Below are 72089 nucleotides of genomic sequence, written 5' to 3'. Positions count from 1 at the left end.
AGGGGCCGGAGGATGCACCTTCCTCTTTTTCAACTGAATAAAATGAAATAGTGAAGGATCCCCAGTATCCTTGCAGAACCCCGCAGTCTCTTTTCTCTGTAGGTCAGAAATGACAGTGGGAACTGCTACAATAAACTAGGATCTCTAGGTACAATGGGGATAATAGGATCCTGGGGTGGCAGAGGCCACGTGGTGGCACTTAATCACTAAAGACACAGACAGTGTGGTTACCATGAGCCGTAATCAGGGTAGTCTGACCTGTAGAAATCAACACTGACTCCCCAGTGTGGCACCATTCCCCAGTGTTCTTAGTGTTAGTGCTTTTATTTCCTAATCTAAGTTATGTTATGCCAATTAAATACAGGAAAAAGTAATTTTTGTTATCAAATTACAGACATAGTGTTTTTTATGTGAGCATGAGTATGCCTCTTTTCAGTCTGAAAAGTAATGTTGTGATAACACATTACTTATGTATCATTAACTCAGGAAGAAAGATCTCTCTTTTGATTTGTGAAAGTATTTTTTAAATCCTGTTTTAGTAACTGAAAGACATTTCAAATTGTTTTGAGTTAACAAAACAACAATAAATAAAATTCAGAGTATGTCACTTATGAACTCCTCTGTCCCACCTTTTATGAACCAGTATTCATGTTTGCCCAGGGGACACCTAAGAAACTCCAATAATAGTTTAGGTTTAAAATATATCATGGAGACAGGAATGGCAACCCACTCCAGTACTCTTGCCTGGAATATCCCATGGATGGAGGAGCTTGGTAGGCTGCAGTCCATGGGGTCGCTAAGAGTCAGACATGACTGAGCGACTTCACTTTCACTTTTCACTTTCATGCATTGGAGGAGGAAATGGCAACCCACTCCAGTGTTCTTGCCTGGAGAATCCCAGGGACGGCGGGGCCTGGTGGGGTGCTGTCTATGGGGTCGCACAGAGTCGGACATGACTGAAGCGACTTTGCAGCAAAACACATCATAATAATTCCATTTTTAAAAAATCTGGGCCAGAATTAGGAAAGTCATTATTAAAAGTCATTGTTAGAACATACTGACCAAAACACAAAGAATTTTTGGTGTGCTGCTTCCTTTGTTAGCTAGAATAACTTGCAATATTCAAAACAAATATTTGAATATTAAAGCTAAATATTAAAATAGCTAAATAGCAAAATAGCTAAATATAATACACATTGAAAATTCTAGTCCTTCTTAGATTGAAAAATTCTTATTGCTCTATTTAGAACAAACCAGGAGCATGCTAAAAGACAGCATGAAATTACAAAATTAACTCATGAGAATTGAAAGTCTACATAAAAAACCTTTGATTTACTGAGTAAAATATATGGATGCCAAACAGTACTTTTTTCTCCCTTACGCAAAAAGCCAACAGTATAATCTAAGGCCACAATTTTCATTTACCTATCAGATCTTTCCTTTTTTATTATATTTGAGTCTTTTTTTCTTTTTGATATGGAATAATATATTTAAACATAAATCAGTCATATCACACCAATCATGGATGATGTACTGATATAGTATGTATATAGTGAAGAAAATTCACATTTAAGTGGACCCAGGCAGTTCACTCATGTTGTTCGGGGTCAACTCTATATGCAAGGTTGTAAGTAAATACTATATGACAACTCTGTATGTTTGTTCTCTGATTTAGGGAGACTGATTTCTGTAGGAATTATTGTTTCTTTGTAATTAAAATATTATTCACTAATGACTTACATGCATGTGTGCAAAGTTGCTTCACTTGTGTCTGACTCTTTGAAATCTTATGAACTGTAGCCAGCCAGGCTCCTCTGTCCATGGGATTCTCCAAGCAAGCATACTGGAGTGGGTTTCACTTTCTCCTCCAGGGGATCCTCCTGACCCAAGGATCGAACCCATGACTCTTACATCTCCAGCATTGGCAGGTGGGTTCTTTACCACTAATGCCATCTGGGAAGCCCCTCACTAATGACTTTCAAATACTCAAATTCAGTTGCAGGTCATATACAGTAAGTTAGAATCATTCTTTAAAAAACAGTATGACAAAAAAAAATAGAAATAAAAAACAGTATGGTCACTGTTAACATTATAAGGCTCTAAAACAGAAAAGCACTTTTTAGAATTTATGTCAAAGATTTAAGAATAGCACTCTAGATTCACATAAATTATAGCACAATCTGAAGTTGTAATAATAAGTTTTATAGACACTTTAGTTATTATAAGTCAATTTGATTAAAAACATGTTTTCATTTTCATAATTGGAAACATATATATAACATCAATGTTAGTTCATCTGACCAGTAAAGTCAAAATAGGAAATTTAGAAATTTCCAATTATTTAGGCTTTCCATTGAAAAATTAAGCAGTCTTACATAATTAGAATACTTTCTAGTATTATTTTTACATTCTATTATTTTTATATTCTCATAAATCAGAGGGAAGCATATTATTAAACCAGTATAATTTCCAATTATTCATCTTAATTAAATATATTAATTGAATGTGCCCCTTTTTAGACATATATACCAATTACTAAAGCTTCCTAAATCACTTATAAACAATGAAGACTCTCCCCAGCCCATAGTTTAATAGCTTTATAAGATTTCAAGCAATTCAAAAGGCCATTATTATTATAGTAAAACTTCCCCTCTTAGAAAATGAAAATACTTAAAGTTATTTCTCTTTTGGAAATGTTTCAGTTCTCATATCTTAAATTTATATCCGATCAGATCAGTTGCTCAGTCGTGTCCGACTCTCTGCGACCCTATGAATCGCAGCACGCCAGGCCTCCCTGTCATCACCAACTCCCGGAGTTCACTCAGACTCACGTCCATCGAGTCAGTGATGCCATCCAGCCATTTCATCCTCTGTCATCCCCTTCTCCTATTGCCCCCAATCCCTCCCAGCATCAGACTCTTTTCCAATGAGTCAACTCTTCACATGAGGTGGCCAAAGTACTGGAGTTTCAGCTTTAGCATCATTCCTTCCAAAGAAATCCCAGGGCTGATCTCCTTCAGAATGGACTGGTTGGATCTCCTTGCAGTCCAAGGGACTCTTAAGAGTCTTCTCCAACACCACAGTTCAAAAGCATCAATTCTTTGGCACTCAGCCTTCTTCACAGTCCAACTCTCACATCCATACATGACCACTGGAAAAACCATAGCCTTGACTAGACGGACCTTTGTTGGCAAAGTAATGTCTCTGCTTTTCAATATGCTATCTAGGTTGGTCATAACTTTCCTTCCAAGGAGTAAGCGTCTTTTAATTTCATGGCTGCAGTTACCATCTGTAGTGATTTTGGAGCCCAGAAAAATAAAGTCTGACACTGTTTCCACTGTTTCCCCATCTATTTCCCATGAAGTGATGGGACCATATGCCATGATCTTTATTTTCTGAATGTTGAGCTTTAAGCCAACTTTTTCACTCTCCACTTTCACTTTCATCAAGAGGCTTTTGAGTTCCTCTTCACTTTCTGCCATAAGGGGGTTGTCATCTGCATATCTGAGGTTATTGATATTTCTCCTGGCAATCTTGATTCCAGCTTGTGTTTCTTCCAGCCCAGCATTTCTCATGATGTACTCTGCATATAATTTAAATAAACAGGGTGACAATATACAGCCTTGATGTACTCCTTTTCCTATTTGGAACCAGTCTGTTGTTCCATGTCCAGTTCTAACTGTTGCTTCCTGACCTGCATATAGGTTTCTCAAGAGGCAGATCAGGTGGTCTGGTATTCCCATCTCTTGAAGAATTTTCCACAGTTGATTGTGATCCACACAGTCAAAGGCTTTGGCATAGTCAATAAAGCAGAAATAGATGCTTTTCTGGAACTCTCTTGCTTTTTCCATGATCCAGCGGATGTTGGCAATTTGATCTCTGGTTCCTCTGCCTTTTCTAAAACCAGCTTGAACATCAGCAAGTTCACGGTTCACATATTGCTGAAGCCTGGCTTGGAGAATTTTGAGCATTACTTTACTAGCATGTGAGATGAGTGCAATTGTGCAGTAGTTTGAGCATTCTTTGGCATTGCCTTTCTTTGGGATTGGAATGAAAACTGACCTTTTCCAGTCCTGTGGCCACTGCTGAGTTTTCCAAATTTTCTGGCATATTGAGTGAGCACTTTCACAGCATCATCTTTCAGGATTTGGAATAGCTCAACTGGAATTCCATCACCTACACTGGCTTTGTTCATAGTGATGCTTTCTAAGGCCCACTTGACTTCACATTCCAGGATGTCTGGCTCTAGGTCAGTGATCACACCATCGTGATTATCCAGGTCGTGAAGATCTTTTTTGTACAGTTCTTCTGTGTATTCTTGCCATCTCTTCTTAATATCTTCTGCTTCTGTTAGGTCCATACCATTTCTGTCCTTTATCTAGCCCATCTTTGCATGAAATGTTCCTTTGGTATCTCTGATTTTCTTGAAGAGATCCCTAGTCTTTCCCATTCTGTTGTTTTCCTCTATTTCTTTGCATTGATCGCTGAAGAAGGCTTTCTTATCTCTTCTTGCTATTCTTTGGAACACTGCATTCAGATGTTTATGTCTTTCCTTTTCTCCTTTGCTTTTCGCTTCTCTTCTTTTCACAGCTATTTGTAAGGCCTCCCCAGACAGCCATTTTGCTTTTTTGCATTTCTTTTCCATGGGGATGGTCTTGATCCCTGTCTCCTGTACAATGTCACGAACCTCATTCTGTAGTTCATCAGGCACTCTATCTATCAGATCTAGGCCCTTAAATCTATTTCTCACTTCCACTGTATAATCATAAGGGATTTGATTTAGGTCATACCTGAATGGTCTAGTGGTTTTCCCTACTTTCTTCAATTTAAGTCTGAATTTGGCAATAAGGAGTTCATGGTCTGAGCCACAGTCAGCTCCTGGTCTTGTTTTTGCTGACTGTATAGAGCTTCTCCATCTTTGGCTGCAAAGAATATAATCAATCTGATTTCAGTGTTGACCATCTGGTGATGCCCATGTATAGAGTCTTCTCTTGTGTTGTTGGAAGAGGGTGTTTGTTATGACAAGTGCATTTTCTTGGCAAAACTCTATTAGTCTTTGCCCTGCTTCATTCCGTATTCCAAGGCCAAATTTGCCTGTTACTCCAGGTGTAGAGATAACCCCTTCTAAATCTTTATAAAGGGGCTTCCCTGATAGCTCAGTTGGTAAAGAATCTGCCTGCAGTGCAGGAGACCCTGGTTCGATCCCTGGGTCAGGAAGATCCCCCAGAGAAGGGATAAGCTACCCACTCCAGTATTGTTGGATTTCCCTTGTGGCTCAGCTGGTAAAGAATCGACCTGCAATGCAGGAGACCTGGGTTTGATCTTTGGGTTGGGAAGATCGCCTGGAGAAGGAATAAGGCTACCTGCTCCAGTATTCTGGCCTGGAGAATTCCATGACTGTATAGTCCATGGGGTCGCAAAGAGTTGGACACAACTGAGCAACTTTCACAAAATCTCTATAAACCAAATATCACAGGTACATCTACAAATTTTAAAAGATCTGAGAAGCTGATTTATTAATTTTCACTTCCTTTATGTTAGATTTATCTAGGCAAGATATTCTAGAGTAGGCTCCAAACAAGTATTTGTAGGAAAAAAGTAGCTTTAAGTGTGAGAATCAATGCTCTGCTTTCCTATGTTCTCCAAGATCTTCCTTTTAAATTCTTCCAAGTCTTGGTAGCTCTTCAACACATTGGAACAAACTTTACAAAAAAAATCTTATTTAGCTTTTCCTATTGGTCTTAGCTGTAGATGGTGATTGCAGCCATGAAATTAAAAGACGCTTACTCCTTGGGAGGAAAGTTATGACCAACCTAGATAGCATATTCAAAAGCAGAGACATTACTTTGCCAACAAAAGTCCATCTAGTCAAGGCTATGGTTTTTCCAGTAGTCATGTATGGACGTGAGTGTTGGACTGTGAAGAGAGCTGAGCACCGAAGAATTGATGCTTTTGAACTGTGGTGTTGGAGAAGACTCTTGAGATTCTCTTGGACTGCAAGGAGATCCAACCAGTCCATCCTAAAGGAGATCAGGCCTGGGTGTTCTTTGGAAGGAATGATGCTAAAGCTGAAACTCCAGTACTCTGGCCACCTCATGCGAAGAGTTGACTCATTGGAAAAGACTCAGATGCTCGGAGGGATTGGGGGCAGGAGGAGAAGGGGATGACAGAGGATGAGATGGCTGGATGGCATCACTGACTCGATGGACGTGAATCTGAGTGAACTCCAGGAATTGGTGATGGACAGGGAGGCCTGCCGTGCTGCGATTCGTGGGGTCGCAAAGAGTCGGACACACCTGAGCGACTGCACTGAACTGAACTGACTGGTCTTAGTAGGAGGATTTGTCCTAGTTACCTACCAGGCTATTAGCTAAGCTGTATTTGAAACATAATGCTAAATTTTCTATTTATAGTAATAATACAAAATTTCCATTAAAGTACATTTAGTGAGTACAATGTGAGTTCATCTAAATGAAAATATCAAGTCAATAGTATGCATAAAAGTTAGGCAGGAATTCCCTGGTGGTCCAGTGGCCAAGACTCCATGCTCCTAATGCTGGGGGCCCAGGCTAGATTCCTGGTCAGGGAACTAGATCCCACATGCTGCAACTATGAGTTTCCATGCTCCAACTAAAGATTTTGCATGCTGCAACTAAGACCTAGTACAGCCGAATAAATAAATAAATTAAAATATTTTTTAAAAAGTTAGGCAAATGGCAAAAGAATTGAAGAATATGCCAGTGATTGAAGTCTAGGAAAGACAAAAATGAGGCAATCTATATTAAAAAAAATAGTACAGTGGCTTCCAAGTTCTTGATACTCAGAGATAGCTGCCTTCCTTAAAATTAAGTCATCCTCACTGGTAGGCTCTCTGTTCATAAACTCAATTACCACAAATCAGAGTTTCTGCTTAGTTTCTATTTCCAAGCCCCTGTGTAGTAACAGTTCTTCTTTTTTTTTTTTTAATCTCTTATCAAACATTTACTTAGAATCCATTGTGTGTCAGAAAGTTGATAAAATGTTGGTTATTCAGTGTCTGATCTCAAGGAGCTCACAGCCTGCCTGGTGAGACAGAAAAATGAACAAATTACATTAGTGGCATTAGAGCAACAACAGAATCAGGGACAAGAAAGAGAAGTTGTACAGGGTTGGTGTGATTAACTTTCTCTTGGGGTGGGAAGTTATGAAAAATTTCTTGGGGAATCCAGGGATTAATAAATTAATAATAATCTGCTAGGGAAAGATTGAAGGCAGGAGGAGAAGGGGACGACAGAGGATGAGATGGCATCACCAACTCAATGGACATGAATCTGGGTAAACTCTGGGAGTTGGCAATGGATAGGGAGGCCCGGCATGCTGTGGTTCATGGGGTCACAAAGAGTTGGACATGACTGAGTGACTGAACTGAACTGAACTGAACTGAAGTAATGCAGAAGGAAAGTGAAGAAGTTCCACTGAGAGTCAGAGACGGAATTCTTGGGAGAGGAGAGTGCCTGAGTGCAAAGAGATGTGAAGCACGAAGGTTTGGTTGGGTCACTCACAAGAGCCCACTGTTGCTGATATTGAGAAGCAGTAGCAAGACAATCTGGTTAGAGAGAAAAACAGGAGGAATACAAGGAATACAAAGAGCTCTGGTGATTCTCTCAAATCAACAGAGAACCCCTGATGTATTGAATAGTTTAACCAGAGCAGGGATATCATCAAAGTCATGTTAGTGAATCAAGAAGAGATGATTTGGGCATCAGGGTGAGGACTGGGGCCTTGGTAAGAAGGTCAATGAACAACAAAGTGTCATGAAATCGTAACACTAATTTTTTAACAAAGTTGCATCTTTGATCAGAGTTGCAATAACCAACAATTCTTGAAGACTTCAACATTTATGGTTCTTGTTTGTATCAATATTTGTAGGGATACAGTCATAGGACAAGAAATTAAATTTCTGTATTGATGGCTGTAAGTGGTATTTTATGAAATGTATACTTAAAAATATATATGCTAAACTTTTGTCTAGAGCAAAAAATTCTTAATTTTTTTCATGAGAACACAAGGCAACTCAACTTACTGGAGGGCAATTTTTCCTATATTCTACAGGCAGAAAGCAAATTTAAAGTCAAGTTAGCTTTTGGATATCTACGGAAATTGGTGGGAGAGGGAGGAAAAACTATCAGCCACTGTAGCACATGCCTGTGTGTAGTGCAGAGTTGGCAAGTTAATATGAGAACTCCTAAAACTAACTTTTGTCAAACATCATCAATAACAACACAGATCTTGGCCCTAATTTGCTGAGCATCATTTTGTTTCAACATTTCTGTAATAATTATAAATTAACTGGAAACAGGGATAAGGATAAAACTGGAAACAGAAAAGAGGTAAGTAAAAGATAATATTTTTTTTTCATATTGTAATGGAAAAAATCTCTTGATTCTCTTCTCACCACATATATTTAAAACTAACTAATTATTCCTAATTTTGATAAAATTAGAAATTTTAAAACAAAATCTCTCACAGGATATGTACTCTGAATTCTCACCATTAAATAACAAGTTCTCCTATTCTTCATGAATAAAATCTGAATAAATTTAATTAGTAATGAGAGAATTCCAACTCAAAATTGTTGTTACTTCTACTTATTTCAATGACAATGGACTATGAAAAGGGACATAAAAGAATTAATTTACTACAAAATATACTCATAACTTTCATTATTAGAAATAATATTAGCCTACCAAACAAGAATTTAATTAACTTTAATGTATTCATATCAATCTGGGTTTTGAATTTTTACAGAATATTTTTTTTAAATCAAAATAGTTTCAAATGAAGTTGTGAGCAAATACATTAATATTGGCACACTTCTAAAAAATGTACTGCTACTGCTGCTGCTGCTGCTAAGTCACTTTAGCCATGTCCAACTCTGTGCGACCCCATAGACGGCAGCCCACCAGGCTCCTCCGTCCCTGGGATTCTCCAGGCAAGAACACTGGAGTGGGTTGCCATTTCCTTCTCCAATGCATGAAAGTGAAAAGTGAAAGTGAAGTCACTTAGTCATGTCTGACTCTTTGCGACCCCATAGACAGCAGCCTACCAGGCTCCTCCATCCATGGGATTTGCCAGGCAAGAGTACTGGAGTGGGGTGCCATTGCCTTAACCCACAATTTTAATTCAATAATATATTATTCTTTTAATTATTTCAAAGAATGCTCACCAAAATGAACATTAAATACTGAAAGCTACTGAAAAGATATTGTTTGGGATCATTATCATTCATGGGTTTCTAGAGCTCTGAAATGTTTGTTTTATATTCTATCTAGTTTTATAGTTGTTTGCCAGGGAAAGGATGTGCCAGCCTCCTCACTTTGCCATAGTGGAAGTCCCATCCAGCCACATCTTTTTGTAAAGATCCACAAGACAGTTTTGTTTTAGGATACGTCTGCTAACAGTGAATACTGGTTCAGAATGGAACAGTTAGGGGCCATTGCCTACGTCCAGCGAAGAGTTTATGTGTGCCTAAATCTAGGCAGCAAAATGGAACGGGTCTGGATCCAAGTGAAGTTTCAGATGTACAATCACTGCAATTGGATTATGGGATATTGACTGTGAGGAAGAGACAGACGTAAGTCATTTTGGATTTTTCAGTTTATGTGACTGTATAATCATAGTTTTGTTATTTCGAAAAAAAAAATATTTACCTTCCGTTTTGTGCCAAGCACTAAGCTAAGCATTAGGGATACAGGGTAAACAAAATGATGCTGTCTCTAATTTTAGCTGGAATCCATCAACAGTGTCATCAAATAAATTGAGAAATCGATAAATCATAATTATTTTTGACATGATTAATTGGGTGACTTTCATCAGAGATCTTCATAAATCTCAAGGTACCAAGTATGAACAAACGGAACCAAATTGAAAGAGGTAGTAATGATTGCTTATTTCCACATGGGGGCGCATTTAGACGCAGAGACTTTTAGTTCTCTACATTTGTCCAAATGTCAGTGCTGCTTTTTGGGAACAGAATGATTGTGGATATTTAAGTAATTCTTAGCATTATTTAATGTCTTTTTTTTTTTTTTGAGAAAAACAAACACTAAGCATCTTTTCTCCAAAATAGTTGACAGAAGTGATATCTTTTGAAAATACATTTTCTTTCTCTCCTATTTTTCTTCCTATGATTCTAGAAGCATTGCACAAAGAAGAAACTTGGTATGTGTTCAGTTTTTTTCCCTTTTACATTTGCTCTTCAATTACTTAGAAAATCTAGATGGATAACTGGTATGTGAGAACCGGCACTCACGTAAGAGCCTGAATTTCCCCATGACCTAAAAATTTGTATTAAGTTAGTAGACAACTTTTAAGAAAAATGTGCAGAATTTGAGTGCTTTTCTGTCAAATGCAAAGAATTCTCTGACCTTGAATTCTGACTCTGATAAAAGAAACACTAATTTTAGACGTTGGCAAAACTGTGGGCTATCTCCCTAAAAAGAAACATGTTATTGTATAGTAGCTTTTCATTTTTTCATTGTGTTTATGTACATGTTTCTAGTCATAATGTGGAGGAATAAAGCTATCACCTACCTTATTGATACAAAAAACCTTCATCATTATCTTACCTGCTCTAGAGGGAAAAGGTGTCTTAATCATTATTTTGCAGTCTTTCTTTTTGGTAAATGTGATATGAAATTTTTTTTCACTTTAAATTGATACTAGTTACTTGCAGAAATACCTTCTATGATTTCTATAATTTAATTATTTGTTCTGTAATATTTTGAGATTTAGTTACACCCCTATCCCTCTCTACTCTTGAATGGAGGCAGAAGAACAGGAAAAAATGGGAGGATTTTTGTTGCATTGTGGGTCTGACATGAGTCTTCTTGAGAGTTTTGACTGAAATGAAGAAGAAAAGTGATTTATCAAGTTTATAAAATGAGAAAATTAATCTATTACATTTTGACTCTAAAATTCTGTGATTTCACTATTTTTATATGATTTGTTATAAATTAGTGAGAAAATTTCTTAAACAAACATACTTGTCTGAATCTAACCAGATGCTTTTTCTTTATTTGAATAGTTTTCTATCTTTGTTCTAATACTAATACTGTCCAAAGTAATACTGAATCTACGCTTTTTATTAAATATTCTATTCTCATGGATGTAATACTATTTCTTATTTCTCTCAGGATATTAATGGTTGTTAATTTATTGCTTTTCCTATTTTTAAAAATTATCTTCTCCCAGGTTAGTATCCATTTGTTCCCTTCTAATAGCTTTTTCTGGTTGTTTTCTATGTCGTGTTAAAAAATTTCCATGCACATTCATTAACTCTTGTTTTGTCTGTTTATTTTTTAGAAAGGCTACTATAACACTATTGGAAACTTTGAGCATATATGGAGCTTGTTGCTTTTTGCCTGCACTTGAAAAGAATCTGACTGGGCCATTATAAGCAGTATTAATATCAATTGTTTAATACACTGTTTAGCTAAGCTACTCCGTTGTATTGCTGCTGTGGCATCGAGTTTGTTTGCTCAAGTAGCCTGCAGGGACCTTATGCAAGCACTCGCCCTAGATAGCATCCTGCAGGTTCACAAGCGAATATTAGTTCCTGATGTGACTTTCCTAGTAGCCCTTGTAATCAACAGTCTCCCCCACCTCCCAGTGCCTTCCCCTCATATGACCTTTAAATATGACCTCTGCAGAGTTTACCAGCACTCTGATCTTTTGGGTTGAATTTATCAATCCAGCCCAGCCTGGAAACCCCACAGCACTCCACCCATGGACCCTAATAAAGCTTTGTGCCCCAGGTCCTGCTTCTCTCTCTGCACTCAGCCTTGATTTCCCCCATGTGGCTCCTCGAAGCATGCTTACTTCAGGACCTGTGAGTAGTAACCTCAATTTCAATTTCTCTTGTGGTCTGGTGTTGAACTGCAGCTAACTTCTGTGCTCTACCTAACAAATATTTTTTTAACTAATTCATAATACACGCATACATACATATATTCATTCACCACATATATGCTGTTATTTCAAAACTGGAATCATGTGGTTCTGAATCTTGGAATTACAGTAACATTATCTTATGGGAATTACATAAAATTATTCAAATATTATTTGGTAATATGGTAGTTAATCCCCCTATAAGATTTCATTGTATGAACTGAGTATATGTGCTTTCATAGGTAGATCAGGTACAGAGGGAAGACACAACCCCCAGTGACATCCTTCTTAAGTCTCACTCCTCTGACTAGACTTGCCATGTTCTAATAAGAGTTCCCATAGACATTGCCGAAGTGGTGTGACCAACCAATGCTCTGCAGCGCCTTACCCATTTACATCAATCAAAGAAGAGTCAGGTATCAAGTTTCAGGTTCAAAGGATATATAGGGACATAAACAGACACACAACAAAATTATGAAATAGAAACTGGAGAAAAAAGAAATAATTCTGGATTGTAATTTAAAGCTTATTAGGATGAGAAAAATAATATTTGCTGCCATGTCAGTAAACAAGGTTACACTCATCAGAGATTGCAGACCCACAGATGGCGACCTAGTGAGCCCTGAGGGAACTTAGGAAGGAAGGAATGCCTGCTGTCTAGCAGCCATCAGACTGTAATCACTATGTAAGGTAAGCCATGAAAAAACTCTGGATGTAAAAACACAGGATACTGGCCCCAGTTAGCTAAGATGAATATCAAAGGACTGATTTCAGTGAGCCCAGACTCTTGGATCTTCCCATACATAGAAATGTGTGAAATTCTTTAGGGATATCTGGTTTACTTTAATTAGCAATAATCTTTTGATATTCAGACTACCTGCCCTTTGTTGTAAAACATCTATATAAACTGGCTCCCCCTACTCACCTCCTTGGAGCAATTATCTCAGGGCTATGTGAGATGCTCCCTCTCGGGGTTGAAGTCCTAAAAATTCCCACTGAGTAAAACATAACTCCCAACTTTTAGGTTGTGAATATTTTTTTAGTCTACAAGGGTATAATGTATTAGAATAAAGAGAATGAACAATTTGAGGGATTTTCTTAAAAATAAGTTTCAAACTTATTTGAGACATTTTTAGGGTATAAGTAGAAACACAGGCGTAGAGCCAAATAGACTGGGTTCAAATCTAACTCTACCATTCATTAGTTATTAGATGTTGAACAATTTATTTAATTTCTAGGACACTTTCCTTAGTTATTAAATGTTACTATTTAGTTGCCATTTCTAACTTATAAGATTACTGTGAAAATTTTAGAAGACAATGAATTTAAGTTGCTCAGAATAGTGGCCAGCACAAGTATTTACTCAGCGAATGTAAATTTTCATGATTACAGAAGAATAAACTTGTGCTCATTATATAAAATGAGAAGAAAGTGTAAAGGAGAGAAGCACTATATGATCCACGCATCACTAATTTACACGCAGGAAAAACTTTCCCTGTTTGGTTGGTCAGAGTCCTCAGAGAAGGACTTTCCAGGTCTTGGGAGAGATGGGATGGCAGAATTCTGGGAACCAAGTAGGGCAAGACGAGAGTATCAGGTTTCACCATATAATTATTTTTTCACCTATTTTCTTTCAATACCAGAATCCAGCTTGCATTAGGGGCTGGTATACCTCAGTTCTGAGTACCTTTGTTTTACTTTCTTTATGGAATAAGACTACATATTTACATATTCTCTATGGAATAAAACTACACCTTTAAAAAGTGGATCAATAGTCATCCCATCGCAGAGGGGGGAAGATTTCTTACCAGGATTTTTAAGCAGATTGATTCCAAACTTTGACCAGAGTTCCAGGAAACATTGGGAAAGAGTTCAACCACAGACACCCAGTATTGTCCATTATGATTTTTTACTCATCAACACACATCTGCATCTGTTTTTTTCCCAAACCCCTGACTTCATGCCACTACCAGATTTCCCAAGCATCCAATTTTGCTAAATCACCATATTTGCCATTGTGGGCAAATTCTCATGAAACTGCCCTCCTCCTAAAAAAATAAAATAGACAAGTACATGATTTCCTTTATTACAAGGTCCTATTTTCAGCTAAGTAATTAATAAATTTAATAAGCTACTATATCTTTATTCATTAGATAATATCTATTGCTTAGATATTAATATGAGGGGATTCAGAAATAAGGATTCTGAACTATAGTAATGTTTTCTGATAGATAATCAACAGAAGCAAAAATGGTAGAAAAAAACAGTTGCCACTCTTGCTTCAGCTGCATGAATATTCCAGCAATGGACAGGGGATGAAGCAAACTCAGGCAAAGTTCAGGTTCACGTCTGACACGATGAGACTGGAGAGTAACAGTGTACAGCAGAGTATGGCTGGCCAATCCACTAGGCATGGCCAGGTAGTCACAGATGGCAGATGTCGATATACCAGGTCAGACAGATGCCATCACTGTGGATCCAAGTGCTTCATCCATTTTACAGCCAGGAAATGAAGTGCAGCAGTAGTGAGAGTCAAAGGAGTCGTTAACTGTTAGGCTGTGTGTCAGAGCTTTATCCACACGGATTCAGAGCTGAACCAAAGCTCCAGTTCTATGAGGCATGGATTGGAAAGCAAGGCGGGAGTATAGGAAGTGTGGTGACGTAGAGACAATGTGCTAGCAGAGAGCATCCTGGTCATTAGCTGTAAGACCACTGCTAAACACTGCAGAAAGTTTCTCAAAGTGTAGACTGGACTAGAATCATAAGGTTAACGTGCCATGAAGACAGATTCTTGTTCTTTCTGTTTGGCTAGAGAGCTTAGGGGTTGCTTCTCTCACAGAAGACAATGCAGGTGTCCCAGTCAGTAGTATCTGGGGTTGTATGTTATGTGGGAAGCCAGGTATCACAACAGTCCTTCACTTGAAATAAATGAACTGGCTATAATAACTTACAAGAGGCACTGAAAGCTGTGTAACTATGTACTTACACCTTAAGAACTTTTATGATTAAAATATAGTTGATTTATAATGTTAGTTTCAGGTGTATTACATACTGATTCAATAGTTTACTAGATTTCATTCCACTTAAAGTTGTTATAAAATATTGGCTATTTTCCCTGTGTTGTACATTATTATACCTTTGTGTCTTATTTTATACATAGTAGTTTGTGTCTTATTTATTTTATACATAGCCCCTTATCCCCTTCCCCTATCTTGCTGTTCCCCCATCCTCCTAACTAGTAACCACTAGTTTGTTCTCTGTAGCTGTGAGTCTGTTCCTGTTGTGTTATATTTTATTCACTTGATTTGTTTTTCAGATTCCACATAGTATAAATAAAAACATACATTATTTTCCTTTCTCTAACTTATTTTACTAAGCATAACACACTCTAGGTCTATCCAAGTTGTTTCAAATGGCAAAATTTCATTATTTTTTATGACTGAGTAATATTCCATTATGTATATGTGTGTGTGTGTGTGTGTGTGTACACCACATCTTCTTTATCCATCATCTGTTGATGGACACTTGGGTTCCTTCCATATCTTGGCTATTGTAAACAATGTCTCTGTGAACATTGGGCTCCACATATTTTTTTTGAATTAGTGCTTTCATTTTCTTTGGCTATATACTCAGGAGTGGCATTGCAGAATCATAGTTTATTTTTTTTTAATGAATATCCATACTGTTTTCCATAATGGCTGCACCAACTTACATTTCCAGTAACATCCCATTGTACTAGGCTCCCCTTTTCTCCACATTCTTGCCAACATTTGTCATTTGTTCTTTTTGATGACAGTCACTCTGACAGGTGTGAGATGATATCTCATTGCAGTTTTGATTTGCATTTCACTGATAATTAGTGATGTTGAGTATCTTTTCATATGCATGTTAGGCATCTGTATGTCTTCTTTGGAAGAATGTCTATTCAGGTTTTTCTGCTCATTTTTCAATTGGATTTTTATTTGGTATTGAGTTGTATAAACTGTTGATATATTTTGGATATTAACCCCTAAGCAGTCATAGCATTTGCAAATATCTTTTTTTCCCATTCCGTAGGTTGTCTTTTCATTTTATCAATGTTTTCCTTTACAGTACAAAAGCTTTATTTTCAATTAGATCACATTTATTTTTGCTTTTGTTTCATTTGCCTTAGGAGATAGATCCAAAAAATTATTGCTCCAATTCATGCCAAAGAGTGTTTTGCCTGCGTTCTCTTCCAAGAGTTTTATGGTTTTAGGTCTTACACTTAGGTATTTAACCTATTTGAGGTTTATTTTTGTATACGCTATTCAAGAATGTTCTAATTGCACTCTTTTACATGTAGCTGTCCAGTTTTCCAACAATGCTTTTTGGAGAGATTGTTTTTTCCCCATTATATATTTTTGCCTCTTTTGTCATAGATTAACTGTGTTCAGCAAGGATGTGACATTTCCCTCACTCCTCTGTTAACATTTTTAACAATTTTCCACCGTGGTCTGACCCATCAGCTTTCTCTGCTTTTTTCTCTAAAGTATCCGTCATTCTCTCCTATACTATATATTTAATTTATTATTCAACTATTATTGTGTACTTTTACCAGTAGAAGTTAAGTTTCATAAAGACATGAAGGGCAATTAGTTATATGTGTCTGGAATTGGTAGAAAGACAAAGATTTCTGTCTGACTTAATGTTATATTTTCAGTTTCTGATGCAGGATCTGACATACAGTAAGTGCTCAACAAATGAGTGAGCTAAGTTCACACTGGTCCACAGAAAAGAAGGAGGAGGTATGCACTCAACAATGTTTTCACCCTCCCAAGATATAAGGAGTCTCAAAAACATCCATTACTTCAGTGAATGAGGCATTTCAGAGACAAGCCTTCCCAGAGAGGGACCCAAGACTCATAAAAAGTGTTAGGAGATCTGCACTTCCATCACCTGCAGACTGTACAAGCAGCAAATAGAACAGAGATAGCCGGACATGGGTTATGAAAGTCTGCACTTTAGTGACTGAGCTTTTCAAATAGAGGAATTACAAAGAGACTGAGATGTACAAAAAAGATGCAAGGACCACCCCCAGACCCAAAGAAGAGCTGAGAACAACACAGACATAAGTGACAGCTGATAAAGATAAAGTACATAGACAGAGAACAGAAGCAATGGCTTAACTACTCCTGGCTATGGTTAAACAACACAGTTCTTAGTGAAGAAAGATTGCTAATGTTGTCTAATTAAATTTTTTATATCATTTTGTAGCCTGTTTCAAATAGATTCATACTAAAGTTAACGGTTTTCTAAATTGAGGTTTAGTCTATAGTTTGATTACAGTAATCTTCAGCCAATCATCTTGCTCTTAAGGATAACCTCTGGATGGGGTGGTCATTTTATCTATGTCTGGAATGTGCAAAACAGCAAGAGGAACCAGAGTCAGAATAAGCCTTGAATATAGCCTTCTACCATTTTGGGTGAGGCAGTCATAAGAAAAAAAGTGAAAAAGAAAGATGTTAGCATTGCTACCTGCTGTGCAGTGCTTAGTTGCTCAGTCCTGTCCGAGTCTTTATGACCTCATGGACTATAGCCCGCCAGGCTCCTCTGTCCATGGAGATTCTCCAGGCAAGAATAATGGAGTGGGTTTCCATGCCCTCCTCCAGGGGATCTCCCCAACTCAGTGATTGAACCCAGCTCTCTCTCATTGCAGGTGGATTCTTCAGCCACAAGCGAAGCCCAAGAATACTGACGTGGGTAGCCTATCCCATCTCCAGCAGATCTTCCTGACCCAGGAATCGAACTAGGATCTTCTGCATTGCATGTGGATTCTTTACCAGCTGAGCTACCAGGGAAGCCCTGTTAACTGCTGCTAAGTTTAATATGGTTGGGATTTAATATTTAAAAAATGCTAATTCATGAATGGTTTAAACTAGTCAGTCTATAGAGGGAAGGAAAATACTGGTTGTTTAATTCTTAGGGAAAATGCTATCATCCTGAATAAACCAACAATAGTAAGACCTAATTAAGTCTATGTAAATTATATAATTCTTATAGTTAGACTTATATTGATATATAGTGCATACATGCAATAATATAAATTAATTTATACTATATATTTTCTAAGTGGCATGCAATCTAGATACTTTTGCTTTTTATGATCTCCCTCTTTATTTCCTCTTAGGATTATGCCACTTGATTTTGGTGAGAATTATATTCTTACACTTTGTTTGACTTTTACTAGTTTTTTTCTTAAAAAAAAAAATAGTCCTTGAGCATTAAAGAATACAATAACATAGTCATATTCCTAAAATATTGTTATTTTTACATTGTGTTGAAGAAATTTCACCTTCATATGACACTGGAATTTCTGCTTTATTGACTATGCCAAAGCCTTTGACTGTGTGGATCACAATTAACTGTAGAAAATTCTGAAAAACATGGGAATACCAGACCACCTGGTCTGCCTCTTGAGAAACCTATATGCAGGTCAGGAAGCAACAGTTAAAACTGGACATGGAACAACAGACTGGTTCCAAATAGGAAAAGGAGTATGTCAAGCCTGTATATTGTCACCCTGCTTATTTAACTTCTATGCAGAGTACATCATGAGAAACACTGGGCTGAAAGAAGCACAAGCTGGAATCAAGATTGCCGGGAGAAATATCAATAACCTCAGATATGCAGATGACACCACCCTTATGGCAGAAAGTGAGGAGGAACTAAAAAGCCTGTTGATGAAAGTGAAAGAGGAGAGTGAAAAACGTTGGCTTAAAGCTCAACATTCAGAAAACGAAGATCATGGCATCTGGTCCCATCACTTCATGGCAAATAGATGGGGAAACAGTGGAAACAGTGACAGACTTTATTTTTCTGGGCTCCAAAATCACTGCAGATGGTGATTGCAGCCATGAAATTAAAAGACGCCTACTCCTTGGAAGGAAAGTTATGACCAACCTAGATAGCATATTGAAAAGCAGAGACATTACTTTGCCAACAAAGGTCTGTCTAGTCAAGGCTATGGTTTTTCCAGTGGTCATGTATGGATGTGAGAGTTGGACTGTGAAGAAAGCTGAGTGCCAAAGAATTGATGCTTTTGAACTGTGGTGTTGGAGAAGACTCTTGAGAGTCCCTTGGACTGCAAGGAGATCCAACCAGTCCATTCCGAAGGAGATCAGCCCTGATTTCTTTGGAGAGAATGATGCTAAAGCTGAAACTCCAGTACTTTGGCCACCTCATGTGAAGAGTTGACTCATTGGAAAAGACTCTGATGCTCGGAGGGATTGGGGGCAGGAGGAGAAGGGGATGACAGAGGATGAGATGGCTGGATGGCATCACTGACTCGATGGATGTGAGTCTGAGTGAACTCTGGGAGTTGGTGATGGACAGGGAGGCCTGGTGTGCTGCGATTCATGGGGTCGCAAAGAGTCAGACATGACTGAGCGACTGAACTGAACTGAAAGGGAAAATCTTGTATAAAATGAGTTAATAAATATAAAACTCTAGTGTTTTCTGTGAGCATTTTTCAGAAAAAATGAAAACCTTAAGTGTCTCTTCATTTGATTAATTTTCTCCAGGTCAGTGGAATAATAATCTTTTAAAATTATTTATTTGAAGATAGATGAAATACAAAATAGTAGGTCATTTAAGGGAAATTTATCCATTTACCAACAATTTAAAATTTGTTTCCTAAGTGACAATTCTTCAACAAGGGGTCCAGGTTGGTACCTTATTACAGAAACCATGAAGATAATACTTGATCAAAACACAGATTTATTATTCCTGGGGAAAAACAGATTGCCTAATTTACAAACAGGTTGTGGTTTTCTTCTGCCATGCACTTGGCCTTTAATATTGTATGCTGTTTCAAATAGAAAATATTCTGTATTTGAAACATATAGGTAGGCCACTTTGGCATATTTAAAATCATGATCACTGTCCCTTCACCCACACCAACTTTGTTAAAAATAAGTTCTCTGTGAAAAGCACAAGGAGAAACAATAGGGACACCAGGAGGATGAATAGTAATCACTTGCAATAATAATCACTTGTTAGAGTTTACACTTTAGCAGAGGACATTCCCTAAAATGTAATACTCAGTACACCATGGGCTAGGAGCCAGTACCCTTAGCGAGATGGTTATGCAGTGAGCATGTGATCAGTTGCTTCAGTCATGTCTGAATCTTTGCAACCCTATGGACTCTTGCCCACCAGGCTCCTCTGTCCATGGAATTCTCCAGGCAAGGATACTGGAGTGGGTTGCCATGACTTCCTCCAGGGCATCTTCCTGATCCACGTTTCTATGTCACCTGCAGTGGCAGGCAGGTTCTTTACCACTAGGGCCACGTGGAAAGTCCAGGGAGATGGTCCCTAAATGCTATAAAGAGGAGATCACTGTGGGATTGTTACACCAAAAAAGGCTTTGAGACACAGGGATTTCTGCTCAATGTTATGTGGCAGACTTGACGGAAAGGGAACTTGGGGGAGAATGGATACATGTATATGTATGGCTGAGTCCCTTTGGTGTTCACTTGAAACTACCACAACATTGTTAATTGGCTATACTCTAATATAAAGTAAAAAAACTTAATTAGAAAAAAAGACCTTGGGAAAGTTTCTATTTACCTAGACTTTGAAGTACCTGCAATTCAGTTCAGCAGACATTCACGAATAGCCACCAGAAACTGAAATTCAAATTGAAATGAATATATGCCATATCTTCTTTATCCATTCATCTGTTGATGAATACTTTGATTGCTTCCAAACCTTGGCAACTATAAATAATGTTCCTGTAAACATTAGGATGCATGTATCTTTTCAAATTAGTATTTTGGTTTCTTTTTAGATATTTTGGATATATGCCCAGGAATGGAACTGCTGGGTCATATGGGAGTCCTAATTTTAGTTCTATGAGAAAACGTCACACTGTTTTCCACAGTGACACTGGCTGTACTGTTTTACATTCCTGTGAACAGTGCACTAGGCCCAGCTCCCTGTTCTCACAACCTTGCTAACATTTGCTATTTTTGTTCTTTTTGGTGACAGTCATTCTGACAGATATAATATCTCACTGAGGTTTTGATTTGTATTTCCCTGATGACTATATATATATATATATATATGGTATTCTACATACAGTGGAATATCATTCAACCATAAAAAGAATGAAATTGTGCCATTTGCAGCAACACGGATGGACTTGGAGGCACTATGCTAAGTGAAATGTCAGAAAGAGAAAGACCAACATTACAAGATACCACTTATATGTGGAATCTAAAAAAAAAAATACAACAAACTAGTAAATAAAAAAGAAATAGACTCACAGATACAGAGAACACACTGGTGGTTACCAGTGGGGAGAAGGAAGAAGAGGGTGATAGATAATATAGAGGTAGGGGAAAAAAGGGTCACTATGGGATTTTATGAAATCAAGTATGTGAAACTTTTTAAAATTGTGAAGCAATATAGAATTTAAAGAATCTTTTTTTCAATAAAAAATTAAAATAAAAAAAATTTAAGTGAAATGAAACTAAGACTCACGGAGTTCTTCCTAGGTGCCAGGCACTGTTATTGTGCTTAAAACAAAACAGCTTTACTTAAACAGGTAGAAATTATCATCTCTAGACTGCAAGTGAGGAAATGTGAGGATGAGAGGAGTTGAGGAAACATGCCCAAGGACAAGTAACAAAAGAATTGGAGATGGAGCTATGTCCAGTCTGTCTTTTTCTATTCTTGCTCCTCACACAACACCATCATCTCTGCTCTTGAAGATATAGACAGAATGGTCCTAGCTATTAAAAACCAGTTTGATCAATCATCACACTGTACACCTTAAATGTATACAGTACTGTATGTCAACTATATCTCAGTAAAACTGGAAAAAAAGGGTTTGATCTATGCAACATGCAGCTAATCTGAATATTGGCTGAAGTTGCGTATTCATGACAAAGAGGACTAAGGTATTCAAAGAGAGATTGTGGACAGATATTATGACATTTGGATTTTATTTTCTTAGGTAATTATTATCCATTGATTATTATCTAGATGGTTGACTGAATTTAACTTCTATGAATTAAAGTCTTAATTATTTTTATTACGATAAGAAAACTCATGAAATCCACTCACTTAACAAATACTAAAGTACACAGTACAGGATTATTAAGTATAAAAGCACAGTTGAAAAGCAGATAACCTTTCTTCATTTTTACTTGAGGTTTTTGAAAAACCCTTAAAAGTTCAAACATGTTTACAAAGCAATGGTGTTTAAGATAATAACTTGTCTTTCTCTGAGGATGTATTCATTTAAGGCATTTTAATTTTAATAACTGCCTCTCTTCTACACAGATGCTACTAATAGTATTTTTTTTTACATTTTCTGTAAAAAAAAAAAATCTGTAAAAAGTTCAGTTAAAAAACCATTTACCTAATTTATTTTCATAGTTCTATGTTATTTGTTGATTCTGACAGTGCATGTGTTTCTATTAAGGATGCTTTTGGCTGCAAGCAAGAGTCTACCTAAGAGTTGGTTAAAAGGTTCAGAGGTACAGTTGAAATTTGCTGTAACATATCAGTGATTTCAGGGCTAACGCTCAGTGGCTTGTAAGTTCTGGGGAACTGCCGTCCTCTATTTCAATCAAATGATTACTGCCCAGGTGATGATTGTTTTTAAATATTTAGAAGGTCATCCCACAATATCAAGAAAGAGCTGAGTCTTTTCTCTCTCCTATACAGTCCATTTCTTTTTTGCTCAAGATGATTATGGAAACCTCAGACATGAGAATTACATTCAGTGAAGGAAACAGAGAAAGAATGGCCCATTCTACAGAACAACAAAATTCTCCTCAGGACACTTTCCCTAATATCTCTTTGGACAGGACCATGTCCCTTTGCCTCCTCTAGCTGCAAAGAAAGGTAGGAAACGTTTATGTTATTTCTCTATCCTCTAGAGTAAAGCATGGAAAAAGGATTGAACATGAATACTGAGTGAGTTAAACAATAAATAACGTCACAATTTGGAGAAAAGCACTCAAAAATTTACAAATGAGTTTTTGAAGTGATAAATTTTGTTCTTTCTCAAGTATCTAGGGTTGAAAGAGAGGATGAGACAAGAACAAGTATACCCAGTAAGCAGTACCATGAAGTCTAAATGAAACAACTGTCCTTGCAGCTTGATGAAGCTATTTCCGATCCCATTATACAACTTAATTTTGATTAAATTGTTTTTATTTACTTAGGATTTGAATTCTATAATTACAGTTGAGTGTACTTAAGTAATTCTCCCAAAGCATCTTTTTAAATTAATTCTCTTCTCTTGTGAGGTACTGTGAGGAAATTTAATTTTACTTAGTCTTCGTGAGATACATAAAGAGCTGAGCTGTGCGAGTATTCTCATGAGAAAGGAATCAAAGATAGGAAAGAAAAACTAGTATTTTTCTGTCTAGGATGCAACAGCCCCTGCCTGCTACATATACCATTTCATTTAATCCTCAAAAACCCTGTCAGTTCAGTTCAGTTGCTCAGTCGTGTCCGATTCTTTGCGACCCCATGAATTGCAGCACACCCAGGCCTTCATGTCCATCATCAACTCCCAGAGTTCACCCAAACTCATGTGCATTGAGTCAGTGACACCATCCAGCCATCTCATCCTCTGTCTTCCCCTTCTCCTCCTGCCCCTAATCCCTCCCAGCATCAGAGTCTTTTTCAATGAGTCAACTCTTCGCATGAGGTGGCCAAAGTACTGGAGTTTCAGCTTCAGCATCAGTCCTTCCAATGAACACCCAGGACTGATCTCCTTCAGAATGGACTGGTTGGATCTCCTTGCAGTCCAAGGGACTCTCAAGGGTCTTCTCCAACACCACATTTCAAAAGCATCAATTCTTCGGTGCTCAGCCTTCTTCACAGTCCAACTCTCACATCCATACATGACCACATGTATGGCCTTGAGTAGATGGACCTTTGTTGGCAAAGTAATGTCTCTGCTTTTCAATATGCTATCTAGTTTGGTCATAACTTTTCTTCCAAGGAGTAAGCATCTTTTAATTTCATGGCTGCAATCACCATCTGCAGTGATTTTGGAGCCCCCAAAAATAAAGTCTGACACTGTTTCCCCATCTATTTCCCATGAAGTGTTGGGACCAGATGCCATGATCTTAATTTTCTGAATGTTGAGCTTTAAGCCAACTTTTTCACTCTCCTCTTTCACTTTCAACAGGCTTTGTAGTTCCTCTTCACTTTCTGCCATAAAGTTGGTGTCATCTGCATATCTGAGGTTATTGATATTCCTCCCAGCTATCTGGATTCCAGCTTGTGCTTCTTCCAGCCCAGCATTGCTCATGATGTACTTATATTTATACTTTAACTTATACTGCATATAAGTTAAATAAGCAGGGTGACAATACACAGACTTGACATACTCCTTTTCCTATTTGGAACCAGTCCATTGTTCCATGTTCAGTTCTAACTGTTGCTTCCTGATCTGCATATAGGTTTCTCAAGAGGCAGTTCAGGTGGTCTGGTATTCCCCTGTCTTTCAGAATTTTCCACAGTTTCTGCTGCTGCTAAGTCGCTTCAGTCGTGTCCAACTCTGTGTGACTCCTGAGACGGCAGCCCACCAGGCTCCCCCATCCCTGGGATTCTCCAGGCAAGAACACTGGAGTGGGTTGCCATTTCCTTCTCCAATGCATGAAAATGAAAAGTGAAAGTGAAGTTGCTCATTTGTGTCCGACTCTTAGTGACCCCATGGACTGCAGCCTACCAGGCTCTTCTGTCCATGGGATTTTCCAGGCAAGAGTACTGGAGTGGGGTGCCATTGCCTTCTCCGTTCCACAGTTTGGGTGTACTTAAATAGCTAGTAAGACTGAAGCTGGAATATAAACTCAGGTTCCTTGTAATCCTAACACTATGATGTATTTCACTGTAACTGGAGATTTAAAAAAAAAATCCATGAAGTAATATTTAGGATGTGTTGACAGCAAGTCACACAATGCAAGTGAATCACTTAGCACAGTACCTGTCATATAACAAAACATATTTTAGATTTAGTTATTCCTCACATTCCTAGGTATAAATATTTTAAAACACTCTTATACATGAAACTGACAAAGATTACCTGAAGTGTGTTTACATTTATGTAACTCACTCATGAACTGGGGAAGGACAGATATTGATTGGCAGATTTCACTTTGTTCACCACCAAGGAAAGAATATCTGATAGAAATGTTTCATGCTGTCAAAGTGTTAAACTTTGGGTGAAAGTTCAAGTTAGTTTAAATGTGTGATCCTTTCCTCTTATCTTCATTCCATAAATATTTACTGTCTTCACTCTGCTCCAGGCACTGACTGACTTCAGTGCATACAATAATAAGTAAGACACAGTCTTTGGCCTCAAGAGTATCATTATCTATTTCAATTCTTTCTGACTAGATCTTTGGTTTGTTGAGTGCAAAGCTCTTGATACTCGTTAATCTGTGGATGATGGGGATATGCACAGGGCCATAGGGGAGCTTAGGGAAGGCTTTCTAAGGACGCACTGATAGCCAAGGACAGCCCTAAAGGTTGTTTTTGTTTTTTAACCAAGATCAGTGAGGCTAGGATCGGGAGTAGAGAGGAGGAGGAAAATGTATTTCAAGCCAGAAAACTGCATATAAGAAGTAAAGAAGTTAAATAAAAAAATGAAAATATCAGGGAAGAGGAAATACTTTCATATGACTAGAATATGGAATTACACAGTTCCATATACTGACCACAGATGCCTATTCAGAATTTGGAATGTTGCTACATGCTAGATTTCAAAGACTTAGTATAAAAAAAGTTTTTTTAAAGGAAATTAAAATTTCTCAATAATATTTTTAGACTGATTTTATACGCAAATGATATTATTTTGAATATTTTTGGTTAAATCAAGTATATTATTAAAATTAATTGCATTTTCTTTCTACCTTCCTAATGAGACTACTAGAAAATTTAAATTATGTATGTGACTGCATTTGTGTTAGTGTTGTGTTTTTATTGGACAGTACTACTGGGAACATCAAATAGGAAGTACCATGGAACTCTTGGGAGATAATGAAAAAGAGTGAGGGGAAAAAAGTGATTGGTTTTTTTTTTGCCTATAATGCAGGCTTTGACGATAACACTTTCCTGTTTGGAGGACTTAAGTTTCTCACAAGTCCAACCACTGCAGAGGCCAAAACTGTGTCTTTCTTACTCCTGGAAATTCACAACATTTGTGTCTAACATGCCCACAAACAAGTGTGTCAGCTACAGTCACCATGAAATGGTGTTAGAGTTTCTTCTTTCCTTCTCTAACTTCCATTTTTGCGTGTTCCTTGGGAAAATCTCTTAGCGGTCATTGCAGAAGGACACCAAAGCCCACATATAGGAAGTTACAGTGGAAACCTTTGGAGTTGTCAGCAGCCTCTTTCTTCTTTCTTCATATATCCTACCCTAATTGCACTTTAGGAAATCCACCTTCCTCCCACTTTTAGTCAGAAGGGTTCAGAAGGGATGTTCCCCTTGTCCTCAAACTGCAGATATGCACTTCCATTGGCTTAGAGGTGTCTGTGTGTTCCAAATCCTCGCCCACAGGGATTGGTTCAGAGACTGGCATGTAACCCAGTTAGAATCAGTGAGATATTGGGTAATGTTTGCAGTGGCTTCTGTGAGAGAAAAGCTTCTTTCATCTTCTATTGGAAGACGAGGAAGAGCTTTTCTGTGGAGCTTGTTGTGCTCCACCTGTCCTCAGCTGCCAGCCAGCTTGCCGTGATGAAGGAAGATCCTGCCAAAATGAGGCCAGGACTGCATTAACAAGACTGACAAATAGTGAGGGAAGATGATTCTGTCTACTCTGCTAGGTAGTTCAATAAGCCAATCAACTTCGTGTACTGTTTGAGCCATGTTGAGATGTGTATTTCTCTGTTGCTATTCCCAGATATTCCAAAAGCAAAGGGCCCTTGTGGATCAGAACAGTGGTAGGTTGTGAGCAGAGGAGAGAAGAAAAGATTTCCTTCTCTGTGCCTTTGTCATTCTGTTCTCTAAAATTTTTTTGCTTGAAGTCAGAGTTTCATACACTTGCTAAAATTTACTTCTGAGGGAGAAGACAGAATTCTAGCTCCCTTTTGCAGCTCTGCATCTTCATCTGTAGTTCATGATAAAGTTTATCTTTAAAATTTGCATCCCTTTCCTCAGTTATGCTTGCTCCTTGGAAGGAAAGCTATGACAAACCTAGGCAGTGTATTACAAAACAGAGACATTACTTTGCCAACAAAGGTCTGATAGTCAAAGCTATGGTTTTTCCAGTAGTCATGCATGGATGTGAGAGTTGGACTGTGAAGAAGGCTGAGTGCTGAAGAACTGATGTTTTTGAACTGTGGTGTTGGAAAAGACTCTTGAGAGTCCCTTGGACTGCAGAGAGATCAAACCAGTCAATCCTAAAAGAATCAACCCTGAATATTCATTGGAAGGACTGATGCTGAAGCTGAAGCTCCAATACTTTGGCCACCTGATGTGAAAAGACTCACTGGAAAAATCCTACAATAGGAAAGATTGAAGGCAGGAGAAGGGGATGACAGAGGATGAGATGGTTGGATGGCATCACCGACTCAATGGACATGAGTTTGAGCAAACTCCAGGAGATGGTGAAGGACAGGGAAGCCTGGAGTTTTGCAGTCCATGGGGTCGCAAAGAGTCAGACACAACTGAGCAACTGAACAACAACTTCAGTTATGCAGGAAACACATCCAGGAATATAACAGAAGTAAAAGGACAGTGTTGTCCAGCTTGGAATAGTCAGATTAAAATGTCCTGCACATCAATTTGTTCATATGATTAAATGTCTGTGTACATATTTGTATATCTTCTAGTTTATTGAAAATTGGACCAGATTTTTAAAGTTGCTAAATATGAGTTCATTTATTTTACTGATGGAAAACCAAGTACCAAAAAGGTTAAGTTATATTTTTCCATTGAAACAGTAATCTAGGTAGCTGTTCTCAAGCTTCAACCCAGGCTTTTAAGTGAACAATATGTGAAACATCTATCATTAGGTATCTAAGGATCTAGTGAATTTGTCTGGACAATGTACAAGTATGAAAAAACTGCATCACAATTATGTATCACTTGCAATCCTGTGCTGCTCACAATGTCAGGGAGCTGTCGCAACCAGGATATACCCCTGTCATTTCTCTCACCTTTTCTGCATTTGGTCTTGAAGTTGAAACCCCACTTTGCATACCACGGTTTTCCAGAAAAATGACCCTATATTATTATTCCATATTGCTTTATTTCTAGAGGAACCCTACAAAATAACTTCTAAACACACTATGTGTTAATTTTATGCTTGGCAATAATCATGAATCAAAATATTTTCTGAAAAGGTTTATGCAGTAGGAGAAGAATACTAATAATCATAATGTTTCTTATTAACAGATCATACCTCAAATATTATAACACTTTTAAATTATTTATCTTGATGTACTGATTGGGGCACACGGGGAGCTCTATCATTTACGTGCACTCATCAAAGTGCCTATACTAAATTAGGCACTCAGTAAGTACCTTATGTATTATGTAAGAATGATTCAATATGCTATGTGTTTAGAAACAGTTTTTTTCACTCAATATTTTGTTAATACAAGGATAAGTTTGATTGATTTGTGATTGATAAGACAGGTAAACTATATTTTTATCTTGAACTTAATGTTTTGTTATAGGTTTTTAGGATACATCAAGATTCTGCCTTAGTTATTTTGTTAGGTGAAAATTTAGGAAAAATATCGTTAATGACAACAGGCGTTCACTCTAGCACACTAGCAACTTTGAGTGGGAGAATTATGACAAATTCTTTCTCATATCCCCATTTAGCATTTACACTCTGCCAACACTGAGCATTAAGAGGTTTATTTTTTATTTTTTAATGCTCAATTTTGCTGTCAGAAATGTTTGGAAATTGGCTTGGATTGGCAAAAATATTGCTGGGTGGCCTACTTTAAATTCTTTAACCCAGTCACACTTTTCATCTAGAAATGGCAGAACAGATTTAATAAATGAGCCTTTTAAAAGCATTTCCTCCAGATATAGCGAGCTAGCTCAGTGGTTCTAACGTGGTAGGGAAAAGAGCTATTCAAGGAGAGAAGGGAGTCTTTCAGAGCAAGATGATGGAAGAAAAAAGTAGCAAAGTCAATGTAAGTAATGGGTCAAAGCACTAAAGAACAGAAGGTGGAAAGAGAATTCCTCCTGGAGCAAACATATGAAAATAGAACAATTGTATTCTGACATTTGCAGGACAAGAAAAATAATGAGGATATGTCTGAAAAAAAGTAAATGATAAATTCAGATCTTGCTTATTTCAAAGTTTTTCTTTTTGTTAACTCTCAAGATAAAATTATTAGCAATAAATAGAGTAAGGCTACATGAAAGGAAATTATTTCAATCAGTTATTTGCATACTAGTTATTAGTATATGTCTTAAAAGTTATATATGTGTCTTTCAATGTGCTGTACCTGCTGAACTCAACTTAGGATTTGTGATAAAGTCTTCAATACATATCATTCAGTAGATGAGTAAATAGATAAAGTCATTTGTGTCTTGGTGCAGAGAAGGGTGATAGTTCAGCCCTGTCCAAGAAATTCCTGTGCTTGAACCCTAGTTGGAATTTTTCTTTTCAAAGCATGTTTTTCCTTGGGTAGGACAATACCCAGCAGCCCACTCTCTTCCTGGTTTGGGAGAAGGTGATATTCACCACAAGTGGGGAGTAACTTTTTCATTCCTTGAATAGCACAAGCTTAACAGCTGGCAGTGGAATTGTTGCCATGCTCTCCAAGACTGGCCTCTCCTAATGGTTCAGCAGGTAAAGAAACTGCTTGCAATGAAGGAGATGTGGGTTTGATCCCCGGGTTGGGAAGATCCCTTGGAGGAGTAAATGGCAACCCACTCCAGTATTCTTGCTGGGAAAATTCCATGAACAGAGGAGCCTGGTAGGCTACAGTCCATAGGATCACAAAGAATCAGATGTGACTGAGCACACACACTAGGAAGATGAGTTTCTGACATATTTCTGTCTTTTGTTTGTCTATTGACTTTTGGAGAACAAAACAGACCTGGTCCAAGTGTTAAGCTCAGATGGTAACATTTGTCAAGAGAGAGCATGTTCAGATATTATCTGGCCAATAATCTACCACCACCAACAAAAATCCCAGGTAACAAGGATTTATTGAACACCTATCTTGTACTATTAAGAAACCAAAAACCAATTTGAAAACTGACTTAAGAAGTTAATATTATCCAGAGACAAACATACATCTCGAAAGAAAATTATATTTCTTTGTGATAAGGGCCACATGCAAATATGAAGGGATTTCTATAAAAACATAAAAGGGCAGAGATGTTTTAATATCAAATACAAAATTAAATTATTACAATTAATTTGTCACAAGATAGCTCCCCTGTATTCTCCCAAACTGTCTTAGACTTTCTTAAGAATTTTTAGACTGCATCAATGAAACTACTCATTGAATTCTGGAAATTCAGAATTACAAAAGGAATAACTACTTGCAGTATGATTTTTTAAAAACTTTTTTTTGCCTTTTATTCATTCAACAAATGTTTGAGTGTCACCCATAAGTTTTACACTCTTTTTAACATATAACTATGACAGAGTCACTAACTTCAAGGTGTTCAAAATGTGGAGATTCACACAAAAGGTAATTAGAGAATATAGTAAGTTTGATAACAAACAAAGGGATGGGGCATTAGGAGAGAGCTGGTAAAGAAGAAATTAGGGGGATCAAGGAAAACTTCCTAAGGGAGGAAATCAGTGAACTAAATATAACATGGAGAGTAGGGCTTTGGAAACTGGGATCTGAAGGAGGAGGGGCATTTCAAAGGAATGGAGATAAGAGAGGCAGGACACAGCAAGGCAATCAGGTTTGCTAGGCACAGGGTGCAGGCAGGATGAGGCCAGGTGAAGCTGGAAAGAGCAGCAGCAGCCTGACGATATGGTCAAGTATTGGCCAAGAGTCCAAGGAAAGAAGGGGGTAGACGTTCTGTCAATCCCTGAAATCATGTGAAAGATGTTATCCATTTATATGTGGAATTTCCTTCTAGGCAGCCTTTGGTTTGCATCAAAATCTCAAAATGATAGCCAAACAGTCAATACACAAAGGAAAATGTTCAAAAACATTCGCTGCCAGAGAAATGCAAGTTAAAATGACAAAGAGATACCACTACACATCTATCAACATATGCGAAGTTTTTAAAAACCCTAAAACTATCAGCTATTCATGGAGATGTGGAACAACTGGTGAGAGTGCAAAATGGTAAAACCACTTTGCACAATTATCAGTTTCTAATAATCATACAACTATTTTATGACCCAGATATACCATTCCTATACTTCCATCTCAAAAATAAGTGAATTTTTTTTCCATAAAGCATTTGTGCAAAATGTTCATAGCATTATTATTTATTATTATCCCAAAGCTGAACAAGCCTTAATGTCCATTAACAGAAGAATGGATAAAATCATTGTGTCAGTATCACCACAAATTACCAAAACTGAATGACTTAAATGGGGAACACATGTATACCTGTGGCGGATTCATTTTGATATTTGGCAAAACTAATACAATTATGTAAAGTTTAAAAATAAAATAAAATTAAAAAAAATAATCCAATAAGAAAAAAAAATACAAATTTATTCTTTTACAATTCTAGAAGTCAGGACTTCAAAATGAGATAGTTAGGGCTATAATCAAGGTGTCAGTAATGCTTATTCCTTCTAGGGGTTCCAGAAAAGAATCAGCTTCCAGAGGCTATGACATTCTTTAGCTCTTGGCTCTTCAGTCTTTGCTCCCATCACATTAACTTGTCTTTATTTTTACCCCCCACTTTGCTCTATTAAGGATTTTTGTGATTACACTAAACCCACCGGAATAGTACAGAACAATCTCTCCACTTAGGATCCTTAATCACATCTGCAAAGTCTCATTTAAACGTAAGGTAACGTAATACAGGTTCTAGGTATTAGAACACAGACATCATTGGGAGGCCATTATTCAGCCTAACACAAGATTGCTTATCTTACTCTTACAATTGAATAGTCGCTCAGCAGTAAAAAGGAACAAGTTACCCATACACGTAAAGATATGGATGAACCTCTTGGACATAACGTTGAGCAAGAGAAAGTGGTCATAAAGAGTACATAGTGCATGGTTCTAAACTTATCTATGTGAATAGAAGTCAAAAATAGAGGTCAAAAATACTTCTAATGCTGATAGTAACTAGAGAGGGGGCCTTGGGAAAAGTTATGGAGCGATAGAAATGTTCTACATCTTGACCTGATGTGTAATTACATGTATTTTACTGTATATAATCAAATTCTTTAATTTATTCATTTTCTTTTGAGTATTATGCTTCTTCTCCTTTAACAATTTAAACTTACCCTGGTTAATACTGAATTCTTTATCCTGGTTTTAACAAACTACATTTTCTATTTCTTATGTGATCCCCATTTTAGTTAATGCTATTTCTTCTGTGATTCCCATTTTAGGTATTTCCCTTCATTTCCTGGGATAAATGATTCTGAACTATCACCCTCATGCCAGGGTCTCCAGAATCACTCACAGGCTCCATGACTTGCTAAAATGACACACAGGACTTAGAAAAGCCATTATACTCTTGGTTGTAGTTTATCACAGTAAAGTGATATAGATTAAAATCAGCAAAGGGAAATACACCTGGTTGAAGTCCAGGAGAAACAAGGAGCACATTTCCAAGTTTCTTTTTCCAGTGAAATAGCAAAGAACACACTTAATTCTCCAGCAGTGTGTGACAACTTTGTGCAAAGTGTTGCTAACTATGAAAACTCACTCAAGCCATGGCATCCAGAGTTTTTATTGGGGGTCAGTCAGGTATAACAATGCAGCTCCTTCGAGTCCAGTACATGGTCTCCCTCTCCACACCCACCCAGCATCAGCAAAAGTGTAGGATCTCAGGCAAACAAAAACATTCTTCTCAGGCAGTACATTTCAAGAGCTCAGAGGTTATTCCCTAAAAGCTGACCAAGGGTCAGTCCTGAAGATGTGTTTTTGCCTTGAACGGTCAGGGTTTGAATAACCCAGGCCTGCCATATAACTCTTTACTGAATCAATTAGGTTCAAGTAGAGTGAATTCTGCCTTTGATGTATCTCACAGATTTAGCTTCTCTTCTCTAATTTCCTGGTTTCCACATTACTCCCAGTCCTCATCTTCAATTATCTAGTATATTCTCATAACAACCAAATGGGTGGTTCTACCATCATTTTCTCACTCACCCGAACAGATCTTCCACATTCTTATCAGTCATCTCCCTAAAAATAAAATCAGATGATGGCATTGCTCTTGTTAAGGGTTTACACAATAGGCAATAATCTTAAAGTACTTATAGAGTACCACATATCTTTTAGGAAATAATAATGTACAACTCTATTCTCTAAATTGGAGATATATATTCAATATGTTTACAAGTAGAAAAAGCTAGAGACAAAACACTACATGTTTTTTATTCTTGTATGTGGGTATTTGTGTGTATGCATGTATTTATACAGAAAAGTCTGGGAAAACTGTGGTAGCATCACTAGTAGTTTTCTCTGGGTGTTTAGAAAGTTGATGATTTTCTTAAGTATGTTCTAATTTTTTAAGTGAGCATGTGCTAATTTAAAACAGTTAAGTTATTAAACATAGCTGTAGCTTGCCAATGACTCAAAGATTAAATTTGAACTGTTCAATATGATTAAAAGGTATCAGATACAGAGAGACCCCACCTGACTTGACATCCTCTTTTTATGAAATTTTAAACCATGAAATCTGCTCTATAGTCATACTGAACTTGCTGCAACTCCCTAAATACCTCTGCTTGGTCAGCCCTTGGTGCCTTTACACTTTTGCTTTATGACAAGCATGTCTGTCTCTTCTTTGTCTGGAAACTACTTCTCTTTCAAAAACCAAATAAAATGTCATCTTCTCTGGGAACACTTTCCCAGTGTCCCAGGCAGAATTAAGAATTTCTTCCAGTGACCCTGTGGTATCTTGTCTACATACGTTTTATAAAATTTAGTACATAAAACCTAACAGTTTATTGTTCATTTTTCTCTACTAGATTTTGAGAATTTAGATTCAAAAACACTCTTGTATCCATGTACTTATTTCAGAGGCTTTCACAGTGCCTTGCAATACTTTTAAAAATTATTATCTATTTTCACAGAGATGAGGAAAAAGAGCAGTAATTTATAGACATGTAAACATCAATTGTCATATTTTCCACCAACTATTACAGTTTGTGAAGTTTCACTTTTTATTATGCCAAAAAATATTCTCCCTTCTGTGCAGAGAACAAGAATCAATAGGTAATGCAGGTTTGATTTATGCCTTTAGATGGTGCCATTACTTAGAATATTTCATCCAATGTCCAATTTCTGTGGCATTTATTTCAAGTTCTCCCATATTCAAATGTCTCTTAAAATCAAATATTTCTCAATTTTGCATCCAATTTCTGGCTGTAATAGATGGACAATGATGAATAATATGCCAATAGGAAAGAATATGTCATTTCACATTGTATTTTTCTTTGGATTACACTGCTGAATAAAAGTATTTGGTGCTGTCCATCTCCCATTATTTTCGCCATTCTAGTAAAGCTAATAGGTCAGAATTTCCATGAAATTCAGTCTACATCAATATCCTAGTGGTACTCTCAGATCCAGAACTAGAAGTTTGGTTATGTCACAGGGGTCTGAAGGGAAGCATTCATCTCCATGATGAAGAGTCTTATAAAGGAATAACATCAATTAGAAAAGAATAAACTAAGAAACTTTGAGAAGCATGTCTTAGACTTCAAAGATTCAGCTGAAGATGAGAGAAACAGACAAGCATCAAGCGTTTAAGTATCTTTGTAAGTTTTTTAAAAAAATCTATCTACTTATTATTTACATGTATGATGATTAATTTCGCGTGTAATATTCAGCGGGCTATGGGGTGGTCAAATATATAGTCAAACATTATTCTAGGTGTTCCTGAGAGGGTGTTTTGGGATGAGATCCATATTTGAATCTGCAAAGTAAAGCACCCCCAGTAGTAAAGACAAGTAAAGCATTGTTTTTCTTAATGTGGGTGATGGTGTTCAGTTGCTCAGTTGTGTCCAATTCTGAGACCCCATGGACTGCAGCCTGAAAGGCTTCCTTGTCCTTCACCATCTCCAGGAGTTTGCTCAAATTCATGTCCATTGAGTGATGCCATACAACCATCTCAAGCTCTGTCATCTCCTTCTTGTCCTGCCTTCAATTTTTCCCAACATCAGGGTCCTTTCCAATGAGTTGGCTCTCTGCATCACATGGCCAAAGTATTGGAGCTTCAGCTTCAGCCTCAGTCCTCCCAATGAATATTCAGGGTTGATTTCCTTTAGGATTGACTGGTTTGATCTCCTTGCAGTCCAAGGGACTCTCAAGAGTCTTCTCCAGCACCACAATTTGAAAGCATCAGTTCTTCAGTGCTCAGCCTTTTTTATTGTCCAGCTCTCACAATTGTACATGACTACCGGTAAAACCATAGCTTTCACTATATGGACATTTGTTGGCAAATTAATGTCTCTGTTTTTTAATACGCTGTCTAGGTTTGTCATAGCTTTTCTTCCAAGGTATAAGTGTCTTTTAATTTCATGGCTGCCATCACAGTTTGTAGTGATTTTGGAGCCCAAGAAAATAAAGTCTGTCACTGTTTCCATTATTTCCCCTTCTATTTGCCATGAAGTGATGGGACCAGATGTTATGATCTTCATTTTTTGAATGCTGAGTTTTAAGCCACCGTTTTCACTCTCATCTTTCACTTTCATCAAGAGACTCTTTACATTCTGCCATTACAGTGGTGTCATATGCATATCTGAGGCTATTGATAATTCTCCTGGAAATCTTGATTCCAGCTTGTGCTTCCTTCAGCTCAGTGTTTCTCATGATGTACTCTGTATATAAGTTAAATAAGTAGAGTGATAATATACAACCTTGACATACTCCTTTCCCAATTTTGAACCAGTCTGTTGTTCCATGTCCAATTCTATTATTTCTTGACCTGGATACAGCTTTCATGGGAGGCAGGCAAGGTGATCTGGTATATCCATCTCTTGAAGAATTTCCCACATTTTGTTATGATTCACACAGTCAAAGGCCTTATGCAGTCATCTGAGGGCCTGAATAGAATAAAAAAAAAAGTCTTCCCTTGAGTAGGAGAGAATTCCTTCTGACTGCTTTTGAACTAGGTTTTCGCTTTTTCCTGACTTCTCATTCAAACAAAAACACTGGGTCTTCTTTGGGTCTCAAGACTGCTAATCTTCCTTCACCACACTTCAGCTCTAACTACATTACCTAGGTTCTCTTAGATTTCCAGCCTGCCAACATGTCCTGCAGATTTTGAGATTTATAAGCATCCATGACCATATTGAGAAAGCCAATTCCTAGGCAGGTTATTAAGAAGTCTGGGGGTCCCTGAGGAGAGAGGGGTCTAAGGTTCTTGAGGAGGAGGAAAGGACAAACTTTTTTTTCTATGCATTCCTTAGTCTTAGTCACATAAAACTTTTTTTTTCTTTATGCCTGGAACTGATAATTAAACAACTCAGTTTAAACTCTGTACTAGGGATTATATAACAACAGTGTTATATAATCCAACAACTCAACAACATAAGAGAAGACTATACACAAGACATCACCAGATGATCAACACTGAAATCAGATTGATTACATTCTTAGTAGCTGAGATGGAGAAACTCAATACAGTTAGCAAAAACCAGACCTGGAGATGACTGTGGCTCAGACCATGAACTCCTTATTGCCAAATTCAGACTTAAACTGAATAAAGTAGGGAAAACCACTAGACCATTCAGGTATGACCTAAATCAAATCCCTAATAATTATACAGTGGAAATGAGAAATAGATTTAAGGAACTAAATCTGATAGACAGAGTGCATGATGAACTATGGACAGAGGTTGGTGACATTGTACAGGAGACATGGATCAAGATCTTCCCCTCAAAAAAGAATGCAAAAAAGCAAAATGGCTGTCTGAGGAGGCCTTACAAATAGCTGTGAAAAGAAGAGAAGTGAAAAGCAAAGGAGAAAAGGAAAAATATACCCATTTGAATGCAGAGTTCCAAAAACAGCAAGGAGAGATAAGAAAGTCTTCCTCAGTGATCAGTGCAAAGAAATAGAGGAAAACAACAGAACGGGAAAGACTAGGGATCTCTTCAATAAAATTAGAGATACCAAGGGAACATTTCATGCAAAGATGGGCTCGATAAAGGACAGAAATGGTATGGACCTAACAGAAGCAGAAGATATTAAGAAGAGGTGGCAAGAATACACAGAAGAACTATACAAAAAAGACCTTTATGACCCAGATAATCACGACGGTGTGATCACTCACCTAGAGCCAGACATCCTGGAATGTAAAATCAAGTGGGCCTTAGGAAGCATCACTAGGAACAAAGCTAGTGAAGGTGATAGAGTTCCAGTTGAGCTATTTCAAATCCTAAAAGATGATGCTGTGAAAGTGCTGCACTCTATATGCCAGCAAATTTGGAAAACTCAACAGTTGCCACAGGACTGGAAAAGGTCAGTTTTCATTCCAATCCCAAAGAAAGGCAATGCCAAAGAATCAAACTACCGCACAATTGCACTTATCTCACACTCTAGTAAAGTAATGCTCAAAATTCTCCAAGCCAGGCTTCAGCAATACGTGAACCATGAAATTCCAGATGTTCAAGTTGTTTTTAGAAAAGGCAGAGGAAGCAGAGATCAAATAGCCAACATCCACTGGATCATTGAAAAAGAGAGTTCCAGAAAAACATCTACTTCTGCTTTATTGACTATGACAAAGCCTTTGACTGTGTGAATCACAACAACTGTGGAAAATTCTGAAAGAGATGGGAATACCAGACCAACTGACCTGTCTTCTGAGAAATCTGTATTCAGGTTAGGAAGCAACAGTAGAACCGGACATGGAACAATAGACTGGTTCCAAATTGGGATATGAGTGGTTAAAGGCTGAATATTGTCACCCTGCTTATTTAAGTTATATGCAGAGTACATCATGTGAAATGCCAGGCTGGATGAAGCACAAGCTGGAATCAAGATTTCCAGGAGAAATATCAATAACCTCAGATATGCAGAAGATATCACCTTTACGGCAGAAAGCGAGGAAGAACTAAAGAGCCTCTTGATGAAAGTGAAAGAGGAGAGTGAAAAGGTTGGCTTAAAAGCTCAACATTCAGAAATCTGAGATCATGGCATCCAGCCCAATCAATTCATGGCAAATAGGTGGAGTACAATGGAAACAGTGAGAAACTTTATTTTTTGGGGTTCTAAAATCACTGCAGATGGTAACTGCAACCATGAAATTAAAGATGCATGCTCCTTGGAAGAAAGGTTATGACCAACCTAGACAGCATATTAAAAAGCAGAGACATTACTCTGCCAACATAGGTCTGTCTAGTCAAGGCTATGGTTTTTCCAGTGGTCATGTATGAATGTGAAAAGAAAGAAAGCTGAGCGCTGAAGAATTGATTCTTTTGAACTGTAGTGTTGGACAAGATTCTTGAGAGTTCCTTGGACTGCAAGGAGATTCAACCAGTCCATCCTAAAGGAAATCAGTCCTGACTATTCATTGGAAGGACTGGTGCTGAAGCTGAAACTCCAATACTTTGGCCACCTATTGCAAAGAACTGACTCATTTGAAAAGACCCTGATGCTGGGAAAAATTGAAGGCAGGAGGAGAAGGGAACAACAGAGGGTGAGATGGTTGGATGGGATCACCGACTCAATGGACATGAGTTTGAGTAAGCTCCAGGAGTTGGTGATAGATAGGGAAGCCTGGCGTGCTGCAGTCCATGGGGTCGCAAAGAGTTGGACAGGACTGAGTGACTGAACTGAACAACAATGCATCCTGCTTCTGAACAGTTTCTTCTTCCTGAAAACCTTTTGCCTAATCTTGATATCTTAGAATGTAAATTATGGGAGTGAGTCTGGTAGGATCTTTCTATTGTTAAGTTCTAATCCTGTTATCCTAAAATGTAACCTGTGTGAGTGGGCCTGGTAAAACTTTCACAAACTTGAGACATTCCTTTGATTTATTTTAATAATTAATTAAAAAATCTATACCTCCCTTGCTAATACTAGCAAGGGCAGCACTCTCCATCCCCCTTCTGATGTCTTTGTCAGAAGCTTTCTCTGGTTTTTTTTTTTCATACCTTAATAAAACTTTTTGCTACACAAAAGCTCTTTAGTGATCAAGCCTGGTCCCTGATCCTGAAGCTAAATCTTCTTCAGAGATCACGAATCCAACATTGTTCACTGTAAGATATCAATATGAGCCAATTCCTTATACTTTATTTATATCATAGTTGATTCTGTTTCTCTAGAGAACCCTGATATTACAACATAGATTAGTAAATTTTAATCTATGCCATAGTATTAACAATTGATTTTGAGCCATGAGTAAAACACTGAACAAGAGCAGTGCATATTTCTTATTAAATCATGTTTCCTCAATCAATACATAGTAAACTAAGAGCAGATTCAATTGGAAAAACTTAAAAAATATCTTAATATTTTGTTCAGCTTTACAGTTTTATAAAAAATAGTGCTTTTATCTATTATTTCTGTAGAGTTATTCTTTTCTTTTTTTAATCAGTGGAAGAATAGAAAACAGAAATAATTTTGCAAATAAAAAAGAAAAATTAGTTTGTCAAGTTATCAGACATTTACTACTATCTTTCATAATTAGTCTAAGGTAACTGGATATGGCTTGTAATAAGTGTATAGTTTCAAAGAGAGAGACAAACAAAAGAAAGACAAAGGAAAAAGAGCAAAATTACCAGCACTTCAAGTAATTTTGAATTTCTGACTTCCCCTAGGTGGACCAAACGTGAGAACTATGGCTCTCTGCCATGACTCTCTGACACAGTATTTCTGCTCTTGCCTACAGCACTCAGACTGCAGAGAATGAATAACAAGCAATCTGGTTTTAATTGGCATCAATTTTTGTACCAGTTATCTATTTCCACTAGACAATCTACCCCTAAACTTAGTAATTTATGGTGATGACCATTTTTTTACCTCAGGATTTTCTTGATCAGCTGGGTGGTTTTTATATCTAGATTGATTTTCACTACACTTTCTCATGTGTGTGGGGCAGCTGATATATTTGTTATGGTCAAATGGTCTTGTATGACGTCACATTTCTGGTGATTAATATGAAGTTGACTGAGCAACTGAATTGAACTGAGGGTACTTTATCCTCTACATGGCTTGCCATCCTTAAGCAGGCTAACTTATACTCTATTAGTCTCAAATTTCTGAAGTGGACAAACATGTTTCAAAGCTCTGTTTATGTTGCCTTTCTACTTCTCAGTTCTCTAAGGCAAGCCATATAGCCAAGATCTGTGTGGGTGAGATTATGGCATACTTGCCATATATGCAGTGGATGCATGAAGAGATAGATAGTGGTACTGAATCTCATATACACTATATTTTTCATACTAATGCACAAGTACTATGCACAGTGTGGACATGGGAAAAGGATTCATGTCCTGGGTGAAACTGAGCTGGATGGTACAAAATTTCATCATGCCACTTGGAACAGGATGCAATTTAAAACTTATGAATTGTTTATTTCTGGAATTTTCCACGTAATATTTTTGGACTGTGGTTGTCAGCACATGACTGAAACCGTGGATAGTGAAACCATGGATAACAGGGAACTACTACAGTCAAAACAAGGAGAGGACTATTCTGTGGGCATTACTTTTCAATCTATGCGCTAAGAGAAAAGAAAAATAGACTAAATAGTAGAACAGACACAACTGGCAGATAAAAATAATGATTGTACCAGCAATCAGCACAGAAGGAAAAATACAGACAGAAGTAGTTTAAAGAAATAGAAGATCCGATATGTGACTAATAAGTATTACAGACAGACAGGAAAGAGAAAGAGAGAATAAATAGAAAATTTGGAGGAGTAGCACTATTTTTTAAAAAAAGAAATAGCCTACAGTCTTCTGGGCCTACATATTAAGTCCTCAGATTGAAAAATATATATAAAATCAAAACAGAACAAACTAAAATGCACTGAACACAATGTAGTCAAAATTTAGAATTAAAAAAAAATTTCCAAAAGCTGTCAGAAAGCAACAAAATATTACCCTTACAAAAGAATCTGCTGAACATAAAACTTTTCATCAGAAACAATGAATATAAACAATAAGCAATACTAGAGGACAATAATGTTGGACATAAAACAGCACATCAAACCAAACTACCACACAGTGTAAAGATGAAATAAAGATGTTTATGGACATAAATGGACCTTAATACTCACAGACTATCTATGAAGGCACAGCCAGAGCCAATAGGCTAGGGAGAATTTTTAAAAGTCTAGAAAGAACAAAATAATAATTAGCACATAAATTTATAAAAAATCATTTTAAATGTAAAAATTGGTATGCAATAAAATTATTTCCTTAAAATAGCAATCTGGAACTAAAATGCCAGTTTATATTCACATGTAATTTGCAGCTAACCGTAAGCAGAGAAGAACAAATTAAAATGTCTTAGTATCCTATTTTGGATGGGGATAAATAAAGGTAATTAATAAAGAAGGCTATTTTACTTTAAACAACACTGTACTGGACATTTGTTGGCCTTCTTTCCAGTCTTTTGATTTCCTTTGTTCTTTCTTGGATCTGTGCTGTCTTATGAGTCACACACACACACACACACACACACACACACACACACAAAACCAGGTACTTGTTCTCTTCAGTCTGAATGGAAGACAAAAACCCAACACAAGGTTACAAGGATGCTGCCTCATCCAGATATTGAAAGAAAGAAAGAATGTGGTATTTCATGGGAAGTTTAAAATTCATTGTGCAATCAATTAATCAATGTTGGAATCAAATGTCCAGAGAAGCAGTATCAGTGTTCAGCAACTGTAGTAATAGTATTATAACCAAATTTTACTAGATATAATTTTGGCTGCAACTCCATTCATATATTCATTTTCCAGTCATTTCTATGTTCATTCATTCATTAAAAATTATACCTTAATATCTACCTTGGGGTAAGCTAGGTGCTAGAAAAACAGTAGTGAGCAAGAAAAACAAAGCCCAGATTTTCAGCAAGCCTAAAATATAGTGAGAACAAAGAGACAGAGAGAGAGAAAGAGAGAGATAACTATATGAATAGTACGTGGAAAGTGGAACAGTATAAGGTGATAGGTGGTGATACAGGAGCTTTTTACATGGAATGGCCAAGAAAGACCATTCTCAGAGCTAAATTCTCCTGTTCCAGTTTTATAAGTTTTAGTTTAGTTTTCTTTTTTTTGGCACTTCTGTAGATTCTTTGAGGCTCTCCTTGTGGATTAGCAGGCTTCTATAGATTCCTTGGGGCTTCCCTTGTGGCTTAACTGGTAAAGAATCTGCCTGCAATGCAGGATACCTGGGTTCGATCCTGGGGTTGGGAAGATCCCATAAAGAAGGAAAAGGCTACCCACTTCAGTATTCTGGCCTGGGGGATTCCATGGACTGTATAGATTCTGTAAGATTTTTCTGCCAATGCTGCTGCTGCTGCTGCTAAGTCACATCAGTCGTGTCCAACTCTGTGCAACCAGGTAGATGGAAGCCCACCAGGCTCCTCTGTCCCTGGGGTTCTCCAGGCAAGAATACTGGAGTAGGTTGCCATTTCCTTCTCCATTGCCAATGCTAGCCAAACTCAATTTCTATGATTTCCTTAGAGTCCTGATAGGTACTATCTGGTATTAGCCAATTTTCAAGGCCTGAAAACAGTTCAGTTCAGTCACTCAGTCCTGTCCAACTCTTTGCACCATGCCAGGCCTCCCTGTCCATCACCATCTCCTGGAGCTTACTCAAATTCATGTCCATCAAGTCGGTAATGCCATCCAACCATTTCATCCTCTGTCATCCCCTTCTCCACCTATCCTCAATCTTTCCCAGCATCAGGGTCTTTTCCAATGAGTCAGTTCTTCACAATCGGTCGCCAAACTACTGGAGTTTCAGCTTCAGCACCAGTCCTTCCAATGAATATTCAGGACTGATTTCCTTTAGTATGGACAGGTTGTATCTCCTTGCAGTCCAGGGGGCTCTCAAGAATCTTCTCCAACAACACAGTTCAAAAGCATCAATTCTTCAGTGCTCAGCTTTCTTTATAGTCCAACTCTCACATCCATGCATGACTACTGGAAAAACCATAGCTTTGACCAGACGGACCTTTGTTGGCAAAGTCTCTGATTTTTAATATGCTGTCTAGGTTGGTCATAGCCTTTCTTCCAAGAAGCACGCATCTTTTAATTTCATGGCTGCAGTCACCATCTGCAGTGATTTTAGAACCCCCCAAAATAAAGTTTCTCACTGTTTCCATTGTACCCCCACCTATTTGCCATGAATTGATTGGACTGGATGCCATGATCTTAGTTTTCTGAATGTTGAACTTTAAGCCAACCTTTTCACTCTCCTCTTTCACTTTCATCAAGAGGCTCTTTAGTTCTTCCTTGCTTTCTGCCGTAAGGGTGGTGTCTTCTGTATATCTGAGGTTATTGATATTTCTCCTGGCAATCTTGATTCCACCTTGTGCTTCATCCAGCCCAGCATTTGCATTATGTACTCTGCATACAAGTTAAATAAGCAGGGTGACAATATTCAGCCTTGATCTACTCATATCCCAATTTGGAACCAGTCTGTCGTTCCATGTCCATTTCTAACTGTTGCTTCCTGACCTGCATAAAGATTTCTCAGAAGGCAGGTCAGTTGGTCTGGTATTCCCATCTCTTTCAGAATTTTCCACAGTTTGTTGTTATCCACACAGTCAAAGGCTTTGGCATAGTCAATAAAGCGGAAGTAGATGTTTTTCTGGAACTTTCTTGCTTTTTCGATGATCCAGCAGATGTTGGCTATTTGATCTCTGGTTCCTCTCTCTTTCTAAATCCAATTTGAACATCTGGAAGTTCATGGTTCATGTACTATTGAAACCTGGCTTGTAGAATTTTGAGCATTACTTTACTAGCTTGTGAGATGAGTGCAATTGTGCAGTAGTTTGAGTATTCTTTGGCATTGCCTTTCTTTGGGAATGGAATGAAAACTGATCTTTTTCAGTCCTGTGGTGACTGCTGGGTTTTCCAAATTTGCTGGCATATAGAGTGCAGCACTTTCACAGCATCATTTTTTAGAATTTCAAATAGTTCAGCTGGAATTCCATCACTTCCACTAGCTTTGTTCATAGTGATGCTTCCTGAGGCATCACTTGACTTCACATCCCAGGATGTCTGGTTCTAGGTGAGTGATCACACCTTCATGGTTTTCTGAATCATGAAGATATTTTTTGTATAGTTCTTCTGTGCATTCTTGCCACTTCTTCTTCTTAATATCTTCTGCTTATTTTAGGTCCATACAATTTCTGTCCTTTATCGAGCCCATCTTTGCATGAAATGTTCGCTTGGTATCTCTAGTTTTCTTGAAGAGATCTCTAGTCTTTCCCATTCTATTGTTTTCCTCTGTTTCTGTGCACTGATCACGGAGGAAGGCTTTCTTTTCTCTCCTTGCTATTCTTTGGAACTCTGCATTCAAATGATTATGTCTTTCGTTTTCCCCTTTGCCTTTAGCTTCTCTTCTTTTCTCAGCTATTTGTAAGGCATCCTCAGACAACCATTTTGCCTTTTTGCATTTCTTCCTTAAGAGGATGGTTTGATAACTCCCTCCTGTACAATGTCACAAACCTCTCTCCATCTTTGACTGCAAGGAATGTATCAATCTGATTTTGGTAAAAGACAGCCTTCACTTTTAGCATGAACTGAAAATTCAAGTTTCCCAAACTGCCTTCAGGTTGTAGAATTCATGAGACTCACAGAATGCATCAAAAGCTTTTATGCTCATGGTTATAATTTGTTACAGAGAAGGGATATATTCAAATCAGCCAAAGAAACAGACACATAGGTCAAGTCTAGGAGAGTTACATATGCAAAGCTTCTGTTCTCAGGACACATTACCCTACTGGTACTGATGTGTGACAATAGGCATGTGATATTGTCAACCAAGGAAGTTCACTAGAATTTTGGAGTCCAGAGTTTTAACTGGTGTTTCATTAAGCAGGCATGACTGATTGGAAGATTTCCCATGTGGCTGACCTCAATCCCTGGTCTCCCCTTCCCTTAATATAATATCATGTGTCCAGAGAGGCTCGTCATGCAGTACCTTGTTAGTATTAGGTATCAGATTATCAGATGTGGTACCAAGGGTTTATCATGAAAAATAAAGATAATTCTATCACTCTGGAAATTCCAAGGCTGTAGAGGTTGACTTAGGAACCAGGGACCCAGCTGATCCTCTCTATGTGCAACATCAATTCTTTTACTACACTGGTAAAATGTACATGTATTTTAAAAATTAAAACAAGTGTTATATTCTTATTTTAATAAATTTAATATCAGATAAATATTCAAAGGAAGAAATTAAAATCCTCCTTCATTTCAATATTCAGCAACTGAGTTAGCTGCTTGATTGTGTCTGACTCTTTGTGATCCCATGGACTGTAGCCCACCAGGCTCCTCTGTCCATGGAATTCTCCAGGCAAGATTACTGGAGTGGTAGCCATTCCATTCTGCAGGGAACCAGATTGCAAATGCAATTCTGTATTTTGCTTGTAGTAGATACTTGAATTGATTTGCTCAGACTCCATTTCACCCTGTTTCCATTAGCAGTGTTCAGAAAGCTAAAAACATTTTTGAGACTCCTTTCCAAAAAGGATTAGAGTCAAGATAAGGTCACTGGGAATCAGAAATGAGATGGAGGCCATTTTCTACAGCTTTGTTGGCGGAGAAACAATTCTGAAAATCCTAACTATTGGAGAACTTGGCTCCACTTCTAGTGTCTGGGCACCAGTGTCAAAGATGGGGAACAACTGAGATGGCAGTAAGAGCTTCAGTTAGGAGCAGCAACTTTCCAGTGTCTGCAGTAGATACTGTGCTGTGATCTCAAAACCAAAAGAATGCAGGTGATTCATTCCTATTGAACTGATTATGGTTTAAAAATAGTTTTGTAAGTATTTAATTCCTGGTACTGAGTCCTTTCTTTACAATATACTTGGAGTGATTTTTATTCCCATCTGTGAAACCTGAAAGAATTTATTTTAAAAAGAATATATTATAAATGTTTTTCCAATCATTAAAATATTCTTAAGAAAAATCATTTTAAATTTCAACTTAAAAATTCCTCTACATTGTTCAGCTCTTCAGGAACTAACCTCTAGGATCAATTTAGAAAATCAAAATGTTTTCCTAAATTATTCATTTCTTCTGGAATCTAGGTTACCAAATCTGTTATTTTAAAAAAGAGTTCTGTATGTAGATAACAAACTTGTGGTTACCAAAAGGGAAAGCCTGTGGTGGAGGGATAAATTAGGAATTCAGGATTGATGGATACACACTACTCTATATTAAATAGCTTCCCAGGTGACTCAGTGGTAAAGAATCCACCTGCCAAAAGAGGAGATGTGAAATGCAGGAGATGCGGTTTCAATCCCTGGGTCAGGAAGATTCCCTGGAGGAGGAAATGGCAAAAACCCCCAGCATTCTTGCCTGGAAAATCCCATGAAAAGAGAAGCCTGGCGGGCTACAGTCCGTAGGGTCACAAAGAGTTGGACATGATGAGCATGCATACATGGGCATATATAAAAGAGATAATCAAAGGACCTACTGTATAGAACAGGGAACTCTACTCAGTACTTCATAGTAACCCTATATGGGTAAATAATGTGAAAAAGAATGGATATATGTATATGTATAACAGACTCACTTTGCTGTACACGTAAAACTAACACAACACTGTAAATTGACTATATTCCAAAATAAAACAAAAACTAAATTAAGAAAGTTCTGTATATTTAAATTTTATAAAGTTTATGGGATATATCCAGTTATAGGAACATAATTGTAATACTTCAATCTTCTATGACATCATTTATCTTTGCTTAAAGAAGCAAGACCTTAGAAAAATGTGATGGATACTGCCAAAGCAACTGTGCTTTCATAACCTGCTCAAATGTCTGTAAGTTTTATTTCAGATATTTCCATGAGTACATATTAGACATAGTTTATAACACAGACAAAATTTATAACTGTAAAATTTTCTTGGATCTTACTTATAATAAAATTTCCAGCAAATTTGGAAAACTCAGCAATGGCCAAAGGACTGGAAAAGGCCAATTTTCACTCTAATCCCAAAGAAGGGCAATGTCAAAGAATGTTCAAACTGTAGGACAATTGCACTAATTTCAAATGCTAGCAAGGTAATGCTCAAAATCCTTCAAGCTAGGCTTCAACAGTATGTGAACCGAGAACTTCCAGGTGTACAAGCTGAATTTAGAACAGCCAGAAGAACCAGAGATCAAACTGCCAACATCTGTTGGATCACAGAAAAAGGAAGGGGACTCCAGAAAAGCATCTACTTCTATTTCATTGACTGTGCTAAAGCTTTTAATTGTGTGGATCACAATAAACTGTGGAAAATTCTTAAAGAGATGGGAATACCATTCCACCTTATCTTCCTCCTGAGAAACTTCTATGCAAGTCAAGAAGCAACAGTTAGAACCAGACATGGAACAAAACACTAGTTCAAATATGGGAAAGGAGTATACCAAGGCTGTATATCGTCATCCTGCTTATTCAACTTGTATGTAGAGTACATCATGAGAAATGCCAGGCTGGATGAAGCTCAAGCTGGAATCAAAATTACTGGGAGGAATATCAATAACCTCAAATATGCACATGACACCACTGTAATGGTAGAAAGAGAAGAGGAATTAAAGAGCCTCTTGATAAAAGTGAAAGATGAGAGTGAAAAAGCTAGCTTAAAACTCAACATTCAAAAAACTAAGATCACGTCATATGGTCCCATCACTTCATGGCAAATAGATGAGGAAATAATGGAAACAGTGACAGATTTTATTTTCTTGGGCTCCAAAATCACTAGAAACTGTAACTGCAGCCATGAAATTAAAAGACACTTATTCCTTGGAAGAAAAGCTATGACAAACCTAGACAGTGTATTAAAAAATAGACATTACTTTGCTGACAAAGGTCCATCTAGTCAAAGCTATGGTTTTTCTAGTAGTCATGTACAGATGTGAACGCTGGACCATAAAGAAGGCTGAGTGTTGAAGAACTGATGCTTTTGAATTGTGGTGCTAGAGAAGATCCTTGAGAGTACTCTGAAGATCAAACCAGTCAGTCCTAAAAGAAATCAATCCTGAATATTCATTGGAAGGACTGATGCTGAAGCTGAAGCATCAATACTTTGGCCACCTGATGCAAAGAATTGACTCACTGGAAAAGACCCTGATGCTGAGAAAGATTGAAGGCACAAGAAGAAGGGGGAGATAGAGGATGAGATGGTTGGATGGCATCATGGGTTCAGTGGACATTAGTTTGAGCATGCTTCAAGAGATAGCGAAGGACGGGGAAGCCTGGTGTACTGCAGTCCATGGGGTCAAAAAAGAGTTGTATACAACTGAGTGACAGAGTAACAACAACTTATAATAAAATTTGTTGTCTTATGTACCCTTTTCATTTGTTCTTAGTTTGTGCTTTAGCTATAAGAAGGCAATGGCACCCCACTCCAGTACTCTTGCCTGGAAAATCCCATGGATGGAGGAGCCTGGTAGGCTGCAGTCCGTGGGGTCGCTAAGAGTTGGACACAACTGAGCGACTTCACTTTCACTTTTTCACTTTCATGCATTGGAGAAGGAAATGGCAACCCACTCCAGTGTTCTTGCCTGGAGAATCCCAGGGGCAGGAGAGCCTGGTGGGTTGACGTCTATGGGGTCACACAGAGTCGGACATGACTGAAGTGACTTAGCAGCAGCAGCAGCAGGCATTTTAGATGGAGAAGGAAATGGCAACCCACTCCAGTATTCTTGCCTAAAGAATCGTAGGGACAGAGGAGCCTGGTGGGTGTCTACAGGGTTGCACAGAGTCGGACACGACTGAAGCGACTTAGCAGCAGCAGCAGCAGGCATTTTGGACAAGGTTTCTATCCTTATAGTGAGCTTGGAAGATGACTAGAGTGTTTTCTAATTGGGATGTTCAATTTTTTGTGCTTCCTGATGATGCATAATGTCTTTTTCCTCTAGTCTAAGTTCTTATACTAATTGTACTGCTTGGAGGCAAGGAATACTGATTCAGCCTCTTGTCTGATATGAGAGGGGAGTGCACGGGGCTGAACTGCCTGTGTTATCCTTTCTTAGCAGCGTGACTAATAGTCCTATTGGTGACTTCTGTTGCACATTTGTTCTTCCACAAGGAAACCACTACTAACAGTCAGTGACCTCTCTGCATTTGCAGACTTGGAGTTATGAGGTTGCTCAGCATCCTGGCTTAAAATCCGAAAATTTCAATTTGTCAATGTATTTTTTGTTTTAAATAAATTACTATTGTACTTTTTTCTTATTCATAAAATCTGGGGTTCGGGGCATTAATTAATCTGTCGTACATTCTACAGATTTATTATGTTGGCATTTCTTCAGTGCTACAGTTGAGAACATCCTCAATCTGTTATATTTGGTGATAAAAATGTTTACAATTGTACTTTATTTTAATGCTCTAAGTATAACTTTGATATACTCCTATAGGTTTTGATATGTGGTGTTTTATTTATTTATTTATTTTTTAAATTTTATTTTATTTTTAAACTTTACATAATTGTGTTAGTTTTGCCAAATATCAAAATGAATCCGCCACAGGTATACATGTGTTCCCCATCCTGAACCCTCCTCCCTCTTCCCTCCCCAGATATGTGGTGTTTTAAATATAACTTTTATACTTTCCTGAAATTCATCTTTGACAAAGAATTATTTAGCGTTTAAATTCTTATTGTTTGGTGGTACTGTTTCATAGTTTTTTCACTAACATGAGGTTTTATTATGATAGGATCTGAGAATATCAGTACTTTTCTAATTGAGGGATTTTAAGATGTTTATATATTCTGGGCAAGTAAAAATATATAATCATTTCATATATTACATATAATACTGAAATTTTATGATTATTATTGTTATTCAGTTCTCTTTATCTTATATAACAGGCCTGCAATGGGGAGCCATTTCCCATCCACAGAATTCTTATAGATATGTAAGAATCAAGTTAAGTTTCAAGATCTTGGGCTATCTATATATATCTGTCATTTCCTCCTATTTCTAGACTATATACAATTTTTATGAACAAGAGTTGAATATAAAAATGGACAATCTCACTTTCTGGAACTGTGAATTTTTATATAAAATAAAACATGTCCAGTCATATTTATACTAGTATTCAACTTTTCAATTCTTCAGGTTAAATAGGCCTGTTTGAAAATTTGACCAAAATCTGCCACAGTAAAAGTTTTCTGTTATTTCCAACTAATAATAAAAGCATCGATAAGCTACAGTTGTGACATGCTAAAAGAAAAATGTGTTGCAAATTCTTCAAATTTCAGATTGACAATACATATTTTAGTCACAGGTGGCAATAAAAAGGTAAAACCATCCCCCACCCCAAATCTGTTAAAGACAGTGAATTAGAACCAGAAATATGGTAGAACAATTAAGAAAAAGGCAAACTTTTTTTTTGTTTGTTTACTTTTTTACAGAGAAGGCAATGGCACCCCACTCCAGTACTTTTGCCTGGAATATCCCATGGATGGAGGAGCCTGGTAGGCTGCAATCCATGGGGTCGCTAAGAGTCGGACACGACTGAGCGACTTCGATTTCAGTTTTCACTTTTCACTTTCATGCATTGGAGAAGGAAATGGCAACCCACTCTAGTGTTCTTGCCTGGAGAATCCCAGGGACGGGGGAGCCTGGTGGCTGCCGTCTATGGGGTCACACAGAGTCGGACACGATTGAAGTGACTTAGCACTTAGCATAGCATTACTTTTTTAATATTATTTAAAATGTAATGGTTTTTATTATTGGATTCCCATGGCATGTGCCCAGTCTAGCCTCAGATTATATAATGAAAGTATTTGTTTGAGCCCATATCAAAATGAGCTTTCACATTTCTGGTTTTTTTTTTTTTTTTTTTTTTTTTAATTTTTATGTTCATTTGTCACACTTTATTTTGCCCTTCCTCATCTAATGCATCTCCCTCATCCATTCCATTTTTTCCCCAACTCTACCTGAATTCTCTCATGAGCAAATGCCTGGATCCCATTCCTATTTCCCCAAATATTCTTTCCTTCTCCTAACTATAATTTTATTCACATGCTACATGCCAGATAAAGTATTTCATACACATTAACTCATTTGGTCCCCAAAACAACACTTTAAGTTAGATAGTCTCATTACACTTATTTTAAAGATGACTAAACTGAGGCATAGATAAGTGCATTTCCAAAGGCCACATACTGGTAAGTGGCAGAACAAGGTCTAAAACAGGCTGTCAGATTCCAAGGGACTTGGTTTCTAATGACAAAACTTCCATCAAAGCCCTGCCTGAGAATCAGGGAACATATTGTGTCAGTCTTCAGCTTCTTCTTCGCTCCCCATTAAATGTCATTGTCTTGCGTAATCTCTCAGTGAAACCTAAACCTTACCAGGGACATGGTGCTTACTAAGTGACAGGCTGGGTCTGGTGATTTATCTCTAGTACCACATTTAGTTCTTAAATCTTCTTTGTGGGATAGGGATTATTTTCTTATTAAGAAATAAGGAGATGGAAGTACATAGAAATGATTAATTTGCTTAATATCATATAATTTATAACAGTCAGATCTTGGATTCACATATACCTATAGCTGAGTCCAAAGTGTTTACTTTGAAGCCCAAACCATCCATACACACTAATTTCTTTTCCCATCTTATTAACATAAAAGACAATCTTGTCTTTCAGATTGAAAGTTTTCCTTCTTAAATGAGTCATTGCAATTCTCTAGTCATTCACTCTAAATTTATGCTTTTGAAGTGTGGTGTTGGAGAAGACTCCTGAGAGTCCCTTGGACTGCAAGGAGATCCAACCAGTCCATTCTAAAGGAGATCAGCCCTGGGATTTCTTTGGAAGGAATGATGCTGAAGCTGAAACTCCAGTACTTTGGCCACCTCATGAGAAGAGTTGACTCATTGGAAAAGACTCTGATGCTGGGAGGGATTGGGGGCAGGAGGAGAAGGGGACGACAGAGGATGAAATGGCTGGATGGCATTACTGACTCGATGGACGTGAGTCTGGGTGAACTCCGGGAGTTGGTGATGGACAGGGAGGCCTGGCGTGCTGCAATTCATGGGGTCGCAAAGAGTAGGACACGACTGAGTGACTGATCTGATGCTTACAGTAATTTTTCCTTCCTTATAAGGCTAACATTTCTGACTATGTTTTCTATCTTTTGTATCATTTTAGTTATCAAAAATTTGTTCGAGAATAGGGCAGTCTGGACTGAGCACTGTGTGGACATGACCAACAGAGATGTGGTCCCTATCCTCACAGGTCTCAATGTAGAATATATACAAATCATGATGTAGATTTTTATCATGCATAATGATAGGCCCAGTTCCAGATAACTCTTTTTAACAATTCCATCAACTTTCCCTTTTATTTCTTGCATCTTCAGTGTATATTCTCCTTGCCTCTATTTTCTATATTTATGGTAGTTAACAGATAAGTCCAAAACTCCCTGTATTGTAAAACAAACCTTCACAAAATTTCTCCTTAATTCTGTTGCAGTACTGAGTTCTATTCCTCTTTCTCTTTTCATCATGAAATATTCTCACAAATACACAAATGATCTGAAGTTAACTCCTTAACTATCCATTCACTCTGGAATCCTTTGGATATCTGGCTTCTATTACAACTACTTTATTGGTATTTCAGGATAATTCTGCATGTCTGCCAGGCTCTTGATAACAGTTTCTTTTTGTGCGTATATATGTTAATATGCATTTTTCATAATATAGCACCTGCAGAAAAAAAGCTTATAATCTGCCAAGGATCAACTATCAGCTCATGAGAAGTCCATTGCTGTTTGCTCATGTGATTGCATCTTTTGTTATTAAAACTGTAGCATTCATTAAAATAACTAGAAAATCCTCTGCTTCAGGTACAATTTTCAAATCTCTTTTACTATTATTCATTATTATCTCTTTTCAGTTCAGTTCAGTTGCTCAGTTGTGTCTGACTCTTTGCCACCCCATGGACTGCAGCACTCCAGGCTTCCCTGTCCATCACAAATTTCCAGAGCATACCCAAACTCATGTCCATTGAGTCAGTGATGCCATCCAACCATCTCATCCTTTGTCTTCCCCTTATTTTCCTGCCTTCAATCTTTCCCAGCATCAGGGTCTTTTCAAATGAGTCAGTTCTTCGCATCAGGTGGCCAAAGTATCAGAGTTTAGGCTTCAGCATCAGGCTTTCCAATGATATTCAGGACTGATTTCCTTTACAATTAACTAGTTTGATCTCCTTGCAGTCCAGGGGACTTTCAAGAGTCCTTTCCAACACTACAATTCAAAACCATAAATTCTTCAGCGCTCAGCTTTTCTTATAGTCCAACTCTCACAACCATACATGACTACAAGAAAAACCATAGCTTTGACTAGATGGAACTTTGTTGGCAAAGTAATATCTCTGCTTTTTAATATGCTGTTTAGGTTGGTCATAACTTTTCTTCCAAGTAGCAAGTGTCTTTTAATTTGATGGCTGCAGTCACCATCTGCAGTAATTTTAGAGCCCAAGAAAATAAAGTCTGACATTGTTTCCATTGTTTCCCCATCTATTTGCCATGAAGTGATGGGACTGGATGCCACTATCTTAGTTTTTTGAACACTGAACTTTAAGCCAACATTTTTCACTATCCTTTTTCACTTTCATCAAGAGGCTCTTTAGTTCTTCACTTTCTGCCATAAGGGTGGTGTCATCTGCATATCTGAGGTTATTGATATTTCTCCCAGCAATCGTGATCCCAGCTTGTGCTTCATCCAGCCTGGCATTTCGCATGATGTACTCTGCATATAAGGTAAATAAGCAGGGTGACAATATATAGCCTTGACTTACTCTTTTCCCTATTTGGAACCAGTCTGTTGTTCCATGTCCTGGTCTAACTGTTGCTTCTTGATCTGCATACAGATTTCTCTGGAGGCAGGTAATATGGTCTGGTATTTCCATCTCTTGAAGAATTTTCCATAGTGTTTGATCTACACAGTCAAAAAAAGGCTTTGGTGAAATCAATAAAGCAGATGTTTTTTTCTGGTATTCTCTTGCTTTTTTGATGATCCAATGAATGTTGGCTATTTGATCTCTGGTTTCTCTGTTTTTTCTAAATCCAGCTTGAACATCTGGAAGTTCTCAGTTCACATACTATTGAAGCCTTGCTTGGAGAATTTTGAGCATTATTTTGCTAATTTGTGAGATTAGTGTAATTGTGCAGTAGTTGGAACATTTTTGGCATTGCCTTTCTTTGGCATTGGAATGAAAACTGAACTTTTCCAGTCCTGAGGCCACTGCTGAGTTTTCCAAATTTGCTGGCATATTGAGTGCAGCACTTTCACAGTGTCATCTTTTAGGATTTGAAATAGCTCAGCTGGAATTCCATCACCTCCACTAGCTTTGTTCCTAGTGATGCTTCCTGAGGCCCACTTGACTTCACATTGCAGGATGTCTGGCTGTAGGTGAGTGATCACACCATTGTGGTTATCTAAGTCATGAAGATCTTTTTTGTACAGTTCTTCAGTGTATTCTTTTCACCTCTTAATATCTTCTGTTTCTGTTAGGTCCATACCATTTTTGCCCTTTATTGTGCTCATCTTTTCATGAAATATTCCTTCGGTATCTCTAATTTTCTTGAAGCAGTCTCTGGTCTTTCCCATTCTATTATTTTCCTTGATTTCTTTGCATTGATCACTATGGAAGGCTTTCTTATCTCTCCTTGCTGTTCTTTGGAACTCTGCATTCAAATGGTTATATCTTTCCCTTTCTCCTTTGCCTTTAGCTTCTCTTTTTTTCTGATCTATCTGTAAGGCCTCCTAGGACAACCATTTTGCCTTTTTGCACTTCTTTTTCTTGGGGATGGTCTTGATCACTGCCTCCTGTACAATGTCACAAACCTCTGTCCATAGTTCTTCAGGCACTCTGTCTATAAGATCTAATCTCTTGAATCAATTTGGCACTTCCACTGTATAATGGTAAGGGATTTGATTTAGGTCATATCTAAATGGTCTAGTGGTTTTCCCTAGTTTCTTCAATTTCAGTCTGAATTTGGCAATAAGGAGTTCATGATCTGAACCACAGTCAGCTCCTGGTCTTGTTTTTGCTGACTGTATAGAGCTTCTCCATGTTTGACTGCAAAGAATGTAATCAATCTGATTTCGGTGTTGACCATCTGGTGTGATGTTCTTGTGTAGAATCTTCTCTTGTGTTGTTGGAAGAGGGTGTTTGCTATGACCAGTTTGTTCTCTTTGCAAAACTCTGTTAGTTTTTGCCTTGCTTCATTTTGTACTTGAAGGCCAAACTTGCCTGTTACTCCAGGTATCTCTTGACTTCCTACTTTTGCATCCCAGTCCCCTATGGTGAAAAGGACATGTTTTTTGGGTGTTAATTCCAGAAGGTCTTATAGGTCTTCATAGAACCATTCAACTTCACCTTCTTATTACTTCTCTTAGTAATGTTTTTAGGTCTTAGATTTTTATTTTCTCTATGTAATATATGGTAGGTTTTTCAGTCACGTAGTAGGCCCCAAGAGAAGAAGTCAAGGAATTTCTCCCTACCTGACATTTCCTCACCCTCCAATGCAGTCCAAGGTCTTAGTTACATCCTGACTCCATGCCAGCAGCTGCCTGATTCATGCAGGGCATTAAGCTTGGTCTTGGGAGTAGAGAAAAAGGGAACCAAGTAACAATAAGTTTACCATGTCTCCAGAATCCATTGCTTCAAGAAAATGATAATCTCTATATTTATCACCACATATGTATGGATTTAAACTATTATTTATTGGGTGCTAACTGCATGTCCTAGGATCTACAATCCTTGACATTATTTACCAACCTACAATTGCCTTTGGCTCTTCCTTTACTTCCCCAAAATATCACCAAGTCCTTTAGATTTAATGACCTTATCCCTGTACTCATCTGCTGAATATTATCTCATGCATTATGCCTTAGGTTGTATCTACCTGTATGATCACATTATTTTCTCAACTATTTCTAATCTATGTTTCAGCCAAATTCTTGTAGTTTGTTGACAGGTTAGTTTTCCTGATTGCTGCATAGCTTTTCTTATACCACCTCTGTTATTAAAAGTTGTCACTGACTCTCCATCACCTGTGAAATAAAGTCCAAATTCTCTCCTTGGTATGTAAGTTTGTTCATAACCTGACTGGACTCCATTGTTCAGATTCCTCACTCAAATTAACATTATATACTCAGGGGAAAATGAGCAACTCAAAGAGGAGACTGAGAATTCAGTTTGAATACTATTTTAATAGGGAAAACAGAGGAAGATGAAGCCTCTTCCTGTTGTTCAGTCGCTAAGTAGTGTTCAACTCTTTGCAACCCCACTGACTGTAGCACACCAGGCTCCTCTGTCCATGGAATTTCCTAGGCAATAATGTTGGAGTGGGTTGCTGTTCCCTTTTCCAGGGGTCTTCCTAACCCAGGGATCGAACCTATGTCTCCTGCATTGCAGGCAGATTTTTCACACTGAGCCACCTGGGAAGCCCTCTGTAAGCCCCTTGCTGCTGCTAAGTTGCCTCAGTTGTGTCCGACTCTGTGCGACCCCATAGATGGAAGCCCACCAGGCTCCCCTGTCTCTGGGATTCTCCAGGCAAGAACACTGGAGTGGGTTGCCATTTCCTTCTCCAATGCATGAAAGTAAAAAGTGAAAGCGAAGTCGCTCAGTCGTGTCCGACTCTCAGCGACCCCATGGACTGCAGCCCACCAGGCTCCTCTGTCCATAGGATTTTCCAGGCAAGAGTACTGGAGTGGGGTGCCATTGCCTTCTCCGCTGTAAGCCTCTTAGGGGAGAGTAAATGAATTTTAGGGAAGATGAATGGGCCCTTAGAAAAACAGCTGGGAAATATCATAGTTTGTGGCAAACTTCATCTGGATGTGGTATCAAATTCTAGTGTCTTTGCCTGGAATAAGAGTTAATCTCCCTGGTTGCTGAAGCTCTCATGAAAGGATCTATGACAATTGGGTTTCTTTTGGAGGATCTGTCTTTGGGCAGATAAGGGGACTGAAGAGAAAGCTTCTCTTTCCATTTGAGTTTTTCCAAGTGTCTACAGCTCAAAATAATACTTCCTAAATATCGCACCAAAGTGGTATATTTAGGGGTTGTATATTCTCCCTACCTTCACACCAAACATAAGCACTCATTATTCAACATAGACACCTCAGTATCCTATCCTTCTGTCTTTTATTGTTCCATTTCTTTTGCCTCCACCCACACATATGTTTCTCTCAAGGCCCAGTTCTCAAACGTCACATGATCCAGGAAGGAGTCTCTCTTCTTAACCCTCACTTTTAGCCTGCTGTGACAATAGCCATCAGTTTGCCCGTATCTAGTTACTGCCTGCTGCTGCTGCTAAGTTGCTTCAGTCGTGTCTGACTCCTAGCGACCCCATGAACTGCAGCCTACCAGGCTCCTCCATCCATGGGATTTGCCAGGCAAGAGTTCTGGAGTGGGTTGCCATTGCCTTCTCCATAGTTACTGCCTACGACCAGTAAAATCATGTGAGCCCATTTGTGCTGGTGTTGGTGGATAATTGATTCATGACTTCCTTTCCTAAGAAATAGTGTAGTGTATATGTAGGAAAATCATATATATCATATGAAAATCTCAAAATTACAGTCTAAGACATAACTGTAAACCTCTGCCTTTTTGTTCATTTAGTTCCGCTCAAGGAAATTTGATTTCCTAGATAACAAAAATTATACAGATTGAAAGTAATTTATTCAAATAAACAAATGCTAGGAAAATGAGATCGAGTTTTTTCTCTTTGTGCATTTGCTACATTAGATTGTCTTTATATATTTTTGATTGAACAAATTAGCATAAGTAGAATCTACAAAAACTATCTGATGCACCTGTGATCAAACATTCAGGAGGATTCATCTCAGAAAAGTGCAGATAATTTGAGTATATTCTTTTATACTTATATTTATGAGTATCTTTCAAATAAATACAAAGCAGTCACATAAACTACAAGTCACACCTTCACATGTAGCAAGACAAAGGAGAGTCACATATTGGTATGCTGAAAAAGCCCTGAGGCAATTTAGAAACACTCAGGGTTTATTAACATAATGGATTTTCTTCATTGTTTTAAGGGGATCCCCTAGCTTTTGAATGCTTCTGCTTTTATCCATTTATACAACAGTCTGATGAAGTAGGTGAGATATTATTAAATACATAATAAAACTGAGAAAATACAAATCCAAAATTAAAGTTCTCTTAAGTCAGCATTAAAATGAATACAATGTGGGACAGACACTATGGACAACAGCATGGAGGATCCTTAAAAATCTAAAAATAGAGCTACCATTTGATCCTGCACACCCACTCCTGGACATACATGCAGAGAAAAACATAATTTGAAAAGACACATGCACCCCAGTATTCATATCAGTACTATTTACAGTGGCCAAGACATGCAATTTAAGTGTCCATCAACAGATAAATATAAGCATGTACTACACAGAAAAGAATGAAATAATGCCATTTGAAGCAGTATGGATGGACCTAGAGATCATCATACTAAGAAAAATAAGCCAGACAAACACAAATGTATGATATGTGAAATCTAAAAAAAAAAGAAAGATACAAATTAATTTATAATTTATTTACAACACAAAAACAGACTCACTGACATGGAGAATGGATATATGATTACCAAAGAGCGGGGGAAGAGAGGGTTAAGTCAGGAGTTTGGGATTAAAATATATACAATAATATATGGCAAAACCAATACCATATTGTAAAGTTAAAAAAAAAAAAGGCAGAGACATTACTTTGCCAACAACAAAAAATATATATATATACAATACTATATACAAAATAGATAACCAACAAAGACTTACATGTATAGCACAGGGAACTATACTCAGTATCTTATAATAACCTATAATGCAAAAGTATGTAAAACAAGAATACATATATATAACTGAATCACTTTACTGCACGCCCAAAACTAATATGACATTGCAAGTCAATTATATTTTAATAAAAATTTTAAAATAAAATAAAATGAACACAATATCCCTGATGTTTCATGTCTTATTTAAATCACTTGACTGTAGTATAAATTAGTATATAGCATATATTTTCATTGATGGTGGTCATAGTATTGTGGTTTCTGTGTCACTGCATTTCTATTAAGTGATAGAATCTATTTAAAGATGAAAAAATATTGATTTCAAAATTTCAGAAGTTTTATGACTGAAAGTTTGAGTTTAAAAGTGAATTTAACAAGCAGTAAAAAAAAAAAAACCTCAATTTTACTTCTAGTTTTTAACCATTTTACATTAGCAAACATCTCTGCTAATTTAATGGAGTTTAACAATATTTTTAAAAAACTTTTTGAAAGATAAATTTTGCTTATTTTAATGATTTTTGTCCTTGAGTGTTTCTGAAACAGTAGATAAATGAAGAGAAGTATAAAAAATGAGATCCTCCTTTGGTTTTATCAGAAAGGGGACTCTACTATGAGATATCAAATTAATGTCTTCATAGTGACCACTGAATTTTATCATCAAAATATTTCCAGTATTGTTGATGTAAGGATTACAAGTCTAGCTTTATTCCCAGAACAAAATGTCAACAATGTTTTTAGCAAATATGTTATATTTCATTTACAAAAGTTATATGAGAGTTTATATTAGGTATGCTGCTGCTAAGTCGCTTCAGTCGTGTCCGACTCTGTGTGACCCCATAGACAGCAGCCCACTGGGCTCCCCAGTCCCTGGGATTCTCCAGGCAAGAACACTGGAGTGGGTTGCCATTTCCTTCCCCAATGCATGAAATTGAAAAGTGAAAGTGAAGTCGCTCAGTCATGTCTGACTCTCTGCGACCCCATGGACTGCAGACCCCATGGACTCCATCCATGGGATTTTCCAGGCAAGAGTAGTGGAGTGGGTTGCCATTGCCTTCTCCGATATTAGGTATAGAAAGAAATAAAATAAAATTAGTTTGCCATAGTTCAAACTCAGTCTTCCAAAAGGAAATTTTCCAGGACCCTCTTAAACCCAACATTCAACTGGATATTGGTTCAACCCGGCACTAAGGCCAGACACAGTCATTGACAAATCAAATACATGGAATTTTGTTTGTGGATTTAAAAAAATTAATATTATCTCATTGAAATTGAGATTTCTGAAAGTTGAGGAAGATTTTTATGCTTGAATGGAATGAACTGTTAATACCAAATGTCATTCCTGCACCTTGATGCATTTGTAGACAAAATGTATGGTATAGAAAGAATATCTTTGTTTTTCTGTATTTATTATAGAATTCATTTTTACTAAAATTTTTTTCTGAAAACTTGGGTTCTGGACTGAAAGCAAGCCCTGGTAATATAATTTACATAAATATTGACAGTGAGAACTCTAAAGAGAATTACTCATTCTGAGCTGTATGTTTGCATTTCAAGGGGTGAGGAAGTAGGTCTAGGAACTTGGAGATATCTCTGAGTCACAAAGCTGAAGACATTGGGATTACCTGGCCCTTTGAGGAATTTATTTATATTTCAAAAGATTAGAATGAGAAGTCAAAGTCCTTGCCATATATTCCATGAGAAACAAAAGTTTTTCTCCCCTCCTTTTTTTTTTAAAGGAGGAATAGTCTCCTCTGTCTTCTATACAAATATCCAGATTTATGTTTTTTCAACAGTTCTGTACACATAGGACATTAACCTGAATTTATTGAAAGAGTAAGAATTGTGGTGTGGAAAGCTGTATGATTATGATTTGTTTTTTCAAACTTTAAATGTTTTATTTTGTATTGGGGTATAGCTGAGTAACAATGCTGTGGTAGTATTATTTGAGTTTAAATGAGTAACAACCATGTGGACCTGACTCAAAAAAACTGTGTGTGCAATCAGGACAAAATTAGTAAATATGAAAACCTAAGTGAGATATCTTAGATACATGCATTTTCACATAAATTAGAATCCAGAAACATAGCTGTTTCCCATGGGAGAAACTCCCAGTGGAAAGGAGATCACATGGGAACTATTAAATCTATTGTTAATTTTTATACAGTTTATATATCAATGCTTGACTAATATTACCTTCTCCTCTATGTTCCTACAGCATTTTCCGTTACAATACTTATCACATCTTCTACTTATGTGGCATAATAATATTTTGATATATTGCTCAATTTTTTTTGTTCTGATAATTATTTTAATTACCATGACTTTCTCCATTACATTAGACTGTGACATTCTGTCTTCAGTGTCAAGCAAGAATGCTGAAAGAAACCAACGAAGAAAGGTGTAGTTAAAGAAAGAAAGAAGGAAAAAAGAGTAGGGGGAGGGTGTTAAATATTTTGGATACTTTTGAGTACCAAAATCTAAGGCTGTAGGTATCTTAAGACTATAAAACCTTAAAACCATAGACAACAGATCTGGGAGACAACTTTAGAGAGAGCCACTCTTCTCATCCTTTCTTCCCCTCATCTAAGTAGACAGAGATAGTTATCTCTGGGCTAAAAATGAGAATTGGCAGAGAAGCAAGACCTTAGAATTTTCTCATACTTAATAGGAGGTTCCTTCAACAGGCTAGTAGGGGTAATGGAACTCCAGGTAAATTGATAAACTTGACCACAGAGAAGACTTGTACCTCATATCCCTGGGTGGAACCTGGAAACAGCCAGCTGCCTCCCAGCAGAATGCTGTGAATGTGTACTCTAGAGTGGTGTCCTGGTTGGTTCATCAGGCAGATTTGTAGAGTCTCCACCCATTCCAGGGCAGTCACAGGAGCAGGCTGCACTGATAGTAAAGAGCATCCTGAACAAAGAACCATGGACAAGTGGTCTTGAGATGGGGTCAAGGAGTATGTATTAACAATCTACTTCTATCAATCACCAATACCAGGTAGGACAGAGTGCCTCCCCAGATGACAAGGTGGAGAGATGACAGCCAAGGGCCCACTAAATGATGCCACGGCACTAAGTATGCCTCTCATCCTCTCATCATTAAACACAGTCCTGGGGGGTGGGGTGGGGGGGGCGGAAGAAAAATTATAAAGGAGACTACTCAAAAGCAGCCAAAATTAGAAAAATCAGTTGAGATTTCATTTTTGATCCCTTGGAGAATGAGGGCTCATGGTAGAAAGTAAACTAAATAACAGAAAAATTGATCAAATGCATTATTATTATTCATATTAATATACCCTGAGCTATGGCTTGAACATCAGTCCACAAGTTTTACAGTTTTATGTCTTTCCCATTAGACTACAATCTTCTCCTAAGAAAGACTTACTACTTATTCTTCTTGCCTGTCCCTCCCTGTAATCTACTTCTTAAATAAATAACACAGTCCTGAATGGAGATTGAGAGTTGAGAAGTCAGCTATTATGGTAGGTAATACATGTTTATGAACAACATCTCTCTGCTGTCACAAAATTCAACAATTTAGGCTTTGTTTTGTCTTCATATTTCTCAAAATATGTAGTGTTAACCTGACCCTCTGTCAGGCATTTTTTGCTTAAAATTCCTAATGGCAGTACTATCACAAACTGCTTTCCAAATTAAAACAAGATGTTCACTTCAGGAAATATTTCTAGAGCATTGTTCACTTCCCTTATTCACTGTGGTGAAAAGAAACTCAGAAAATTATATTTTCTATATTTCCTTACTGCTTCAATTTAAGTTGGAATGCTGAGCCTTATAAAAATGTCTTTCAGCTACAATGTGTCATTTTCTTGACTTCTTGCAAGAATAGATTTCTCTTATGCCTCTGTAGGAAGTAGTAGCAATGATTCTTCAAACAAGACCAACTTGGCTACTGATTAAATATGGGGACTATCGTGTGGGCATGTGAAGAGAGGGGAATACATACATACATACAACATGCAACAGAATTATTTGAAAAATGGGAGAAAAATGAATGGCTTTGGAAAATCAGGTCATTTTACAAATACAATATAAATTTTCATATGCTGCACAGTAGTACTTGTGCAATTTTGTTGAATGCATTACTTTCCTCACAACATTTATCAATTGTCAGAAATTTACATCAGAATTAAGACTGGAAATAGAGAAAAATAATCACTTCTCCCATGAAATCAAATGTAGGGAATTTTTTTTTTTTTTTTTTTGCTTTTTGGAAGGAAAATTAGCCATTTCTGGCTCATTATAGTTAATAAGTAGAAATGTGAATATCAATTGATTGAAAATCAGAAATCAGTGAGGCAAAAATGGCTCATTTAAATCAGTACTATTGAATCAAAGTTAATCACCTCTCATCCAGCATCAAAGAACAGTGTCAGAAACAGCGCATTGTGAAAGCTAAATTCAGGATCCTTCTAACTTTTTTAGGACCAGTTCATACTGAACAACTTTATTCCCCATAGCAGAATTTTAGTACCAGATTAGGGGACTAAGTCACAAGTGAATCAGTAAGGTGGATATCTGATGCACTGAGTACTTCAACTACAAAAAAGCACAGAATCCAGATCATCCATGCTCCTAGAACTTCAGTTCAGTTGCTAAGTTGTGTCCAACTCTTTGTGACCCCATGGACTGCAGCACACCTGGCTTCCCTGTCCATCACCAACTCCCGGAGCCTACTCACACTCATGTCCATCATGTCGGTGATGCCATCCAACCGTCTCATCCTCTGCTGTCCCCCTTCTCCTCCTGCCTTCAATCTTTCCCAGCATCAGGGTCTTTTCAAATGAGTCAGTTCTTCACATCAGGTGGCCAAAGTATTGGAGTTTCAGCTTCAGCATCAGTCCTTCCAATGAATATTCAGGACTGATTTCCTTTAGGATGGACTGGTTGGATCTCCTTGCAATCCAAGGGACTCTCAAGAGTCTTCTCCAACACCACAGTTCAAAAGCATCAATTCTTCAGTGCTCAGCTTTCTTTATAGTCCAACTCTCACATCCATACATGACTACTGGAAAATGACTACTGGAACTTACTCTTAGAATAATACAAAATGTCACATCTGTCTTTAAAAGTAGGTATTGCAAAGGTTTCCTTAATGAGCGAAATTCTTTTATATCTAATGAAGGAAAATAAAGTAATGCATGTCATTGGAAAGAATTTTTTCAATGGGCATTTAGATTATTTTTTAGATCTAATTAAACTGTTAGCCAGGGCTTCCCTGGTGGCTCAGATGGTTTAAAGAGGCTTCCTGCAGTGCAGGAGATCTGAGTTCGATCCCTGGATCAGGAAGATCCCCTGGAGAAGGAAATGGCAACCCACTCCAGTATCCTTGCCTGGAAAATTCCATGGACAGAGGAGTCTGGCAGGCTGTAGTCCATGAGGTCACAAAGAGTCAGACATGACTGAGTGACTTCATTTTCACTTTCACGCTGTTAGCCAGTATAGTCAGCCTCCTTTCCAGATTATAATACCTAAATTGTCTAATCATAGTTCTTCCTAAACACACTTTTCCTGATGAATTCATTTGGTCCTTTCAACGTAGCAGACCTTTCTTTGTGCTATCTCAGGATCGATTTAAATATCTATTTCAGGTATTTGCTGAGAGTCCACTGTCGGCTCCTTTCTACAATCTGTCTCCTGCTTTCAGCCCTCTGAACACCTGCTCCATGCCCATATGGATGTCATTTTCTATTTCCTGAATTTACTGATCTGTTTAGGCTCTCTTGACTTCATGTACCATTTTGCCTGTTTTATAGAATTCTTGGATTTGTCCTTAAGTAAATTATTATTGATAATCTCCTGTGCTCTGGTCACAAAGTACTGTGTTTCCCACCAACATCAGTGTATACTCTCCCGTTCTCAAAGAGACCATTCTATCAAGTCAGCATCCAAGGAGTAGAATTTAGACACCTGACTCTTAAATCTCCAGGCCTTCTGTGGTATTCCATCATCTTCCTGTGTTCCTTTCACTTGTTGAGGTAATTCCTACCATCTGGCCAAACTTCAAATGCCACTTGTGCCAGGAAGTCTCCTTAGAAAAAATTAGCACTAGAATACTCCCTCTCCTGTGACTACCAGTTGGTGTCAGTCTAACAGTATTTGTCACACATGTCGTAGAGTGTATGGTAATTTGGGGATGCATCTGTCTGCCTAATAAAGAGTGATCTATTGGAAAACATTTCCTCTATTTCATCCATAAAGCTGGATGCATATATAGTTGAATAGTAAAAGTTTGCTGATGTGACTAACTGGTCTGTCAACATCATTACTAACTCACTCACTTTCAACTTTCTCAGTGTTCATTTGTTCAATCCAAGTGGAGCTGTAAAGAGAAACTCTGCTATGAGAGGAATCCAGCTGGGGAAATGAATTGGGGGGCATGAACTTAGAATGGTAGGATATTCCTAAATTCATTTGGAAGGTTTGGAGGCTACATGGTATTGTTAAGGTCATTGACATGATTGTCAGGTTGCCATGTTGTTTCCGCTGACAATTAGCTGCGTAATGATTGATAAGTTTCACATCTCTGAGAAAGTCTCAGGTTTTTCAATTCACATAGCAATCATTCATTTATCATCTTTTGTCTGCCAGGCACTATACTAGGTACTTTAGTCAAAAAAGGAATAAGACACTATCTCTAAACCAAATGAGCTTGAGTGTAGCAATTATATAACCATATACACCAATAATTACTATAAAATAAGTTGAGAACATTTATTGTGCCAAGTTCAGTGGGAATGGAGGGAAGAGAGTGATAGTTTTGGCTAACGTGGTGAAGGCTTTACAGAGAGGGTATGTATTAGTTCTGGCTGTTTCCTTGATGGATAAAGAGTTGTGACAGTGCTTTCTATGCAATGGGAACAGCATGTGTAAATGCAGAGCAGTAGGAAACTGAATGAGCTGGTTAGAGGCAGTGTGCTGTTCAGAATTGTTTGAACCACAGACCTGATGGGAGAAGATCAGAAATGGGCTACAGGAAGCCAAAGAAAACTCTGCATTTCCTGAGAAGCGTGCACATTTTTCTTGCATATCATTGGATTTCAAATTGTGCCTTTTGGAGTCTAACGTTCTATGGAGGACCTCCAGGGCCGCTTCCATCTAGAGATGTGAAACAGAGAAAGAGGAGAGCTAGAAGTTAAACTGGTCTTTTACTTCAACCATTTTAGCTCTTAATTTGTGGTTTTATTTTGGGGTTTCACAATCAATCTTATTTCTAAAAATAAAGTAATGCAAAGTTCTGTGATAAAATATGCAGAGACTGGATGGAGTTTAAGGATGGATGCATTTGTCCTATAGAAAGAGCCTTAGGGCAGCACTCTGGAGCATAAATCTAAGAGTACAGAGACTTGGCCCAGGGAGGCTATTCAAAGCTCTTACAGGCACGTAAGGGAGAGATGATGAGGCCCAAAGGGAAAACAGTGGCAGCAGCAGTGACAGTGGCTGGAAAGAGCAACGTAATCTATAGAAACTAAAGTGTTAATAAAATGGAATTGGACTGGTTAATCACTACTCTCCAACATGGTGGTAGGCTGTTGCTCTCAGCATTTGTTTTTCCTCTTTTCAAGCCATATTCACCTTCTATTCATTTCCCTCTACTGCTGATAATGCCCTCTTCCCAGCAATGTGGCTGTCTAGTCATTACTGCAGGCTTCTGAAATGTGGTTTATAAAGAGGTGAGTAGTCTGGCTGATTCTTACCCACCAGCCTACCATGGCTTGTTCAGGTCTCACAACATTGACAAAAAAGTCGCCGGGTGTCTTCCTTGCAAAATCCCTATTAGTGCAAGTTTCTGTGAATCTAACTGAATATCTGGCCTGCAGATCCAAAATAAGCATTTAATTGATCTTACAGCATTCCCTTTGAACCTTCAAAGTTTCTACTTGATACTTTTCTAGTTCTCCTGTGAATGGTTTATATTTTTTGTGCTCATACATTTGAAGGATAAAAATTTTGGCAGCACATATGAAAGAATAATGCTACTATATCGTCAATCATTACTATATAAGCACTATATATTGTAACAGTGTCTTGATAGGGTTATAAAACTATCCACAGACTGCCTGGATCTAAACTTAGTCTACACCATTTATTAATGAAGACTAAACAATTTTGACCAAGATTCACAACTTTCTTAACTTTCTAAATCTTAATTTTTCTCATACTAAAATGAAGGAAGTTTATTTGAAGGTTAAATGAGATAATCCACATAAAGCATTTTGTACAATGGCCAGTGCATATTAGATTTCAACAAAAGTTAGCTACCTTCTCATGACTTTGAAATTATCATGTCATTATTATTTTCATATGGACTTCACTCATAGCTCAGTCAGTAAAGAATCTGCCTGTAATGCAGGAGACCTGGGTTCAATTCCTGGGTTGGGAAGATCCCCTGGAGAACAAAATGGCAACCCTCTCCAGTATTCTTGCCTGGAGAATCCCATGGACAGAGGAGCCTGGTGGAGTACACGGGGTTGCTAGAGTCGGACACGACTTAGGACTAAACCACCATTATTTTCATACAGTCAACAATTTGTGTCATATTCCCTTTGCTTCCTGTCCATATTTTCTCTCTTGAATACTCATGAGGAAACGTTTTATGAATTTTTATAACACATAGTCTTAATTCTTACTCATTTTTAGCTACCTTGCTTTACACAATGCTGCATGACCTACACAGCTAGCATTATATCTGATGACACTCCATATGCTTATAGGCTTAGAGGCATATATGCAAGATGACTTTTTACACTTCTGTTAAAATTAGGAGGCAAACCGTCCAAGTTTCACATAATACCACATGTATATGACAGTGGGAGAAAAACACTGGACTATGCTATAAAGTCTCTTCATAAAAGTATAATAGCTGCAAGAGTTGTTGACAAATTATTGGACTGAGATTTAGGAAACTAGAACTCTAACTTAACTCTCAGTTTTCTGGTTTAAGGAGTGGGCCTAAGATCTGACAGCTCTAAATACCTGCTGATTCAAAGGCCAATGAGAACAAGAAAACAGTACATTTGCCACACTGACACATCATTATTGTCCAAAGACCATGGTTTAGATTGCAGTTCACTCTTGGTATACATTTCACGGGTTTTGACAAATGTGTAATAACAGATATCCACTACTATAGTACCATACATAGTACTAAAAACCTCCATCCTCCCTTTTTAACCCTCCCTCCCCTTTAACTCCTCTACTGATAACTACTGATCTTTGGTTGTACCTTTTTCAGAATGTCATATAGTGAGAGTCACACAATATGTAGGCTTTTCAGATTGACTTCTTTCACAATAACAGATATCTACTACTATAGTACCATACATAGTACTAAAACCCTCCATCCTCCCTTTTTAACCCTCCCGCCCCTTTAACTCCTCTATTGGTAACTACTGATCTTTGGTTGCACGTTTTTCAGAATGTCATGTAGTGAGAGTCACACAATATGTAGCCTTTTCAGATTGACTTCTTTCACTTAGAAATATACATATAATTTCCTCCAAGTCTTTTCATGGCTGGATAGCTCATTTATTTTCAGTGCTAAACAACATTCCACGGTCTGGATGCTTCGCAGTTTACTTATTCATTCACCTACTGAAGGACTATTTGATTGTTTCCAAGCTGGGCAATTATAAACAGAGCTAATACAAATACTCATGTGTAGGTTTTTGTGTGTATGTAAGTTTTCAATTCCTTTGGACAAATAAATACCAAGGAGCGTGAACACTAGATTATAGGGTGTGAAAATGTTTATTTTGTAACAAACTGTTTTCCAAAGTGGTTGTACTATCTTGCATTTCAGTCAGCAATTAAGTTCTTGTTGCTTCCACATTCTCTCCAGCATTTGGTGTTGGCACTCTTCTGGTCTGTGGCCATTCTAATATGTTGCATCTCATTTCATTTGTAATCTCCAAGTTGGTGATGGACAGGGAGGCCTGGCATGCTGCGATTCATGGGGTTGCAAAGAGTCAGACATGACTGAGCGACTGAACTGAACTGAACTGAATGATACATGATGTGGAGCACCTTTTAACATGGTTTTCTGCCATCTGTAATTCTTTTATTTTGATGATGTGTCTGTTAAGGTCTTTTCCTCATTTGCAAATCAAGTTGCTTGTTTTCCTTATTTTTGATTTTTTAAATTTGCTTCTTTTTCTTATATTTTGAATAACAGTCTTTTACCAGGTGTGTCTTTTGCAACTACTTTCTCTCAACCTATGACTTGTCTATTATCTTGATCATTCATTAAATTTTAATAGATCCAACAGTGTTGGTAGAGGTGAAATTTTGATGCTCAGGAGTCAAAGTTTTCACTATGCAAAATGAACTGTAATTTGGAGGTTGTTTTCATGAATTCATTCAAAACATCAATTATTTCTTTAGGATTTGCCTCTCTCCTAAAAATATATCTGTTAAGAATTCTGATTAAGTGACTAATCTAGTCAGCTGTATTTTGGCTCAATTAAGTTTATCACTGTTCACAAAATATATATCAAGATCATAATGTGAGAGATTTCATTATAGATATTTCAAATTTAAATCACCTTGGTTATGCTCATGATTACAATCTGATTGGATATAGAATTCTTGGATCACACTTTCCTCCCTTACCCATTAGACTGTGAGACATTGTCTTCTTAAATTTAGCACTGATAAGAAGTGTGCAATCAACTCGATTATTATATCTTTTATTTACCAGGATGCAGGATTTTTTCACTTATATCACTGAAATAGCAAATAGAGATAGGGAGACAGGACAGGTCTAGATGTTAGTATTTCCTTGATTTTGCTTGTGTCTGGTGACAGTTCTGATATGCTAAACCAGGATATTTTGATTTTGATAATGGTTTCTGTTTAACTTGCTCTGGTTTTCTCTTTGGGCATACCCACCATCCACACAATGTATGTCTTTTTCTCCATTACTCTTATAATTCTCACAGGTTTCTCCTTTATTTCTGCATCAATAGTAAGCTTTTCACACTACTTTGTTCATCACTGAGTTGGATTTATAGTGCATCATTCTGTTCTTTATGGGTACAACTGCAGATTTCACTTCTTGAAATTGTACTTTTATTTACTTCTCTTCCGTTTATTCTTTACATTTTCCTTTTCCTGTCTCTGTTTCCATTTCTTCTCATTTTTTATCTGTTTGAAGTCCCATGTTTACTTCGAACATTTTCTAAAATTTTCTTTGCTTTTAAATATATATTTTGAAAAGAATGCCTTTTCTTTGCATATTTTAAACCATGCTCCCCTTTCAGATATGTGCAGTTTATTACTTGAACAACTATGAAGATTTTTGTTCATTTAAAATTTCTTAAAGAGAGAGAAAACCTATTCTTACCCAGTGTTTGAACACTGGGCCTGCAGAGTATCCCAAACACCTTTATCATCCACTTACATTTAGTAAAATCAGGATTCTTTCAAATCCTATGCCAATGTAGATCCACATTTCTGTGGCAAATTACCAATGATGACCAGCCTTCTCTATTGTCAGTATCTAAACCATACAGAAAATTAGAAAAAAAATTATGTTCCTCTCTGAAAAACTGTAATATCATACATCATTTTAAAGTAAATGATGAGTGTTACATGGAGGTTATAAGATACTAATGATTTTTTATTTGATTATTTAACCTTTCCACATCACAACTTTCTTTTTTCTAAAATGGGGATAATAATCTTTATCGTGGCAGCTCTGTGTGTGTGTGTGTACGTGTGTGTGTGTGTGTGTACGTGTGTGTGTGTGTGTTCTCAGTTGTGTCTGACTCTCTGCAACAGCATGGACTATAGTCCACCAGCCTCCTCTGTTCATGGGATTTCCCAGACAAGAACACTGGCGTAAGTTGCCATTTCCTTCTTCAGGGCATCTTCCCAACCCAGGGGTCAAATCTGCATCTCTTGTAGAAAATGCAAGTGATATTTCCACAAAAATCTTACAGAGCAGAAAAGCAAGTAAAAATACATGAAGCTATTCAGAAGAATTTAATAATATGTTTTAATATATTCATTTAAGATAATGATTTCCCACATAAACTAAAGACAAGAAAAAGTTTGCCTATATCCATGCTCACTGAAAAAGTCTGCTCATAGGCAATCAAGGTCTGCTGTTGTACATTTCATATTTGGGGTGACACATACCAGTAAAGGGGCTTCCCTGAGAGCTCAGTTGGTAAAGAATCTGCCTGCAATGCAGGAGACCCTGGTTTGATTCCTGGATCAGAAGGATCTGCTGGAGGAGGGATAGGCTACCCATTCCAGTATTCTTGGGCTTCCCTTGTGGCTCAGCAGGTAAAGAATCTATCTGTAATGTGGGGGACCTGGGTTTGATCCCTGGGTTGGGGAGATCCCCTGGAGAAGAAAAGGCTACCCACTCCAGTATTCTGGCCTGGAGAATTCCATGGACTGCATGGTCCATGGGGTTGCAAAGAGTTGGACATGACTTTCACTTCACTTCACTTCATACTAGTAAAGACTCGTTAGTTGTTAGATATACGTTATCTGCATTTATTCTGCAGCAAGTGAAATGGGGTTTTAATGGCATATCAAATTTTATTGTAAATCTTCCAATGGATTACAATTAATTCTCAATATTGGTTTATTTAGCAGTAAGACTGAATATGTTTGTGTTTCACCTCAATCTTAAGGGATAAGATTTATATATTTAAACTCCAATGACTTTCTTTGAGACTCAATAGGCTGCATAGCTAGAAAAGGTTCTTACAGAATACACAATGAAACTAGAAGCTGCTAAGTCGCTTCAGTCATGTCCGACTCTGTGCGACCCCATAGACGGCAGCCCATCAGGCTCCCCTGTCCCTGGGAGTCTCCGGGCAAGAACACTGAAGTGGGTTGCCATTTCCTTCTCCAATGCATGAAAGTGAAAAGTGAAAGTGAAGTTGCTCAGTCGTGTCCGACTCTTAGCGACCCCATGGACTGCAGCCTACCAGGCTCCTCTGTCCATGGGATTTTCCAGGCAAGAGTACTGGAGTGGGGTGCCATTGCCTTCTCCAAAGGTGATCAGCCTAAGTCAGTTTAAATCCCTT

The 72089-nt window shown here is 37.6% G+C and overlaps 1 long non-coding RNA gene across 1 annotated transcript; it reads right to left on the bottom strand.

Annotated features, from left to right (window-relative positions):
• Nucleotides 1-32765: 32765 nt before the first annotated feature.
• Nucleotides 32766-63779, bottom strand: LOC123334439. The gene is made up of 5 exons (XR_006552293.2): nucleotides 63725-63779; nucleotides 61770-61936; nucleotides 61340-61398; nucleotides 41284-41339; nucleotides 32766-33236 (listed from the first exon to the last, which is right to left on the bottom strand). It is a non-coding gene; the product is annotated as an uncharacterized LOC123334439 (long non-coding RNA).
• Nucleotides 63780-72089: the final 8310 nt, after the last annotated feature.

The sequence above is a fragment of the Bubalus bubalis genome, chromosome 7 (genome assembly GCF_019923935.1).
Source record: "Bubalus bubalis isolate 160015118507 breed Murrah chromosome 7, NDDB_SH_1, whole genome shotgun sequence".
NCBI classification, from domain to species: domain Eukaryota; kingdom Metazoa; phylum Chordata; class Mammalia; order Artiodactyla; family Bovidae; genus Bubalus; species Bubalus bubalis.
Note: the sequence above shows the minus strand (reverse complement) of the source record. Positions and strands in the feature narration are given on the sequence as shown.